The sequence below is a fragment of the Aegilops tauschii genome, chromosome 5, assembly GCF_002575655.3.
Source record: "Aegilops tauschii subsp. strangulata cultivar AL8/78 chromosome 5, Aet v6.0, whole genome shotgun sequence".
In the NCBI taxonomy this organism is placed as follows: domain Eukaryota; kingdom Viridiplantae; phylum Streptophyta; class Magnoliopsida; order Poales; family Poaceae; genus Aegilops; species Aegilops tauschii.
Window position 1 is genome coordinate 523034936 of NC_053039.3, and position 72089 is coordinate 523107024.

Here is a 72089-nt window from a genome sequence, read left to right on the forward strand (position 1 = left end):
GGGATCTGCCATGCCTTTGAAATGCTTGCCTTTCTTTCGACATTGATGGTTGGTCCAGGTACACATTCTTCCTGCATTTGTCCAGGTATATACTTTCAGTGTCATCTAAACAGTGCGTGCATGCGTGGTATCCCTTGTTTGTCTGTCCTGAAAGGTTATTGAGAGCGGGCCAATCGTTGATGCTTACAAACAGCAACGCGTGCAGGTTAAAGTCCTCCTGTTTGTGCTCATCCCACGTACGTACACCGTTTTCATTCCACAACTGTAAAAGTTCTTCAACTAATGGTCTTAGGTACACATCAATGTCGTTGCCGGGTTGCTTAGGGCCTTGGATGAGAACTGGCATCATAATGAACTTCCGCTTCATGCACATCCAAGGAGGAAGGTTATACATACATAGAGTCACGGGCCAGGTGCTGTGATTGCTGCTCTGCTCCCCGAAAGGATTAATGCCATCCGCGCTTAAACCAAACCATACGTTCCTTGGGTCACCTGCAAACTCAGCCTAGTACTTTCTCTCAATTTTTCTCCACCGCGACCTGTCAGTGGGTGCTCTCAGCTTCCCGTCTTTCTTACGGTCCTCACTATGCCATTGCATCAACTTGGCATGCTCTTCGTTTCTGAACAGACGTTTCAACCATGGGATTATAGGAGCATACCACATCACCTTCGCAGGAACCCTCTTCCTGGGGGGCTCGTCGTCAACATCACCAGGGTCATCTCGTCTGATCTTATACCGCAATGCACCGCATACCGGGCATGCGTTCAGATCCTTGTACGCACCGCGGTAGAGGATGCAGTCATTAGGGCATGCATGTATCTTCTGCACCTCCAATCCTAGAGGGCATACGACCTTCTTTGCTGTGTATGTACTGTCGGCAATTCGTTATCCTTTCCTAGTGCAGAACAGGCCTTTATCACCAGTTCGTAAGGGCCTTTAGTGCCGGTTCTGCAACCGGCACTATGGAGTGGAGACTAAAGCCCCCCCCCTTTAGTACCGGTTCGGCACGAACCGGCGCTAAAGTGCCACCACGTGGCATGAGCCAGGCCCGGGTGCTGGTAGACCATTAGTACCGGTTGGTAGCACCAACCGGTACTAAATGTTTGGGGGGGGGGTTTGGTTTTAATTTTTATTTTTCCATTAATTTTGTGTTTTCCATTTAATTCTCTTTTGTTTGCTGGTATTTTACGATACTACATATTGTACACGTTATGCATATATATAAATAGATTTTCTCGTAGAACTGATCATATATATATATATATAATCGAATGTCTGACAACCACCATTAATTATTCACACATACACATGTATATATATACAATTTCTCCTACATGTTGCCTTGGTGCCTTCGAAGCACGATGACAAGTGGTTCATGGGGGCGGTAGCGGGTAATAGTATTCTCCTTTGGGATCTATGACCTGGTCGAGCAAAAATCCCGCTATTTCCTCTTGAAGTGCTCGTATGCGCTCCTCTGGTAGGAGCTTGTCCCGCACCTCTTTGAACTGTTAAGGAGATCAATATGCATGTGTATTAGTTGTGTGACTAGATATCGACAATCATGTAAGATTTGTGAATAGTGTTCTGGCAAACGTACCCAGTCCTGTCTATCAGATCTGCTCCTTTCGGACGCCATCATGCGAATGTTCTCGCAAATGTAGTATGCACACACTTCAGTCCCCGGCGCCTGCTTCAGGGCCTTTACGACAATAGAATTTAATCAGATAATAATTAATCAAGCATGTTAATTAATTAATGGTATTGAAACAAGAATTAAAGAGATGGTAGCTAGCTAGCTAGTACTACTTAATTACTTACCTTGGGTCGATACCAACATAGCTTTTGTCCCCATTTTCCTGGAGTCACCTTGATGTACTTTGCCCAAGCCCTGCCCACCGGCAAAGAAAATTAATAAAGGGGTTATTAAAAATAGTTCATATCAGGAAATGACGAACTAAATAGGCCGAGATATAGTTAATACTGATTGAAATAACCTGTCGACTATCCCCTTCACGATGCTGTAGTCACTATTTTTTTAAGTAGTGAGTCCAGTACTTCAACTTTTCCTTCATCAACTTTAATGTCTAACAAGATCCAGTGGAAGCTACATGCGCATACGTTTGCATGTATAAATTAAGCGGGCATGTGCATAATACTAATCAATTATAACCCTAAACCCTATACACTTATTAACATCTAGCTAGTAAGCAAAAACAGAATTTGTAGTACAAGACAGTGTGACTCACTCGAAGTTGTAAGGAAGTAGTATATCTTCATTGCTATTGAGGCGCTTCAAGAACTCTAGCATGAATTTCTCTACATCTTGTCTACACCATTCCAATTTCCATGTGTATTCATTAACGGTATTTGGGTCAATGAACCCAATGCCATAGCGTCCAGCTTTTTTCATTTCATACATCTTCATCCTGCATAATACCACAGAAAAGAATATATAGTGAGGATATATAATTACAGGTAATTAATGATCAATCAATGAACACTAGAGCTAGCTTGAGACTTAAATTACAGAAAGAAATCACTTACAGACAATAGCAACTGATGATAGATTTGTCGAGTGCATCTTGATTGAATAACTGAAATAGTTCTGAATACTCAATGGCCAGAGCTTTCTTATGGAAGTAATGATCTTCCTCGACTTGCACCATGAGGGACTCTCGATTGGAAATCTTGGTAATTTTCATGTACCAATCATGCAATTCATACATTCTGGTTGGGAGGTTCTTGACCTCCTCGGGCTCGACCAAAGGTTGGCCCCGGACATATTTCCGTTTTATTTCCTCCTCTCTAAGCAGAGGCATGGGCTCGATCTCGAGGAGTTGTCCAACAGTGATCTTGAGCATTTCTTAAGAGCAGCGTCCTTGACTTTCTGCACATCTGCATCAGTGAAATAATCTGGTAGGGTGAAATGTTCCATCAGAGATTCCCAAAGCTTTTGTTTTGCTCTGTTGTCGACCCAAGTAACATCTGGGCGTTTAGTTTTTGGCTCTTTTCATTCTTGAATGGAGATCGGGAGTTGGTCCTTCACAAGAACTCCGCACTGATGAACGAACTTGCTTGCAATGTTCTTAGGCGTGAGGGGTTCGCCACTAGCTTTGATGGAATCGATGTTGTACTTTACACCCTCCTTCAACTTTTTGCTCGGGCCACGCTTTGTCCTGCTGTCTGTAGAAGTAGATTTGCTTGATCCGGAGGGCTGAAAGAAGAAAGATCGATTCGTTAATATATCTTCAAATAAAAAAACATGTGATGATCACTAGATGCCTGCTTATATAAATATACCTCGCCGGTAGTCTTTGTTATTTCAAAATCAACATTGTATTCGTCATCATAATCATTGTCTGCGTCATCATAATCATAATCATAGTTCATGACTTCATCAGCTCGGTCGTCGAGATCGAATATCTTATCATCACCCTCCCCGGTATTGTTCAGATATTGGGAGCCATCATTTGCTTCATTCAGATCATCTGGCCTGCTAGGGCTGCGTATGATCTCGAACAGGGCCTCTTCTCCCTCTCTGCCGGTATTGTCCGCCATAGCTTTTATTTAACTAATACAGAAGAAATATAAAACAATTTAGTATTCAAATTACAATGCATGGATGCAATCAATAAGGAAAAACTGAATCATATAGTACATAATATGCATCGTCTCGAATAATATATAATCTCAAATACATCGTCTCGAATAATATATAATCTCAAATACATCGTCTCAAATAATATATAATCTCGAATACATCGTCTCAAATAATATATAATCTCGAATACATCACTGGCTAGGTAGCTAATAAAGATCGAATACTATAGAAGAATCTAGGCCACTCGCGGTTCCTGGGGCGCGGACGGTGGACACCCAAAGACAAGGAACCATCACAGGATCATATCTCCGGTCATCTGCCCAAAGAACCTGCCAGGTATTGGAGAACCTGACGTCCATAGCAGCCATGTAGCGATGGACGTGCTCGTCCTCCTCCCTGAAACGACGACGCACTACCTCCGGCGGGGCCGGCTCCCTCTGCACCGAATGTGGCCCACGCGAACGCCACCAAAGGAGATCAGGGTCGACGACGGGACCTGAGGCCGGGTTCCTCACCAAGCGTCGCGCCCCTCCAGGTAGCACCTCCCAGTGCCAGCCCAGCGGAGCCCAATCCCGGACATGGGTCCCCTGAAGCAGGACGTCGTCGCGAACGGGTCGACGGCGAGGATGCGGGCCGGGCATCGTCGACAACAAATACTTTATGCCGCAAAAGTAAAGTAACATTTTTTAAATGATTGGATTGTGATTTCTTATATGCAAATTCTAAATTTTATAACTAAAAATATACTAAACTAAAAAAACATCGACCATATCTAAAACTAACATTTCTAACATTTCTATAACTAAAATTGTATAACTAATTTTTCTTTAACATTTCTACAACATTAATACACAAGAAACTAACATTTCTATATATAACTAACATTTCAATATAACTAACATTTCTATAACATTAATACAGAAAAAACTGAAAAAACTAATAACTAATAACTAATAACAGAAAAACTAAAAACTATGCCCGGCCGTCTCCGAGGCAGAGGTAGCTGAATAATAATGTGATAAACGTACATGCGTGCTGTATAGGGGTAATCTGCTTATTTTTGTAAGCGTTAATCAGTGCAAGTTTATAAGTGTGTTGGTCAGTTTATCATGATCTCAGCTCGCTGTTCCTTATGAGCCGTGCATACCTAGTAGTAACATAGTTCAACATCCTTGTGTAACAAGCGTGTTATATTGTTGCCTCACAAAAAAAGTGTATTTTGGGGTCAGTTTATGAGTGTATTCGGGGTCAGTTTTATTACGATCTCAGCTCGCTGTCCCCTATGATCAGTGCATACCTTGTACTGTGTTGGTTGATTCTTCAACTCAAGTTTGACTTCAGTTCACTTCCTTAGAGTACCATTTTGAACTTTACGCACCGACCAACTTAACCAAAAGCGAGAGAGAATGAAAGAAGAGTCCTCGTATTATATTATTATAAACAAGAGCCAAACGAGTCATCACGTGCTTTCACGTGGCTAAATTTTCAAATACAAAAAACCATATTTATTTTCAGTTCTTTTATTCCTCGTATCTAATTTTGTACCACATGTGCGTCTACAGCGTGTACAGGAATGACTCAAGTCCAATTCAAAGTACCTACTACTAGCTTAGTTCAAGATAAGCCCGAGATCTGCAGCCGCCGACAGAGTGCCACAGCCCGCGAAGCCACCGCAAGATACACCGCCAGTGCCAGCAACAGCACCGACTTGGAAGTTGCTCCCATGCGTCTTCCAACTACACCGACCAGGACAGTGACTATGATGAAGACATCGACATTGTTGCACAAGCCCCAGCCGTTGCAGTTGATCCCAAAGCATTTTCCGGTACTGCCCATCCAAGCCATGATGACAGTGAAGATATCGTCATTCTTGTTGCTGAAGCCCCCATGCATCGTAGCTACTGCCGACAGCCTGGTGGCCCGGACAGTTCCCCGTGCCTACCATGCCCACGAAGAGGTTCTTCTTGTCCGGCACACCACCAAGTGCAGTAGGCATGACCCTGGCGGCCGGCACAGAGCAGAGTAGGAGGAGGGAGGCGAAGAGCACTTCCTGGCCCTGTCTCTAGATTCTATTCTACTCGCTCTCGAGTGTTTCATACTCGTGAGATATGCATCACAAAGAGCCAGGTTTCATACTGTGCACTTGTGGTATTGTGGAGCTTGAGTTTTAAATAGGTGGCCCAGAAGTACGTACATCACAAAGAGCCAGGGACAAACGGAGAGTGTAAATGAGGCCTGGGCGAGTGCTGCAGTGGACGTCTATTTACGAAGTTAGGAAGAGGAGATTTCGTAATTCAAAGTTAAGAGTGAAGGTAGACATAATTCGGTCGCTTGTGTTCCAAGGCTCAAAGCTCATCTTTAATTTGAAAAGGGCAAAATGCCCAACATTTTTGTTCCGGTTTGTATGATCATAACCAAGCCCGAACATATGCGAAAATGCTACACTTACGGAAACTTCTTACAGTGTTGCTTTTTATGGAACCCCTCTCCCACTAATTCATCCCCCGCCCTGTGATTTCTACTAACCACAATTTGACACAAACCCTGTAACGGTAATGTCGTAAAAAAACTGGTGGTATATGTAGTAGCATCACCTGAGCATATGTTGTTTTGCCGAGAGAGTTTCTTGTATGGCTGTCTAAATGCACCAGCCTTCCTTTATACCACATCTACACAGGCTGGTCACTGGATAGTACCATGAGCCTATTAAGCAGTATAGTACCAAGTCGTGCAAGGATTTCCCCCTTGAACAAATATACTCCAACATGAGCTTGTATGTATAGTGCCATGGAATTGTGTCAGCGTCGTTAATATTTGTCCGGCCGTCTCCGACCCAGTAGTAGCTCAGTAATAATGTGATAAGCATACATGCGTGCTGTATGTGGATAATCAGCTTATTTGTAAGCGTTAATCAACGCAAATTTATAACTGTGCTGGTCAATTTATGATGATCTCAGCTCGTTGTCCCCAATGAACTCAGATTGTAATATACTATTTCAACATCCTTCCATAAAAAACGTTGTTGGTTGAGTACTCAACTTGAGTTCTTTTTGTTCGAATTCGTTCGAAGGCCTTATTGAACACTATGCACCAACCAACTTACCAAAAAGTTCGAACAACCGAAGAAGGGTGGACAACATATTTTGACATTTAGGTCCAAGTAACACTAGCAAAGAGCTGTCTTACCCGAGTCACCGTGAATGAAGTGAGATTTCAATTATATTATGAAACACGAGTCAGCTGAGCCATCATGTGCTTTCATACAGTTAGATTATCAAATACAATAAACCATATGTATTTTTAGTTTTTATTCTCATATCTAAACTTGTACCGCATGTATTTGTACACCTCGGAGGGAAATGACCCAAGTCGACGAAATAAGTCCCAGACTCAAAGTACTTAATTAGTCACCTAGTTCAAGACATGCACTAGAAGCGATGAAAAAAATGTGCACACAATATACACAAAAGTTGCACCTTTTTAAACTATGAAAGAAGATGCACATAGTAGTGGAATGTTCGCAAAAATAGCTTCTAAGATAACTAACAAATCAAAAATAGCTTCTAACACAATTCCATTGGTATTACCCTTAAATAAGTCTGAAAATGAAATGATAACTAACAAATCAAAATAATAAAGTTTTTTGAGGAACAATGAATTAGTGCCATTGGTATTGCCATTTAAGAAGAAATCTAGTAAAAAAAAGAAACTTGCACAACTTTGCACTAAAATTGCATCTTTTCTAGTATGCAAACAATTATTATATAATAGCGTAATTTTCCCACATACTGCATAGTATTAATGTGTATACATTTGTACTCACGCAATGTCCTAAAAATACCCAAAAAATCAACTAATAAAGGAACACAAAAAAGAAAAAAAGCATAAAAACAGAAAAACAAAACGAAGGGACAGAGGGGAGGGCTGGGTTGCACAGGAAATGGGCTTCAGCCCAGTAGCAAAATCACCTGAACCAAATATGTGGTCAGTAAAAAAAAAAAAACAGCCCAAAACAACTCAAAGAACAAACCAGGGAAAAACAGAGCACGGATCTCAAAGCAAAAATCTATGGCCAAAAAAATCGACTGACCCAAAATCAATTTTCATGCTACTTACGTTTACCTAAAGTGTTTGAAAAAGGCGCAATGCCCAACATGTTGGTGCCGGTTTGAATGACCATGCACAAGCCCAAGCCTATGCGAAAATATTGCACTTACAAAGAATTCTTACATGGTTGCTTTTCACGGAACCCCTCTCCCACTAATTTATCCCTCGCCCCATGACTTCTACGCACTCCACTCTAACGAACAAGGTGCGTACACTTCCCAAAATCTAACTTCTACTTGATGTTAGTCTCTCTCTCTATCTATCTATCAATCACCCTCTATGCCTACATATTTCTCATGCATGCGCAACATGATGCCATGTCATTACATTAGGTCAAATCAAGTCAATGTTGCGTTTGTACAAATGTGCGAGGCACCGCCTATTTCTTCGCCTAAATACATCTCAAACTTCAAGTACCAGCCTAGCATGAGGACAGAGAGAAGACCTGATGCCGCGGGCACCTCTGTGGTTTAATGAACTGACAGAACTACCGTAGCCGCTGAAAGGAACACTGTCTGTGCCACCCACACCGCCGTGCTCGGTCTCACTCCCAACGCCTCTCCAAATGCCACCAAGTTTTCTCGTGTGCCCGGTGAAGGTGTCGGCGTCGTTGTTGGTAAAACCACGTTCGTAGTTGGCTGGGAGGCCCGGATGGTTCCCCATGCCTCCCATGACCACGTAAAGGTTCTTCTTGTCCTCCACACCTGTTGCGGCGGCACTATTTGAAACAGCGGTGTGGGTCGGCCGTGCGAGGCAGGGCAGGAGGAGGGAGGCAATAGTGCCAAAACACTTCTTGGCCATGGCTCTAACCTGTAAATTTTGTTGTGCGCATGAGATGCTGCTGCTGCTACACTTGTGGTGTGGTGGAGTTTGTGATTTAAATAGACAAAGAGAAGTACCTACAACGGAAAGGTAGGGGCAGATGGATGCTGCAAATGAGGCCAGTACGAGTGTTGTAGTGAATGTAGAGTAAATTTCGTGAGAGAGGAGGTAGTCAAAATATGTTGCTCGTGTTTGCTGAAGATCGTGCCTCTTCTCTGCTCCTTGCAAATGAAGACCGGGCTTCTTAATTCTGGACCTGATAGATATGCTGCTACTGCTGCACTTGTGTTTTTGTGTATTGTGGAGCTTAAGGTTTAAATAGATGGCCGGGGAGTACGTAGGACACGGGGAGCAGGGACAGATGGAGGGTGTAAATGTGGCTTGTGCGAGTGCTGCAGTAAATGTCTATTTATGAAGTTCGGAGTAGTAGATTTCGAATGTAGATGTAATTTGGTCGCTCGTGTTCCCAGGCTCAAAGTTCATTTTTTTAATTGGAAAAAGGCGCAATGCCCAACATTTTGGCGCCAGTTTGAACGATCATGTGCAAGCCCGAGCCTATGCGAAAATGTTACACTTACGAAAAAATTCTCACGTGGTAGCTTCTTATGGAACCCCTCTCCCAGTAATTTATCCCTCGCCCCATGACTTCTACTCACTCCACTCTAACGAACAAGGTGCGTACACTTCCCAAAATCTAACTTTGACTATAAATTAAATCAACAATATGTATTTGTGTGACTTAAAACTTGTACCATTGAAAACTTTTTTTTCAGTACCAATTTAAGGATATAAATTTTATCACATATAACCCACATTTGGTGGGACTAATTTATGGCTAAAGTTGGATGTTCAAATGCACACCTTATTCAATGAAATGAAGCGAGTAACCACAATTTGACACATAAACCTGTAACGACAATCTCATAAATTACTTTTGGTATATGTAGCGGCGTCACCCGAGTATTTGTTGTTGGGAAACGCTTATTATCTATAGTGTGACAGGGGACAATCTTCAGACCACTAGGGAGCCGCCGACTCAGTTGTAATCTGACGCTCACAAAATGTGCTTCATATGTAAAAGAAAATGCCGCCAGGCCCGAATTAACCTCCCGCAAAATCCGCATGTAACCTCTCCCTAATCTCATGCTTCATATCCCTCCCTATTGTAGTCACCATCAAGCACAAGCACCGCCCGAGTTCTTCCATCGCACATTCGAGCGCCCCTTGCCCAGATCCCCTTCTACCCCACCTCGCACGGACCAACCTCCATCTCCCTTCATCGTCGAGCAGCACAACAACCCTCACCAGCCAGTTCCCTTACCCTACTCCTCCCCACCCCATCCTGTTTGATGCCACACCCGAGTGGCATCGCAGGAGCGGTACGCCATCATTAGGGGTTGAGCCCCCCATCTTTGTGCTTTGCCAGGTTACCCATCGACTTAACTGGCATACGGAGTACATAGGCCAGGTGGAGAACTTGCAGTGAATTCTAGCATTTCCCCTTATTCGAAGCGCCCCATCCCCAAACCAAAGGTATCATATTGCATTAACCACCCCTGATTCTTTATGCTATGTAATTAGGAATCTCTAGGCATCATAGTGTTACTACATTGTAATTTTGCTTGCAATTTCATTGTCTGCCGAGTACTCATTACTTTTTGTGTGATCAGTGGCTATGTATTTTTCAGTGCTTTGAGCGTAGATGAGAATTATTGAGATAAAATTATTCCATTGCTTCATGTATATGGATTTTTCACAACTATACACCAACAATTTGCGGCAAATATTTTCTGTATCATTTTTGCAAATCCATGCTTCCAGTGGCATTAATAATCGCATCATTTTCCAGCTTCATAGATGGGTGCTTCCACACTGTAATCATTCCGTTATAGTTGTCGATTAATATGTTTCCATTTATCATCAGTAATATTGAGTGTAGTTTGAAAGGTGGCGACACTAAAAATGGATTTCATCTTGCTATCAAGCACAGTTTGTCATCCATTACCAATTGTCCCTTCTTCATACAACGATTTGTCATTCCAAGTAACGTTGCCCAATAAGCTAGTATAGTTTTCCATGCTTCTACCGAGGGCTTTTCTACTTAGTACACATTAAGTTCCGTTACGCCAGAAAATTGCTTCCAATCATCTTATAGGAGTACTTGGTTCAGTTTGTATGTTGGTGACGCAAAAGATCATCCTCATAATGGTACCAAGCTTACTTTCTAATCTAATATCATGGACATGTGCTTCATATAAAGTTCCGTAATATTGAGTTGCCAGATTGTCATGCTTCCTACATCCTGAATGTCCTGAGTCAAAAAAGAGATTTCTCAATTCTAATGAAAGGATAATGAGTCCATAGCCACTATTGGGAAAAGCCTTATAGGCGAACTCAAATGAGTGTGAGCGGCAATAGGCACCCGCCATTGTTATTTGGGGAAAATTGTAGTGGCGGGTGATATTCTACGACCGTCAGAGCTATAGACAGAGCAGTGGCGGGCGAGTTACACAACCCGTCACAAATAAGCACTTCTGAGGATGGCCACGTGATGAATGCGAGCAGTGGCAGGCGGCAAGTTGGACCCGCCATTGTTCGTGAATGCAGCAGTGGCGGGCATGTCATAGGCCCCGCCAGAGATAAATGCATGCGTCGTTATGGTGGTTTGTCACATCCCATACAAAAGAAAGTAGGAAGCTGCTACGAGCAATTACTAGTTATTTCGAGCATGTATTCAATTCAAACTGTTTGACTATGGAACTATGGAACTTAATCTTTTGTCATAGAAGTAAACGATGCCATGAGCTATGTGCAGACGTGAGTTTACCTAACCAGAAAGAGCAACACATGTGCTACAATTTAAGAACTACATATAGATGCAACCACCGAACCCAATAAATGTATCCATCAGTCGAGCAGAGCACCTTCATATCAACAATGCCCGACATGAACGCATAGGTCATGGATTCCCAAGCTTCCTTTTTATCCTTGGTATTGAATAGCTAATGTCTATCATCTATGTATATCCAAATAGAGCGTATCAACACATGTGGATGGGTTGGATAGGCTTGGACGACATGAGGAAATATTCTAGGGTCTAATCTTTGTTTTCGTTAACACTATATCAGAGATGACAGTGTTTGAGAGGATTGGGGGGAAGGATATCACTGAATTATTGCGAGTCAGCTACAGCCGCCGAGCCTTTGCATCTACGCTGCCATCTCTCGTGATTGTTGTCCCTTTTTTCGTCTCACGGGGATGAGAGTGACACAATTGATTGGAGTTTGCGGTTCAAATAGGCGCACAGAAGTAGTACGAGTGTTGAAGTGAATGATTTTTTGGTATGAGGATGAGTAAATTTTGTAGGAGAGGAGAGGTAGACGAAATATGTTGCGCATGTTTGTGCCTCTTCTTTTCTCCTAGCAACTGAAGACCGGGCTTCCTAATTCTGGACTTGAGCAACAAAAAGCTCACCTTTGAGAAAGGGCCAGTGTCCTCGACCGTTTTGGTGTCAGTTTGTATTGTTAGGTGAAAAATCAAAACGTATTTAGTCTTCTTAGAAGATTTTTTTTCTACAAAACGCAGGCTGAAGAGGCATCATCAACTTTCCCTTTTTTGTGCCAATTATATTTCAAATGCGTTGATATGACAATTCTACATGTATCATGTTGGTTGCTGTTGCCACCCAGGAAGTGGCGGTACAAAATCGGAAGGAGAATAAATTGATCCTTGTAGTAAAGTGTGTTCTAGTACCTTTTTCTGAACTCGATTTCAAATTCAAAGTAACAAAAAGAGACGACAATTTGCTTTCCATTAGCGTATGTGTAACTTAGGTCATCTCGAAGCCTGACCCGCAAAACGGACACCGTATCAACGGACCAGGGGATCAGTCCACGGACACTGATGCCGGCCAACCAAAGCTATCCGCGTACATTTTAAACCGGCTTTGAACAAACCAGACGTTTTACATGCAAACCAGATGATTTTATATAAACCCGATGAAACCAATTACATTATGGACATATTTTAACTAAATTATTGTTGACTAGGCTAGTCTTTTCTAACCTAGTCTATCGCCAACCACGGCCGAGCCCCATTCCCACGGCATGTTTGGTCGTGCCGCTCATCGGAGTGCCATGTATCCCGCACGACTATGCTTCAATTGGGGGGGGGGGGGGGGGGGGGGGAACCTTCATTTCCATGAAGCACGGATCATAGTTGGTTTTGGGGGTGGTGGAAAACAGTAACCGTGGCCACCGCTCCCCATGAAGCAGACGACACGGTGGAGGTGGCCTTCACGGGACCCAAGCGGCGGCGGCCTCTCATGGTGTACTATTCCTCGTTGTCACCAGCAGTGGCTGGCGTCCGGCTAGCTCATGGATGGACGTGGGACGGGAGTAGGTTTCTCGTCACACGTTCGGGTTTAATGGAGGTACCACTACTAGGAAAAGGCTATAGATAATATGGACACTAATGGCGCACCAGACATGCAGTGTGCCACTACTATGTAGCAGTGGTGCACCGTGTGCTGGTGCGCCATTAGTGTCTATCACACTAATGGCGCACCACAACCATGGTGCGCCACTACTAACATTTTTTTTCTTTTTTCCAAAAATACTAATGGCGCACTGTGTGCTGGTGTGCCATTAGTGTGATAGACACTAATGGCGCACCACAACCATGGTGCGCCACTACTAACAATTTTTTTCCTTTTTCCAAAAATACTAATGGCACACCGGGGCACAGTGCGCCATTACTAGTTTTAACTAGTAATGGCGCAACAGTCACCCCGTGCGCCACTACTATCATTTTTTGTTTTTTTGCAAAACTACTAATGGCGCACCGCCAGCTGGTGCGCCATTAGTAATCAGGGTTACTAATGGCGCATTTGTTGGTGGTGCGCCATTAGTAACCTGGGACCAGCTAGATATTTTGGACAGCCACCTACACACTCACTTTCCCCCACTTCATTCTCTCCACCTCCTCCTCCAAGCTTGTCTCGGCTGCCTCCTCCTCCTCACCTCATTTGCACCATAGATTCATCCAAATTAAGTGGTTAAATTACCTTTTTCTTGATAGGTAAGTAAGGGGAAAGCTTTCTTTATGTTGTAGATCTACTTTTTTCTCCCTCCAACAACGTGCACATGCACTTTTTATAGCCTAGCTAGATCTATGTATGTTTGTGGTGTTGCATATGTTTGTGGTGTTGCATATATGTTTGTGTTTGCAGGTACCGGTATTTGAAATGCGATAGTTGCCAATATTTTGCCGGAATGTTGATTCATTTCCGTTTCGGCGAGAATTTTGGCACTATGCATTCTTTTTGGTCCTATTTTTAGGCAATGTCATGCCAAATTTTTTCTTGATTCTAAAATATCGTTTTGCTCTACCCCGCAGGCGACCATGGTCCGCACGATGACCGAAGGCATCGTGAATAGGTTTTTGAGCTCCGCGAAGGCCGAGATGCTTCAAAAGAACGAGACGGAGATAAGATGTCCGTGTCGAAGATGCAAGCTAAGGAGCCTTATGGACCCGGATTCCGTACAGGTGCGGGACCACCTGCTCTTGCGTGGTTTCATGGATGGCTATCGGTGGCAAGGTGATGAAGATGATTATGAAGTCGTCCATGGGGGCCGGCCGGCAAGAAATGAGGAAGGGCAGCAAGACAACCGCGGCGAGGGCGGGCGAGAAGACGAAGAATCTCCAGGACATGATCACGAAGTAGATGCAGTACACAGTCATCATGTAGAAGATGCCGGACATGATGATGAGGAAGATGCCGGAGCAGACAAAGGGCATGATCATGAAGATGAAGATGCCGGAGCAGACGACGATGGACCATCGATGGGCTGGGTGCAGGACCCTCATATTCAAGAGCCGCTTCTCAAGTAGATGGATAACGCAAGAGCTGCCGCCCGAGAGAAAGCCAAGCTGGATCAACTGGAGATAGACGCGGTTACTCCATTGTATGAAGGATGCAGGCCCGAGGATACCCGCCTGAAAGTAACGCTCATGGCTCTGGAGATGAAGGTAAAACACAAAATGACCGACGCATGCTTCGATGAGAACATGTCATTCTGGCACGAACGTCTTCCCAAGGGGAACAAGTGCCCGACCAGTTTCGAGGAGGCGAAGAAAATCGTGTGTCCTCTGGATTTACCGCACGTGAAATGCCATGTGTGCATGAACAATTGCATCATTTATCGGGACGAGCACGCGGAGTCTACCATATGTCCGGTGTGCGGCGTCACTCGATACAAGAAGAGGAAGAAAGCTCCTCGAAAAGTGGTGTGGTACTTTCCGATCACTCCTCGTCTGCAGCGGTATTTCGCGGACCCTAAGGTAGCAAAGCTCTTGCGTTGGCACGCGGATAGGGAGGAGAAGAAGCGAGAAGATGACGCAAATGATCCGGAGATAAATAAAAAAGATAAGATGCTGAGCCACCCTAAGGATGGGAGCCAGTGACAAGCGTTGAACTTCGAACACCCAGAATTTGGGAACGATCCAAGGAACATCGTGCTGGGCGCGAGCACCGATGGAGTCAATCCGTTTGGCATCCAGAGAAGCACACATAGCACCTGGCCTGTGTTTGTGTGGATGTACAACCTTCCCCCCTGGTTGTGCATGAAGAGGAAGTACATTCACATGAGTATGCTAATTGAAGGGCCGAAACAACCAGGGAACGACATCAATCTGTATCTGGGGCTGCTGAAAGAGGAGCTAGACACGCTGTGGAAAACGCCAGCCAATACGTGGGACGCCGCAGAGAAAGAATATTTCCCTACGAGAGCCGCACTGCTCACGACGGTGCACGACTATCTCAGTTACGGATATGTCGCGGGGCAGGTGGTCCACGGATTTTCTGGATGCGTCAGGTGCATGGATGACACAACGTATCGCCAGCTAGATAGAGATCCTGGGTCTTCGAAAACTGTGTTCATGGGACATCGAAGCGAAAGGCGCAAGAGCCGCTGCTGAAGGTACGGAAAACGAGGTCTGTTTTCTGGGAATTGCCGTACTGGAAGATCCACCGTGTGCCTCGCAGCCTTGATGTCATGCATATCACGAAGAACGTGTGCGAGAGTCTGCTTGGTACCCTGCTCAACATGCCAGAGAGGACCAAAGATGGGCCGAAAGCAAGGGCAGACTTGAAATCAATGGGCATCAGGGAGGAGCTTCACACTAATGATGATGATGATGAGGCGAAGCAGGACACGGAAAGTCGTCGCAAAGGCAAAAAGGCCAATGACTTCCCTCCCGCGTGCTTCACTCTAAGTCAGGAGGAGATCGATCAGTTTTTCACCTGGCTCATAGGAGTAAAACTTCCTTACGGTTACGCGGGGAAGATAAGCAGATACCTAGACTCAGCGAAGCAGAAGTTCAGCGGGATGAAGTCTCACGACTGTCACGTGCTGATGACGCAGATACTTCCAGTTGCAATCCGTGGGATCATGGACGCGCACGTCCGTGAAACGCTATTTGGCCTATGCAACTTTTTCGACGTCATCTCTCGGAAGTCGGTTGGCGTGAGGCAACTAAGAAGGCTAAGGCTACAGGAAGAGATCGTGGTGATACTATACGAGCTTAAGATGTACTTCCCGCCCGCATTCTTCGACGTTATGGTGCATCTGCTGGTCCATATCGTGGAGGATATCATCCAACTCGGGGCCGATGTTCCTGCATAGCATGATGCCGTTTGAAAGGATGAATGGTGTCATCAAAGGATACGTTCGCAACATGTCACGTCCAGAGGGAAGCATAGCCAGGGGCTTTCTGACCGAAGAGTGCATCTCCTACTGCACGAATTATCTAGGCATCGAGAACCCCATTGGTCTGCCCGTCAACAGGCACCTCGGCAGGCTCGCTGGATGGGGTCACTGTGAGGGTCGCCGCGAAATGCATGTCGACTTCGAGGGTCGATTCGCCGACTTTGAAAGAGCAAACCTAGTCGCGCTACAACACATAGACGTGGTCGATCCTTGGGTGGTAGAGCACAAAACCTTTATTGAGAAGACGTACAATGACCGAGGCCAACAGCGGACGGACGGAGATATAATCAAAGAGCACAACTCATGTTTCACGCGTTGGTTCAAGCAGAAGCTTTTGCCGTACCCTTTACATGAGGATTCTTCCGCGGAAGAACAACTCATATTCGCCTTGTCACAGGGCCCCGAGCACAACCGGATGAGGCGTACGATATCAACGGGTACACATTCTACACCGAGGGAATGGACATGAAGAGCGATGGTTATCAGAACTCTGGGGTAACGATGGAATCCTACACCGGTAACGACAAGGACAGATACTACGGAAGGATCGAGGAGATCTGGGAGCTGAGCTACGCTGGAGAGAAGGTCCCGATGTTCCGTGTCAGATGGGCCAAGAGCGTCCTAAAAGAAGACCGGTATTTCACCACCATGGTTATACCCGAAGCCAAATCCAAGACCGCGGGCGCAAACGTCACCGCGAAAAATGAGCCATGGGTACTGGCTTCCCAAGTGGACCAATGCTTCTTCATTACGGACCCGTCAAAGCCCAGTCGTGTTGCCGTGAGGAGAGGCAAAAGGAAGATCATCGGAATGGATGGAGTCGCCAATGAGCAAGACTTCGACAAGTACGGCGACCCGAAGATGGAACATGACGACGACGATGAAGTACCAGCATACACCACAAGAAGAAGCAGGACCACCCTACCTAAAGGACGTCCGTTCAAGAGAAGAACTCCATTTACGAAAAATAAGGGCAAGAAGATTGTGAATAGATAGCTAGCTAAGATCGATTGTATTTAAATTGTAGCCTTCATTTCTCGATTGTATTTCGACATATTGAAATGATATTTTTTCTGTTCTAGTGTCCTCATGAATATTTATTTATGTTTATTATGGTATTGAATTTCTAACTCACAAAAAGTATTGAATTTGTTAATATTTTTTGAACTCATGAATATTTTTAAATTTCATGGGCACTTTTTGAATTCATGAATATTTTTTCAAATTTGATGATATTTTTTCATATTCAATATGAAAAAATATTGAATATTCATGAGGACACTCGATCTCGATCCCCCTCCATCTCGATCCCTATCCCCCCTCGTCAGATCCCCCTCGCCGCCGAGCACCCCCACCCTCCCCCGCTCCACCGCCGCCGCCGACCCCCCACACCCTTCCCCGCTCCACCGCCGCCGAGCACCCACCGCACCCTCCCCCGCTCCACCGCCGCCGCCGACCCCCCGGACCCTCCCCGCTCCACCGCCGCCGCCAACCCCCCGCACCCTCCCCTATCTCCTCGCTCAGTTCCCCCTCCCTCCCCCCCCCCCCCCCGAGCGCCATTGCTACACAAAAAAAGATTACTAATGGCGCACCTCTCTGGGGTGCGCCATTGCTATTCAAAAAAAAAGATTACTAATGGCACACCTCTCTGGGATGTGCCATTGCTATATAAAAAAAGATTTCTAATGGCGCACTGCGTGTGGATGCGCCATTGCTATCAAAAAAAATTCTAATGGCGCACCGCTCGGGGGTGCGCCATTGCTAACCCTTCTCCCCACTAAAATCCCCAGTCCTTTCTATCTTCCCCATCTCTCTCACCCGCCCACAGCTGCCCCAACCCGCCCACTGCCCCGACCCGTACTGCGCCTCCGCCACCCCCGCGCCCCCGCCGCCTCCCCTGCTCCGACCCTCGCGCTCCGTAGTCTTCAGTCTTCATAGGTGGCGACGAGCCCTTCCGCCCCCACCATCTCCGTCCCGTTCGAGGTGAGGCCCTCGCTTACTCCTTGGAGCCCCAGTCTTCTCCCAGCGACCCTTGCCGGTGCGGCCCCCAGCTATCTGATCTCAACTTTCTGAACCTGACAGAGCTGATCCGTGCCGGTGCCGGCTCACCCTGCCTGGCCGCCCGGTCCTCCCCGCGCAAGGCCCCTGCTGCGGCGAGCCGCCTCCACCAGGTAACGCATTATGCAGCTCGTTCGTTCTAGCAAGAGGTCGATTCGAGCCCTCTAGCCAACTGTTCAGTTTCGGCCTTAAAACCAGTGACGGAGTCGATTCCATCGCCTACCAGAGTCAAAATAACCTAGTGTCCACTGAACGATTGGCGTGTCTAGGCGATTAATTTACTTCTATACACATAAAGATATCTTCATCTGTTAAAAAAATTATGTTGTGTTGTACTAACCACAGAGTGAATAGAGTTAAAAGTTGTCTGTTTCGGCATCAGTAAAGTTACCTCAGAGGCATGGTACAATACTTCACACAAGGAGAAGAGAAGGAGATGAATGTGTTCGTTTTATATGCTATCAAAGTAGGGGACAACAAAGTTAGCTAATTAGTTAGTGACACTAGTAGGTTCTCATACCTAGTCATATCCTATGTTTGATATGATAGCCTTAGCTGTGGTGTCTTGTGAAGCGTCAGCTGTAAGTTGGTTACCCAGCATTTGTGTGGGCTTATCACACTGAACCTTCAGTAATCAAGGCAAGATATGGTCATGAAATTGTCAAGCTCTTGTACTCTTGTTGCTTGAGTTATCTTGTTTAAGCTGAGACTGCTTCCTGCAACTACTGGGAACAAGTAGGGGGATTGATTTGAATTTCCAACATCTTAACATGAAACTAAGTAGATAAACACAATTGAATTTTGTTTCCTTTATTTGGTTTGGAATCTCTGATTTCTTTTGTTTTTTGGTGGCAACGTAACTGTAGGTTACTGTCTTACATCATACTTATATTGGTGCCAATGGCTGTTCAGAGCATATTATTTAGTCTTCCGGCTTTGGTGTTGGTGTGCTCTAGCCTGGAGGATTGTTGTTCTCAGCTAGGGGAGGCTGCTTCTGATCAGCTTGTGTCTGGTATGCCGCTTCTCTCATATTCTCCTGAACTTACTTTGCATGTACAGTATTTAATTGTGATGGTTCTATGTTGCTTTGGCGAGACTCCAATTATGCGTGGTGTGATCTCTCATTTTTACTAGCCTCTGATGCATACCTACCTTTTACCCTATGTTTATTATGCGTGATCTTTTCTAATTCTTTGAGATAAATATATGATGTATTGACCTGTGCATGTAGAATTGTGTCCGTTCTGCACTTGTCTTTTGCAAGTGACAACAGTTTATCCTTACCTTCCTCTTCACCTCAAGACTATATATTTTTATTATATACCTGATTGCCTCAAAATACCCCATCTCCTTATCCTCGCATGAACAACCTTTATCAGATTCTATATATATTTTCAGTCATGTTTCCGGTGATGTCTTGTTGTAGGTTTGATCTTCCTGCAACTACTGCAAATAGCTACTGGGAACAAGTAGTGTGTGTGTACTGATCCAAGCTCGATTTTGTTGGAACTTAAGCTATTTCACATGCACATTTTATTTTTACTTCTGAAACCAAAATGCAGTTACAGTTAAACTACTACTGTAACCAGGTATCCCCCTGAAAGTCTGACTATCTTGTAGTACTGAACCTTCAGCTTTGAATAAATCTAGGCAAATGGCTTTTATCTAAAAAAAGGATTCAAACAAACTACTACTATTAATATCATAGCGAAGAAGTTTCAGTAGCCAAGACATGAAGCGGAGAGTATTCATATAAATTTTTTTAGAGTAGATGGAGCTTCTTTCTTTTAATTCAAACAAACTACTACTATTGATTGTTGTGGTTGCTCAACAATTTATCTCTCATTTAGAGTAGATGGAGCTTCTTTCTTTTTCATCTCGTTTAATAAGTGGCTAATCATTTGCTATCACTTGGCAAAAATGAAAAGAAAGGAAAGAACCGTTGTTTGTAGGCAATGTGATGTGATTTCAATGTGATGTTGACAGTAGTTATTAAACCTGCTGCTGCTGTTATGCCTGTATTCACTGCTGCTGCTGTACTTGTGATGATGCTACTTGTTATCTTCTGAAATGACCCATTGGCGACTTCATTACGCGGGGATAATGATTTTGCAGGTACCCCGGGAGGCCCTTGAGTTTGCCGGAATGTCGATTAACTTCCGTTCCGGCAAATTCGGGTACTCCATATGTCCTATTTTCAGCAAAGGTCATGCTAAAATTTTCCGTGAATTTTAGCATGACTTTGCTAAAAATAGGACATATGGGGTACTTGCGACTAATGCATGGGCCGGGGTATCTTAGTACTTAACTAAGTAGGATCCTCTTTGTTTATTTGCCTGCGTAATCTCATGATTGGAGCTGGGGGCGGCCACGTGTGAGCCATCCACGAGCCGTTGACCTCGCTCCTGTCCTCCCTGCCCACCTCCCCTACCTGGCCCTGACCGCCATTAAAGTAACCAATCAAGCTCCTCATCCACTGTGATCAGAAAGAAACTATGAAAATGACACAACAGAAGACAATACCCCCGATCTAGTCTAAACACACTGGCTGGCTAGTAGTTAGTGTAGGTGTATATATACAGATGAATCCACCTACATCATGGAAATCCATCTAATCAGAGGAAGACGACGAAGAAGAAGAGGAGGAGGAGGTGAGGTTGGTTAGCCAAGAGTCAAACCCTAAATGATAAAACCTTGGCTTTTAGGGTGCCTCGGTGTCGATAAAAACCTAAATGATCAATTTTCAGCCCTTGGATTAGTTTAGTATTTTTTCACACACTCAGACACCCTTGCTTGCCATGTGTGTGAGAGAGATAGTGAGAGGAGACAAGAAGAAGGGGGTTAGGAAGGGACTTGGACCTTAGCAACAACACACTAACAGCAAATTCCTCGAGAATTAGGTTATTTGGTCAACTTAGAGATCTTGTTCCTTGACAATAACCAACTTTTTGACCAAACTTTTTTTCTATTTAGAGCGAAACATGGCCCACAACAATGAGGCCGGCGGTTCGGGCGGCAAGGCATTCTGGGAGCTGTCCCAGGAGATGGAGGAAGAACCTCACCGCTATGAGGACGCCGCGGAAGACACCGATCCTGACTACACAACCCCTAGTGGTGTCGGGGATGACACCACTAATGGTGCCGCCGAGGATGCCACCACTGATGATGGCAGCGCACGCACAGATGGCAGCCAACCGAAGAGGCAACGGAAGGACCGGCGCCCGAACGTGCTCGACACTGTCAAGGAGGAATTTACTGAAGTGAACTGCGACGGGGATCCGACGGCGCCCAAAGAATTAGTCAAGGGGTACTCGGTTCAGCTTGGGTGCATTCTCCGGAGCACCGTCTCGATCAACACCGAGAACCTAAGGCATAAGGACCGAGGGAATTTGCGCAACCTCCTCTTCACGAAGCTGCACGAACGATACAATTTCCCCGCTGACTTTGCAAACACACGCCTCTCAGGGAATAAAGTGAACAGTGCCGCCCTCACGAAGATGAGCATGGCCCTGTCTACTTGGAGAAGCACGGTGAAGAGAATGATTAACAAAGGTGATAGTTATGAGAAGATCAAGGCGAAAAATCCTTCGATCAGCGAAGATGACTACAAGGAGTTCAAGATCAAGTGCGAGAGCGGCGCATCCGAGGAATCAAGTCAGTGGGGGAAAGAGATGCGGGACTTGAACTTAGGGGTCCACAAACTCGGTCCCGGCGGTTACATAGTGGCGGAACCTATATGGGACAAGGAGGACGCGGAGCGTGCCGAGCAAGGCCTACCGCCCCGCTTCGAGAAATACCTTGAGAAGCAGACCAGGAACTATGTCAGGGCCCGGTACAAGGAGGACCCGGTAACAAAGGAGCTTACCACGGATCCGAAGACCAAGGCGCTTGAGCATGTTCTGGTAAGGAATACACCCCCGCGTAATTGGCTCCATATGGTTGCATTCTAATTAATGAAGCCAAATTTCTAAATGGTTCACATTCCTTCCGCAGGAGACTGAAAGCAGTAGCGCGGGGTCGTCTCAGAGCTCCCCAGCTTGGGACAGCACTCTAAATAGGGCGTTGAACATGATGAAAAACAAGGATAAGCTCAGTAAGCTGTCGTCAGCTGGTCGTGTGGCCGGCAAAGGCTTGTCCATAAAATGGTCGTCATACTATAACGCTGGTGGGCGAAAGGAGAAAAAGACCAACTCGGAAAGCCAGTCGCGCGAGGTTCAAGAACTCAAGGCACAAGTGGCGCGGATTCCGGAGATTGTCCAAGAGCAAGTGCAACAACAACTGGGAACGACGCTCACCGCCATTGTGCCTAGCTTGATTCAGGGGCTGCAGGCGTGGATTGCGGGCGGCCAACGGGGGCCGCCCCCGGTTCCCAGCTTCACGGCCAGCAACTCGCACAACGCGCAGGCGGCGCCATTAGTGTCTCCGGCGGAGGCGGTATTGGTGTCTCCAGCGCCGGCACGGGCATTGGAGCTTAATGCACCCGGGTGTACGCCGGCCGGCACCTCGGCAGCAAGCGGCCCCTCCGTCAGTTGCACGCCCGCCGTTGGCGGTGCATCGACATTAGCCGAGCTCGACGCCATCACGGTAACTAAGCCTCTCAGCCGATGACTTCATCTCCTTGCCTTTGACTGGGCATCCCTGACGCCCTACATGTTTTCGCAGGGCGCCACCGACGTTCCATGCACTCTCCTGCACTTCGTGGGCGGCGAGTTGATCGATGTCGCCAAGGGCAGAATCGTTCAACCGGGCAACCCCGTGTTCCACGGTAATCCGATGCCACCCACCGTGTATAGGGTTGAACTGGTTCGGATGCTGCCAGGCTGCGACGAGTTGTTACCTCCGATTCGACCCGCTGGGGCCGACGAAGATGATGTGATGACCCTCAGCGCCTGCGTAAGCTGGCCCCTGCTTTGGCCGAAGAGCCAGATTCGTTTGGGGGCGGGGGACACCACCCCACAGACAACACCGCCAGTCGTGCCGGTGCCAAGGCATGGCAAGACCGCCGCAACGCTACCGGACATGCCGGACATCCCTATGGCACATGATCTGGACATGCATATGGCACATGATCCGGACGACGACGACAACGACGACGGTACATTTACCAACGTCGATAAGTACTTTGCCGAACATGGGTACGGTGACGAATTCTTTGGGCCTCCTTCTCAAGAACCCAACCCTGAAAAAGACGATCGCGATCTAGCTGGTACCGCGGAGAAACCCAATTGCAACAGGCGTCGTCTGGCGTTCAGTTCTCAGGAGACGCCTCCAGCTGCCGCCTTCACCGAGCCTCAGATAGCCGAGGTGCGGAATATTATCAGCCACAACACACTCAAGAAGGCGGTCTCTGAGCAGAACTCGATCCCATTACAGGAGATGAGGAAGAAGGGACGGAAACGAAAGAATAACAAGGGCGGTGCGAGCCAGCCGGCACCGAGTACGATCCGTGCTCAGGACGGGCCACCTTCACCTAAGGATATCTCGAGGAGGGTGCATGTGGCGGGTAGGCCGATGCTACCGACTAATCTGCTCAATGCTGCAACCGGTGCTATGCGGAGTCTGCATGACAGTGTTCTTTCTTTGGAGAAGCAGCGTCTCTCCGAGAATGATGTGGCATACTCGGTTTTCGTGGCCAAGGTGCCAGAGGGCAAGGGCTTTGTGGATAGCGCCATCGGGGGTACGATCGTCCTACGGTTTGATGACACTTCACTATGTTTAACCTTCATCCGCTGCACTACACCTTCGTTCGGCTATTTTCGCTGAGTATGGAGATGCGGATCATTAGAGACAAGACCCTGGACATCGTGATAGTCGACCCCTTCTACATGTGTGCCAAGATCTTGGGCAACGCTGGGGACCGGCAAGTCGCGAGTTCATACCTCGAAGGCGTCATTCTGGCAAACCCAGATAAGGATAACTTCCTCGTGCCTTACTTTCCCGAGTAAGTCATCCCCTCACCGCCCCGTAACATATGATTTCTTAGATTTCGATCGTTCTTTTTTTTTTCTAACATTCCGTGTTTTGTGCAGTGACACACATTGCACACTCATCCTGTTAAGCCCGAAATATTCCATGGCCACGTATTTCGACCCAGACCGTCAGTCGAAGAAAGACTACACAAATATCAAGAAAGTTCTTGATGATGTTCTCCCCGGCTACGCCAGATCTGGAGGCACCTTCAGCAGGCCAGTTCGTAGGAACGGCAAGCACATCTTCAGCCACAATACGATGTTCCCCTGCGTCAAGCAGCCGCCTGGCAGTCAGAAGGATGCCTACTACGCCCTCCATCACATGCGGGCAATCGTACGGGACCATAATCACCTTCTGCTACCAAATAATATCAAAGATTGGGCCACACGCTTGTCGGCAATCCAGGACGCGGACATCAGACAAGAATTCTTTCGCATCCAGTCGGAGTTTGCGGAAATCATCCATCAAAGATGTCCTTCGTACCTCGGGGCAGTTCTATCTCAGACATCAACCGTCCAACAGTGAGATAGAAACAACGCTACAAATGCAGGCTGACAACGCCCGCGATTTCATGACCATCACGAAAGACGGCGGCTTCATCCACGCTCCGGTCCCTGAGTCGAGTCGAAAGTAGTGATGCTATGTAGTTCTGAAATGTCGATTGGCTCATGTTGTAATATTAAACTTTAATGAACTTGTATCTCTCTTTGGTTTGGACAGTCGTTCAACTTATATGTAATCGATGCTATTTATTAGTAGGACCATGAATCGTGCTATTAATGTGTTGGTTTTCTCTTCTGATCCTTTTGTTGCATACTTATATATTGCTTATGTATTGTCTGTGAATTGCTACTAACGTTTTGTTTGGCTAGTGCGTAGAGATGCCATTGTATGTCGTGTACAAGGGTAAGGTTCCCGGAGTCTACGACGATTGGGAGGAGTGTCGGAGACAGGTTCACCGTTTCAGCGGTAATAGTTACAAAGGGTACACAACTAGGGCGGAGGCAGAAGCTAGATACGTGCGCTATCTAGTGGGAGAGAGCAGGGAGCGGAGGAGGAACCGGATGAAGACCAGTTTCATCGCGATGATGCTAATCGTGATGACCGCAGCTCTCTTCTATGTGATGGTAGTTTAGTTGATCGATATCGACTTGTAATGTGAAGACAAAACTCGCTACTCGCGGTTTCGAGACTTGTAATGTTCTAACTTTGTTTGGTCTTTTGAATTCGGAGACTAATATGATGAATTGTATTCGGAGACTAATCTTCTATTGTTTTCGATAAATCTGCTGTTTATATGTTGTGCTATCTATATTCTGTGCAGTAATATGTTTTGTAACCTGTGCAAATATCAGAAAAGAAAAAAGAACCCCTAATATTCATACTAGTGGCGCACCACCCAACACTTTAGTGGCGCACTGCAAAATGCACACTAGTGGCGCATCATCAACAAGTGCGCCATTAGTAAGTCAGAGCACATGGTTAAATATGGCCCCCTGGGAGGCATTCTAATGGTGCACCGTATGGTATACTAATGGCGCACTACATGGTGCGCCATTAGTATCTGGTATACTAATGGCGCACCTGTGGTGCGCCATTAGTAATAAAATCTAATGGCGTGGTGCTAGTGGCGCACCTGTAGTGTGTCATTAGTAGGCAAAACAGGTGCGCCACTAGCAGGCCTTTTCCTAGTAGGCAAAACAGGTGGGCGGGCAAATAGAAGCAATTTCAATGCGGAGAGAAGTCGTGTGCAGCGGGCAGCGCTCTCAGCCGGCGCGCCACTTCAATGTCAGCTCTAGTCAAAAGTCACGCCCACTCTGGGCTATGAATGCGGCGCTGACGCTCTGGAGCCAGACAACTGGCTTCCAGCGGAAAGCACGCGGGCAAGGGACATGGTTTTTAGTGGTCCAGGTTTATTGGACGCTTGCATCGCAGCGGTCAATACACCCGCAAAGTCCCCCACTTTGTTTCTGGTTTGCGAAAAATTTAGGTCCGGACCTGTCGGCGGACCAATAATGACCGCATTGGATGGTAAAAACACGTCCGGACCGCACAGTTTAGACGGTTGCGGGCGGTTTGAGAGTAGGGCGTTGGAGATGCCCTTATCCAGTATTAGAATATTTTCTTCACTTTGCGAGAGTTTTTTTTTGAAAGTATGCCAGTAGCGTACCGTATAGAAGACAGAAAGTAAATTACAAGAAACTAGTGTGGATGCAAACATGTACGTAGGCACACCCACACCGAACAAAAGACAAAGGGTCACTCTATCACAAAGGGATCTAACCCACCAACACGAAAACCTGCCTCTGTCTCCACTCTTTGATCTCATCTAAGACTAGGCATACTAGTTCTTGGGCCCTTTTTTGTTGTTGCGTTCTGTTAAAGACCCTCGCATTCCTTTGCTTGCACAACTACCATGCAGTACCGATCACAAAGGAGTCAAAGCCCCGTTGAAACCTCGTGGAGAAATTTGTCCTTTGAGCCACCACTCCGTGAAGCTGTCTGAGACTGAGGGAAGCGTGATGTTGATCTGCAACTTGTCACAACACTCATTCCCTTGCGAGTGTTTTAGTAGCCGATGCATTCTATAGTGTTCCCACCGTACAACCTAAAATAGTAATTTGATCATGCATATTTTTATCCCACTCTTCCAATTGTTGATTAGTGGGCATTTTATTTCAGTAACATATGATCTCTACATAAGATGTTTGAAAGTTATCTCAGTTTCATTAACTTTAATTTGTGGAGATCCCACTAAATTTTCCATAGCATTAAAAGCATCCAAAGTATGACTAAAGAAATTTCACCACTGAAAGTATCATAATAAACCTATACCAAGCAGTAAGACCAACATAAACTTTTTTTAAAAAATAGTGGTAGATTTCTTATGGGTAGATCTATTTGGAGCATCGCACATTCTATACCAAGCATCATTCAAACTTTCCCCACTGCTTTGTTTAAAATTAAGCAGTTCTAACTCAGGCTTAGGGACGACAAGTGAGAAATAGGCCATGATAGCAACACAAGCAAGAAGAGCAACACAAGATATTTTGGGTGTTTTGAAATATTTTGTTAAGAAAAGACGCAAGCAAAGAAAAAAGAAAAAGCAACTAGGAAAGAAATAAAATAAGGAAATGAAGAGTTTGTGCGAAAGCACCTGATTTGGTAGAGGAGGATTCCCCCGTAACGATGCCAGAATTTGGAGCATTGGATGTAGTACAAGTGGATTCGTGGCCTTGTTTGTGATTGGTTGGTTGCCTATGCCTTTTGTCATCTCTCCTCAAACGAGAACGAGACACACAGGAAAAAGATGAAAACTCTCTCTCTCTCTCTCTCTCTCTCTCTCTCTCTCTCTCCGCGGGGAGATATATTTAGAGAGATTGTCAAATGGGCACTTCGATTAAGGTGGAAATAATGATTCATTGTCACATTTGATTTGTTAGCTTCCAGAATTTCCATTCAAATCATAGGAAATGCATATATCATTTCATCTTCGATAATATATATTTGAGTCACACATCTTGTCGAAAACATGACTATTGCTTGGTGTTGAAATTTGTATCGTCTCACTTGTGAAACATGCAAGGCTTCCATGAAAAAATAATTCTTGGATATACAAGTGTTGAGAATTACTCTAGCTAGCTGTGACAAGCCTCGCAACACTACGATCTGATTTAATATAAAATAATAGAGCGTGAGAAGGCGTGACGGGTTGTGATCCTGCGCATGGCATCGACCTGCCTAGGAGTAAATTGCACAGAAGTACCACAATTGGGGCATTGGAAGCAGATTGGTACCAAGATTGGTAATTTTTACGTGTCAGTACCAAGATTGGGGCTAGCCCTTGCAAAAAAGTCTAAAAACTCGTTTTGTACGTATTGACACTAAAGCTGACCGATTGGGCCCGCCCGTCAGGCGCCACGCTGGCCAGTGCGCGCGTCGCCTGCGCTGGCTGCGCGCTGACTCGGACGAGGCCCGCTCGGACCGTTTATGTGCGACCGAGCCAGACCCCGACCCCGCTCGCCTTCTTCTTTCTTTCTTCCTGCTCTCTGCCTCGCCGTCGCCTGCGCCCGTCACCGCCGGCCGCCACAGCACGCCGCCGCAGCCATGGTTCTGGAGGACGAGAGCAGCGACGACAACTCAAGCCTCCCGTACATGCACTCAGAAACCTCCACCGATGGGCTGAATCAGGTAAGTTACTCCATTGGAGCTAGGGTTAGGGTTAGGTTTAGGAAATTTGGGGATTTTTGTGTGTAGGTGGTTTTTGTTGTTAGGATTTCGTTTGATTTGATTTGTCCTCGTCCTTTGCACATGATGGTAACTTGGATTTTGCTTGGGCAGGTGCCTTTCTCTCTTGAGGACCCGGATTACAAGGGTCTTGAGCTAGATCTGATAGTGTTGTGCGAGAAGCATGGGAAGCCATCAGAGAGGCTTGTTGCGTTTGAAGGAACAATGACTGGGAGAAGGTTCTTAGCATGTGCAGAGCCGGTAATTTTCTTGCCTTGGTGATTAAGCACTGGATGTGTTCATTGAAAGTGGCAGAGTCTTGTTTGCCACCTGTGATTCAGTTATGTGCATGCTAAATTTGTTAGGAATGATCATTATTAAGTTCAGTGGAATGCATTTCTGCTAAAATATATGCTCCTATTGTGTGCACATGCTATTTATTTACACTTCTTTCCAAATGCAGTGTTGCTCAATATTAAGTTCAGTGGAGCCAGTTAGTAACAATTGCTTACTGCTGACAGTAGGTAGTCTCATTAGCTAGTTTGTTGCTGCAGGCTAGTGTAGTGTATTTAGGTGGGCAAAGTAGTTCACATTGTGTTGCTTATTACTATTAGGATTTCATTATATTAATGGTCAATTCTTAGCAACTGCTGTTGCTTAGCACATGGCTGCTTAGCAACTTCTAAGTTGAATGGAGTGTTACTCTGGTGCCTGGTAAATATATGAGTTGATCATCCATTGTAGGATTACATTAATTTATTTTACAATGTGGTCCTGTTGCTTAGCAAATGGCTGTGCAAATCCAGTTAATGTCAGTGCCAACATTAGGTACTGCCATGAACTAACTGTTGCTTAGTACTCTTAGTAGTTGTATTGTACTAAATTTTGCCCTTCTAATTTTTCCAGGAAGGTCAGAATTGTGGGTTTGTTCAGTGGGTTGATGAGCAGTGGCCCCCAACAATGGAGAATGCATTGCTGAAGCTTTGGTCAATGGTTGAAGAGAGCAAGTCTGCTAGGGTGAATGATAATCTTCAAAGTGCTCTAACTATTCATCAGTTGACAGAAGAAAAGAACAAGCTGGATGCAGACTATGACAAGTTAGTGAAAGATGTGCATCAACTTGTGGACTTTCAGCAGGATAGGGTTGTGGATTTCAGTTATCTGCAGTCTGCTGTCACATATCAGCACCAATGCAGAGCTGAATTGGTGGCTGGTATGAATGCAGAAATGGCAAAGAAAGATGCAGCTGCACAGAAGCTTCAACAAAAGTATGAACTCCTGTGCAACCTGACAAGTGCTCAAGCAACTGTCATCCAAAACTTGAAGTTGAAGAATATGAAAGAGAAGGAATTGTTGAGTGAGGCTAGGATGAATTTGGAGTTGAAGAATGCAGAGTTCACAAAGTTTGAGGAGAAGCTCACCCAAGAGAAGCTAGAGTTGAAGCTCCAGGTTGCTGATCTGCTGAAGCTCAAGGAAAACCATAATGAAGAGAAGCAGATGCAAGATTTTAAGATTACTGATCTCATCAAGGCAGAGGAGAAGCTGAAGGAGAAGATCAAGGGGATCCAGGCCATCTTGCAGAACTGAACAAGATGACTTGAGATTAGTGGGCATTGCAGACCTTTTGGGAATGATGGTTGTGCAATGACCTAGTAACTTAGAATTATGGTTGTGTAATGTATGGTTCTAGTACTAATTGTGAACTCTGGTTGTTTATGTACCTAGTAGTTATGCTATTCATCCTTTTGTGAGAAAAGGATGGATTGTGCATTTGAACTCCACTATGTAATGTGAACAATGGATGTGTATTGTATAATGTGTTGAACTCCAGTGTTACTTATGTTATAGTGATGCTTAAATGCTTAAATGCATTTGCAAAAGTAATGCTTATGTTAGAGTGATGCTTATGTTAGAGTGATGCTTATGTTATATTGATGGTTTAAATGCATTTGCAAAAGGAATAGTTACATATGTTATGTTACAGTGATGCTTTAGGTGGTTCCGTCGACCCCGAGCCACCAAAACCCTAATTGATAGGTTTAGGTGTTTTCGTCGACCCCGAGCCACCAAAACCCTAATTGATAGGTTTAGGTGTTTTCGTTGACCCCGAGCCACCCTAGAGCCTAGATGATAGGTTTAGGTGGTTCCGTCGACCCCGAGCCACCCTAGACCCTAGTTGATGCCTTTAGGTGGTTTCGTCGACCCCGAGCCACCCTAGAGCCTAGATGATAGGTTTAGGTGGTTCCGTCGACCCCGAGCCACCCTAGAGCCTAATTGATAGGTTTAGGTGGTTCCGTCGACCCCGAGCCACCAAAACCCTAATTGATAGGTTTAGGTGTTTTCGTTGACCCCGAGCCACCCTAGAGCCTAGATGATAGGTTTAGGTGGTTCCGTCGACCCCGAGCCACCCTAGACCCTAGTTGATGCCTTTAGGTGGTTCCGTCGACCCCGAGCCACCCTAGAGCCTAATTGATAGGTTCAGGTGGTTCCATCGACCCCGAGCCACCCTAGAGCCTAATTGATAGGTTTAGGTGGTTCCGTCGACCCCGAGCCACCCTAGAGCCTAATTGATAGGTTTAGGTGGTTCCGTCGACCCCGAGCCACCCTAGAGCCTAATTGATAGGTTTAGGTGGTTCCGTCGACCCCGAGCCACCCTAGATCCTAATTGATAGGTTTAGGTGGTTCTGTTGACCCCGAGCCAACCCTAAATGATGCCTTTAGGTGGTTCCGTCGACCCCGAGCCACCAAAACCCTAGTTGATGCCTTTAGGTGGTTCCGTCGACCCCGAGCCACCCTAGAGCCTAATTGATAGGTTTAGGTGGTTCCGTCGACCCCTGAGCCACCAAAACCCTAGTTGATGCCTTTAGGTGGTTCCGTCGACCCCGAGCCACCGAAAACCCAAAGTGCTTCTTTTTTAGCCTAGACCTTAACAACATATCCAACAATGTATACAACAATATATCCAGCAACAGAGTTACTCTATCCAATAGTATGCACCATTGTCATGAACATATCAATCATAAAAAGATATAAAAAGAACCATCCACATGAACATAGTCCATTCCAGGCATTGATTAACTAATAAATAGCAAGATCACATCCATCCACATAAACAAAAGCCAGCTCCAGAAATGGCATTAACTAATAAATAAATCCATCCATCCACATGAACAAAAGCCATATATGGCATTGATTCTTAAAGTACACCAGCAAAGTACAATAAGAGCACCAGCAAAGTACACTGAGAGCACCAGCAAGATCACATTGTACCATAGGATGCAAGAACACACATGAAGTATCTAGTTTTGAACATTACATGGCACATGTGCCATTTAGTGGTTACCACTTGCATAGAAGTAGGCTCTCCATCCTCTGTTTCTACCACCAAAAGGTGGAGTAGCAGTAGATGTAGAGGGAGCAGTAGATGTGGAGGGACCAGATTGCCTTGGGGCAGAGAATGTACCTCTCCCTCTCCCAGCACCTCTCCCAGCACCTGGTGCAGCACCTCTACCAGCACCTCTACCAGCACCTCTAGCAGCACCACTCCCAGCAGCTGCAGCTGCAGCCCCTCTCCCAGCTCCTCTCCCAGCTCCTGTTCCAGCTGTTGGTGTTGTTGTAGGAGTTGGATGAGAAGTTCTTGATGCTTGTGTAGTAGCAGCAGCACCAGCATTGGAATTCCTTGCAAGAGGCTTGCATAAACAAAGAAGGAAAATGAGTTAGTACTTAAAAAAAATAGAATGTACAAGAAGGAAAACATGTTACTACTTATTAGAGGATTACCACATGTTTGTTCTTCCTCAAAGCCAGCTCAGGCTTCAACTGCTTGTTGCAGCTTGTGTACCTATGTCCTTGCAGTCCACAATTGCCACATGTTATAGTCCCCATTCTTGATGTCTCCTTAGGCTTTGGAACTTCAAATTTCCCCTTGATCCTCTTCTCTTTCTTTCTTCCTCTCTTCACTTTAAATGCAGGTGGGTCAATGTCTGGACCAGGGGTCCTTGTCCAGTCATGCTCACCAGGAACTGGATAGATCATTGGTTCATAAGTTGCCAGATAAATTTCTTTCTTGAAGAACTTGCTGACATAATCCTCTGGTTTTCTTTTGGCCTTGTTTATTGCTGAGATGGCATGGTTACATGGGATGCCACTTAGGTCCCATTTTCTGCACCCACATGTGTGCATTTGCAAGTTAACAGCATGGGTTTGCTGCCCACTTGTAACTTGCCACAAGTCCACACCAGCTTGAATTGGTTTGCAATATTTGGCCCTCTCCTTCTCAACCTCTAGCTTCTCAATATAATGGGGTGTTATGTCCCATCTAGCTTTCTTTCCACTCTCCCTATTCCTATGCCACCTCACCATCTGCTTATCCTTTATTCCATCACACATTGTCCTAATTGGTTTCTTCCTAACATCTAGGACATACTTGTTGAACACCTCAGATAAATTGTTAACTACAAGGTCAGTCTTGCAGTTTGTGTCAAATGCATGCCTTGCCCATGTTTTCTTGGGTATTTGACAAAGCCACTCCCAAGCTTGCTCACACTCAGCTCTAAGGTCATTCATTGCAATGTTAAATTTGTGTTCACTATATGCATAGGCAACATTATCCATACACTTTTTCAGATCTTCCCCCCTAAACCCAGCATTTTGGAAGTTTGCATAGATATGCCTAAGGCAGAACCTTTGGTTGCACTTAGGAAAGACAACATTCACTGCATTTAGTAGGCCCTGGGACACACAATTAAACTAGCTAAGCTACTATCTAGCACAAAACAACCATATAGGAACAATGACATAAGATGCAAGCACATACCTTTTGTCTATCTGACATTATTGTATATGGACCAAACCTTCCCACTTCTCCTCCTAGGCAGATTTTAAGTTGGTGTAGAAACCAACACCAGTTAGGTGTGTCCTCTTGCCCAACAATACCAAATGCTAGTGGGTATATATTGTTGTTGCCATCTCTACCAGTGGCAGCAAGTAGTTGAGCACCAGTAGTTAACTTAATGAAGCACCCATCAACACCTGAGCAAGAAAATTCAGTATTAAAAACATTCAAATGCATTTCAAGATGAAACAATATGTAACTAATGCACAAGGTGAACAAACTAACCAATGAATGGTCTGCACCCCTTGATAAACCCCTCCCTTGCTCCATTGATGCAATAGAACATAGCATGGAATCTTGGACCTGGATGGGGGATTTTTTCAGTGGGTGTTGGAGTTACAATAGTGACTACTAATCTACTCCCGAGGTTTGTATCCATCACTGTCTGAGCATAGTCTTTCAACCTAGGGTATTGCTTCTTGTGGTCTCCTAGCACAGCATCAATAGCTAGGTTCTTTGCCCTATATGCCATTGACTTGGGCACATCCACACCATACTTCTCCATGCAGGCATCAATCAAAGTCTGAATGCCAGTTGTTAGATCAGATCTGAACAGTGACTCATACTTATGTGCAAGCCACTTGGCACTTACCCTTGTTGTCTCTGTACTAATAGGGAAAGTGTGCTTAACTCTCATCTTCTTAATTACAAAAGTAGTTTCACCTTTTATAACTGCTGCCACCATAAAGAAGTTGCAATGTTTTTGGTTGCATTCTACAATTATTCTTGGATCTGAGTTCCTATGATATTTGAAGTTTCTGCCTTGAGTGATGTGTAAGTTCAACAAAGCCTCTCTGAATTGATGTTGATCCTTGAAACACATCTGTAGACATAATTGCTCATGTGGTGCCTCCATTTTCTCATTGTACCATTTTCTAGGAGGCCTCTGCTTTGCCCTGCTCTTCCTTTTCTTTGGCAGCACAAATGCCAATGGCTCATAACCATCATCATCAGCCTCCTTCAACAATCCTTTCTCTTCTTCATCAGATGAAGGTTGGAAATCAGGTTCCTCCTCTTGAACTACACTTGAATGTGTCCTTGTTGTAGGCCCTTTCCTAACTGGAAGCTTCTGTTTCTTCTTCTTCTTCTCTTCATGTACAATTACAGTTTCTTCATCCTGTGAAACAACCTTGTCATCTTCATCCATTTCAAAAGGTTCCTCAACCTCTGTGTCACCAGAGTTGCACCATTTCTTCCTCCTCAGATTCTTCATCATCTGTTTCTTCCTCTTCTACTTCATCATACTCTCTCTGTTTCTTTCCCTCATCCATCTCTATGTCATCAGCATCACCCATATAAAAAGGGTTTACATCACTGTCATCTTCACCTTCACAATCAGAACCACCACTGCCATCATATCCCTCTTCTTCTTCTATTTCCAAAATAGCTTTCAATTTTCCTTTTACATTCTTGCTCTCTTGTGTGCAAACACCAGTACCATGAGCTACTAAACTGCAGCTGCTACTCTGACTTTCAAAGGCAACTCCTTCTTCATCAACAACATAGATGGGTGGCTCACTGAGATCATATAACACAGGCTCTTCATACACAACAGTGGATAATTCTTGCCTCTGAAACTTGCTGCAAGGAGGTGGACATGCCCTCACTAGCAAATTTAAAACCTTACACTCCTCAACCTGCCTCTTTACTAGTTGCAACTCAGCATTACTCTCTACCATCTCCAATCCTTTCTCCCCTAAATCTGGATTCTCAATGTGAAACAGCAGATCATATTCACTAAATCCTTGGGTTTCCATCAGGTATGTTACATCTGAACTGCAGAGCTTCAGCTCTAACGTTTCTGAAGCATCAAAAAAGAACCTAACATCCAAAATGTCATCATACAAACTGCAAAATGAAATAACAGACAAATTGGTTAATAAACAATTTTACTTAACATTTTGTTTAACATATAAACAAAGATTTGTTTCAGTTAACATATAAACAAGTTAACATATAAACAGAGTTTTGTTTAAGTTAACATATACACAAGTTAACATATAAACAGAGCTTTGTTTAAGTTAACATATAAGCAAAGCTTTTATTTACCCTAGCTAGGTAACACCTAATGCTGCTCTGACAATTTGGACTAAGAAATAACAATGTAATCCACTGATGCTGCTCTGCTCTGCTCCAGTTAGGTAACACATAATGCTACTCTGCTCTAGTTAGGACTCATGTAATCCACTATACTACTCTGCTCTAGTTAGGCCTAGCAATTAGAGTGCTAAACATGCAGGCAGTAAACTCTAACCCTAATCCCCAATTTCAGTGAGCAAAAATGAAGCAAGAATGGAACAGTGGAGCACTTACAGAACACCACCGAAGCCATGAGTCCAGTGATGGGCGGTGCTAGGGTTGTCCACCCAAATTCGCGCCATCCGCAGCCTCTGCTCCATCGACAACGCCGGCTCCGCAAAATCTTCCTCCGCGCTACTGTACTCCGAGCTGGAGTAGCCGCCACTGCCATCGAAGCGGGGGAGGTCGTCGCCGCTCGCATCGCCCAGGCCATCGCCGCCTGCCGGAGTCGCCGAGGCCATCGTCGCCTAGGGCACAGCAGCCGCGGGGGAGAGGAGGGCACAGCGGCCGCGGGGGAAAGGAGGGCACAGCGGCCACGGGGGAGAGAAGGGCACAGCGGCCGCGGGGGAGAGGAGGGCACAGCAGCCGCGGGGGAGAGGAGGGAGGTGACAGCGCCTAAGTAGTTCGATCCATGGCTACGGCGGCGTGGTGCGGCGGCGGCGGGGCGGGCGGGGAGGCAGCCGCCGGCGAGGTGCGAGGAAAAGGACAGGGCAAAGCGGGGTCGGGGTCTGGCTCGGTCGCACCAACGGGCCGAGCCGGCCTCGTCCGAGTCAGCGCGCAGCCAGCGCAGGCAACGCGCGCACTGGCCAGCGTGGCGCCTGACGGGCGGGCCCAATCGGTCAGCTTTAGTGTCAATACGTACAAAACGAGCTTTTAGTCTTTTTTGCAACGGCTAGCCCCAATCTTGGTACTGACACGTAAAAATTACCAATCTTGGTACCAATCTGCTTCCAATGCCCCAATTGTGGTACTTCTGTGCAATTTACTCCCTGCCTAGCAACCATGTGGCCTCCGTTTAGAATCACAATCCCCGACTCCTCCTACTAGCTAGATGGACGGCGTCGTCTTCGCCGGAAACGACGACGAGCGACTAGTGAGTGTTTGGTGCTCCGGGTGGTTGCATATGTCTTGTATCTCATCACTGACTGTAGCAATTGGACGAGTTGTTTGCAAATTTTCAGTGGCTGAATTTCTTTATTGACTATTTATTTAGTAGATTTGTTGGATGTAGTTGATTTTTTGATGTGCTGCTAATGTCTTTGTTACAGTTACAGAGATCTCCAGGGTCATAGAGAACTACTGCTACTGTTGCATTGTATTTGACTTACAGTATAGTTTTCTTTCAATTTTCTTTTGCCTAACGCTGAATGTTTTAGTATTGTGATTTGGCTGGCTTTCGACTGAATTCTACAGTTATAGAGATCATCTTCATGTTATAGAGAGCTAGATTTACATTTCGTATACATTTGGTCGTTCACGTTCTCGTTTGAGAAGATCGAGGACGAGAGAGCGATGGGGATCGAGTTTTCATCTTTTTTTTCCGTGGGCGTGGTGTATGAGAGAGACTTGGTTTTGTTTTTGTGTTTGATGGTCTGGTCTGGTCTGGTGAGGGAAGAATCCGCGGGCGTACGTAGATGGATTTCATCGGAACCGCCCGTGGCAATGCAAGGACGTACGGCGAAGCGGCCGGTTTGGGCGAGCGTGCGTACGTGCTGAACGGAGCTCCCGTCGCCGGACCGGAGTGGTCGACGCCGCGCGCACATGGTCTCTCTTCTCTTGTTGTGTGCCAAAAGCTCATCTTTATTTTTGACGCCCACGGGAGGCGAGGAAGACGGCAACCACGCCGGCCGGGCGACGGACGGTTCCTTGGCTCGTCTTTGACGGCGCCGAGGTCTAGGAGGAGGAGGAGGAGAGCGGGAAGGGAAACGCCAGGAGAGGAGAGCCTGCTCGCACTCCTGTCCCCGGCCACGAGCGTGCAAGTTGGGATTTTCCTGGAGACTAGCGGCATGCATGGCCGTTGCCAGAATAAGAATTTGGGAAGAAGAAGAAGAAGAAGAAGAAGAAGAAGAAGAAGAAGAAGAAGAAGGGAAAAAGGCAGCTTTTTTTAGGGATGTCGTCGGCGGCGGCGAACGTGGTTGGGACGGGAGGTCGTCGGCGAGGCAACCAAGCAGGACCGTCGACCTCGGCAATACAAACCCATGCGGACGCAGGAGTACCGTTTCGGTCGGGCACTTTAGGGAAGAGAAGCGTTGCTTTGTGTGTGCTTATTAGACGAGCCACACGCACGAGGACGACGGAGGGCGGCATGCACATGTGTAAGTACGTCCTTCGACTTTGTCTGCATCGCTGTAGCACGAGCCTATATAAACTCCTTCAACCAGCAGCATTAAGAAACACAAATAGCTCATAAGCGCCGCAAGTAGGAAGTCAATATTTACGATGGCAAACACTACCAAGTTCGCAGTGATTTTCGGCATCGTTCTGGTTTTCTGCAGGTGCCGTGCGCCGTCTCCGCGCGCCACGCCGCAGGGACCACAAGTTTGAGCTTCGACAGAACGTCCGTGCGGTGATGACGGTGAATGGCTTCCAGCAAGGAGAGGGGGGGCGGGGCCAGCGACGACCACAGCGATGAGGAGAACGTGGTGTCGCTGTCTTCAGAGTGGTATGCCGGCGGGGCCTGTGCGCCAAGACCATCCGCATTGCCAACTCTGGCAATCTTTACATAAACGCCATGATCGTCGACGAGTGCGCCGGCTGCGACAACGAGGTGGGCACATCCATCCATATCTGGCCTAACTTCCGTCTAGACCCCAGTCTCGGCCAGGCGGACATCAAGTGGTCGGACCTTGACACGTCTACCTGAAATATATGTGCATCCAAGGCTGGCTAGTGACGAGATTGTTGTTCACGGTGAATCGAGTTATCTGATTTCAAGTTTCAACTTAATTTGAAGTATGTAAAACTGGGCTTTTTATCCTCTTGATGCTTCATTTCGAGATAATAAAATCCACCATTTATTAAAAAGTGTAAAACTGGGGTATATATGCATGAATCCCTTAATGTATCAGCGTCATTACTATTTTCCCGGCCTTCTCCGAGGAAGAAGTAGCTCAACGATAACGTGACAAGCCAACACGCGTGCGGTATATGGGTAATCTGCTTATTTTTGTAAGCGTTAATCAGTGCAGTTTATAAGTATGATGTGATGGGTGTACCTAGTCCTAATATACTTCAACGTCCATCCATAACAAACATTGTTGCTTCATAAAAATAATACTGTGTTGGCGGAGTCTTCAACTTGAGTTCTCTACGTTCTCGTATCATATTGTACGCGCAAGCCAACTTAACCGAAAGTTACCCCTCAAACAAAACATAACCAAAAGTTCGAACAACCGGAGAAGGGTCGACAACATATTTCAATATTTAGGTCCAATATACAGTAGGAAGGAATCATCTTACCCGTGTCGTTGTGAATGAAGTGGGAATCTATTATATTATTAAACAAGACTCAAACGAGCCACCATATGCTTTCAGATTGACTAAATTATATACAGAGAAGTCCACTTTACAATCATGAAATATTCAATTTTTCTAAAATCTAGCCCCGAACTCCAAAACCGTCTAATTAAGAATCAACCTAACTCTGGAAACCGGCCCAGGATTCCACTATCCCTTCCCCTAATACTGGTTTTGGTTAGCACAGGTTGGGTTTGACCCTTTTGAGCATCCAGTCAGCACATCGACTAAAATAGGGCAGAAAATGAAATTTCAGTGTATGTTTCAATATATTTGGCCAAAACACCTAAAACTTTCCATAATTATCAGTATATTTTTCTTGTTTTAACATAATTGTTTCAATATTTTCTTGTTACTTTCATTTTATTGGACAAAATTTGACCAAACAGGGTCTGAAATTGTAATTTTATGGTATTTAAACTTATACATAATTATTATTACATTTTACATAAATTTGCAGAATGTTTTTAAAATTTTCTGCATACTTCCATTTTTGACAGAATTTGGCCAAAAAAGGGAATGATGCTGTAATTTTAGGGTATTTTAAATATGTTCATCACAAATATTTGAAACTTACCCAGAATGATCAGTATATTGGTCTTGATTTCAAAGAAAATTTTAAAATATTTCCGGATACTTTTAATTTTTTTAACAAAATTTTACCAATAAAGGGTTGAGAATGTAATTTCAGAGTATTTTTAATTCCATTTGGGAAAAATAACTAAAAATATCCTAGAATGATCAGTATATTATTATTATTTAAATAAAAAATGGCGATATTCATTTCTGGGTAAGAATTTGGCCAAAGAAGGAGTGAAATTGTAATTTGAAGTCTTCTAAATCTGTTCGGTAAAAACATCTGCAAATTTTCCAGAACAATCGGTGTACTAGTCATCATTTTATATATCTTTTTGAAAATATGTATGGAAACATTCATATTTTGGACAAAATATGTCCAGAAAAACAAAAGGCTGGCGTGGCCTGTTAGCAGACTTTATGGTCAACGGGTCAAACCCAGCCTACTTAGCAAAAACCATGTACATGGTAGGGAAGCGTTCAATCCTAGCCTGTTTTGATAGTTCACAATTGAACCTCTGATGGTTTTAGTGTTCGGGGATGAATTTTAGGAAGACCGAATAGTTCAGGTAATGTGGACTTCTCTCAATAGTTAAATAGAGCAAAACATATGTACTCTCAGTTTTTATTCTCATATATATCCAAACTTGTACCACATGTATTTGTACAGAGCGTATGGGAATGACCAAAATCGACTAAATACAACGAGGACTTCAAGTACGTAACTACTCCCGCTGTTCAAGACACACACAACCGGCGCCTGTGCCACCTGCAGAACTCCGGCAGCTCGTAAAGCTATTGAAATGAACATCGCACCTGACACCGGTGCAATCGCCTTGGAAGTCGCTAACCACACCTCTTCCAACTCCGTCGAGAAGTTTCACCTAACCTAACTGAGGACCCGCTCCCCCGCTCCCGCGACTAGGGTTACCCCCGCTCCCCCCGTCGCCGCCGCCGCCACCGGCCGCCCCCTCCTGCCGCCGCCGGCCGCCAGCCGCGCACTCCCCGCCTCCCTCTCCCCCTCCCCTCCCCCTCCACCGCGCTCCAGTCCGCCCGCTCCCCCCTCCCCCCCCCCCCCCCCGGGCGACGGGCGGCCCCCTTCCCCTTCTCCTTCGGCCTCCTCCCCGTCCTTCTCCCTCCCCGCCGCCGCCGGCCGGAGTCGCCAGGCCCTGCCCGCGCGGCGCTGGCGGCGGCGGGCCGTCCCTTCCCCGCTCGCTCTTGGGGGGCGCGGGGGCCTCCCGATGGCGGCGGTGCTGCTCGGCCGCTGCGGTGGGGTTCGGCGGCGGGAGTCCGGCGAGCTCCGTGGTTCTCGGTGCGGCGGCGCGGCCGTTGGCCGCGGGGCGGCGTGGCGGTGCTGGTGGCCGGCGGCCCAGATCTGGGCCCTTCCGGGCTCCATCTGGGCTAGGGCGGGCCGGCGACTCGATGCGTGGCGGCGCTGCTCCCTGGTTGGTGGTGAAGTGGCAGTGGTATGTGGGCGGTGGCCGCTTCGTCGGCCGGCGAGCTGCAGCGTGATGGCAGGGGCTGTCCGGACCCTTTTGGGTTCGGCCGGACCTCGGTGCCTGGCAGGCCCCTTGTCCGCGCGTCCGGTCGGCTCCGCGGTGGCGGTGATGGTTGTCCCCTCACGTCGGTGATGTTGCGGATGCCCCCAAGGCCACTCTCCCTTCTCCCATCCTCCAGGTCTCGTGTCGGTGACCTCAGGGAGACGGCGAAGTTGATTCGGTGACCGTGGTGGCACATGTTGGTGGGCGGCGCGATGGGCGGTGCACTATGATTCGTCTGGAGTGGTGGTGGGGGTTTGGGTTGGGAGAAATCTCTGGCGGCTCGTCCGGCCCCGACGCGGCGACGCCTGTGGGTGCCGCCGGACCTTCCTGAAGGGCATCGGGTACACCCCTCCCCTCACTGCCCCCCCCCCCCCCCCCCGCGCACGTACCGGGGAAACCCTAGGACTAGTCTGGGCAGCAGCGGCGTCGTCGTCGCCTCCTTCTTGAAGGTATTGCTTGATACGCGGCGCTTCGGGTGCTGGGAACGTGGTGGTACTTCTCCGGAGGGTGCAGCCGTCGCCGGTCATCTTCGTTTCGTCGATCCGCTGTTATTGGCATTTGTTTCTCTTCCTTTCTTCTTTGTTTTTCTTTGGGCTTGTTTGTGCTGCGGCCCCAACACCTATCGTTGGATGTATCGGTGGTTGCTTTGTAATACAAAGCGGGAGGAAACCCTTTTTCGTAACTCCGTCGAGAAGGACCGTGATGCCAATGAAGATGCCATCGCCATTGTTGCAAAAGCCCCCGCTGATGCAGCGGTCCTGGGTGTGGTTCCCAAAGCATTTTTCGGTCATGCCTGACCGACAGGTGCTACGCTTTGTCATGCCTGGTCGGCAGGTGCTACGCACGACAGATTCTCCAAAAACTTCAAGCTGTGTCGGCTGGTGGTACTTGGCAGCATGGTGCTGAGGTGTATCAGTGGCGACCGCGACGTGCTCAGCTGTTTGCGCGCAGGGAGTAGGTGCCGTTGGGCGCCGTGGTGGCGTCAACGTTAGCTAGACCGAGCAAGGTTGATGCATCAGTATAGTTCTGAAGATGGAGCGGTGGCAGTTGGCGGCGGCGGCCTCTGAGAGCACGCCGGACCGGCGAGACCCATGCCCGGCAGGCGTCCTGAATGGGTCCTCAGGTCTTAGATGTTAGGTTTGGCTGCGATGTCTGTTTGGTATTAGGCCCAGGCTATCTATGCCCCTTCATCAACTGGATAGGTGTAGCGACAGTTTGTTGCTTAGACGGCGGCTTTAGTCTTATTGTGGTATTACTTTGTTAGGTCTTGTGAGAATAATTAATAAAGTGACCGTATGCATGGCCCAGATGCAGAGGCCGGAGGTCATCCTCCTTTTCTAAAAAAAATGCCCAAGCGGCTAGTGACAACGCTGTAGATGTCTTTCCTGTTGTTGCTGACGCCTCCGTCATAGCCACCGCCGACAGCCTGGTTGCCTGGATAGTTCTCCATGCCTACCATGACCACGAAGATTTTCTTCATGTCAAGCACGTCACCAAGCCGTGGCCCTAGATTCTACTCCCTTGTGAATTTGTCATGCTCGTGGGATATGCTGCTATTGATGAACTTGTGTCGATGTGGAGCTTGTGGTTTAAATAGGCGGAGGAGTATGTATGACACGGATGGAGGGTGTAAATATGGCATGTGCAGTGCTGCAGTGAATGTCTAATACGAAGTTAGGCTGAGTAGATTTTGTATGAGTGAAGGTAGACATAGGTAGGCACCGTGTTGGTGGTGGTGGCTTTCTCTCTTAGTCGTGTGGACGGCAGGAGAGTACCGATGGGTGGCTCGGGCGTTCTCCCTGTCTGGCAGTGGTGTTGTCTCGATCCTGGTCTGGGACGCTGAACTCGTTGTGCCTGTCCTGAAGACCTCGTGTGGTACGGGCCGGGGAGCTGCCGAGCGAAAGCTCTGCGCTCTGTCGCCGACGACGACGCCGCTTGCGGGCGCCGCCATCTTCCTGAAGACGTCTTCATGGTGCTCTTCTTCGTGCAGGGTTCTGGGTGAAGACCCTAGTCCCTTCTGGACTCGACAGCGGCGACGCTCTGCGCCGTTTTCCCTTCTACGGGCGTTGCCGTGGAGCTTAGGTGTATAGGGTGTGTGTGTGGCGTTGTACTCGGTGCACCCAATGCTTTCATTCGGTAGCGTAGTGTTCGTGTGATCCGGATATCTTAGGATTGACACTGTATGAGGGCTACCTCACTATCTTGTATCGTTCGGCCGTGTACTCTGTTCGGTGTGCTTTATATATAAAGCGGGGCGAAAGCATGTTTCGAGAAGGTAGCCATAGGCTCTTCAAAAAGAAAATTATGTTTTTTATGTTCTTAAAAAAATATAATTCTTTCTCAATAAACAAATTTTTTTTTGCAAATATTGTGTATTTGATTCCATCAATTAATCAAAAAAAATTCTCCTATGCTCTAATTTTTAGTATTGATAAGAGCATTAGATTTGGAAATATTAATTAATCAATCATACCCTGCAAACTTGGAAATACTTTAATATTTTGGCTTCCTGATTACTTATGTTCTCAAATTGCCGATTATACCAAGGAAGATGTAATTGGGTCGCCCGTATTTCAAGGCTCAAAGCTCATCTTTAATAATTTGAAATAGGCGCAATGCCCAACATTTTGGTGCCGGTTTGTATGGACACATACAAGCCTGAGCATATGGAAATATGCTACACTTGTGGGAAATTCTTTGGGTATTGCATTTTACAGAAATACTCTCACACCAATTTATCTCTACACCCCCATGATTACTACCGACAATTTGACAGGTAACCCTGTAACGGCAATCTTGCTTTTCAATATTTTGACTGTTATTGGAGCCCCTCTCTCTATGTCACCGTGTAATGAAAGGGAGATATTTTCCTGATGGAGACTTTTGGAACTCAAAATGTCCAAGAGCAGCATCTTACACATGGAGAAGCATTATGTATGGGAAGGAGCTCCTGCGGAGAGGATTGTTATGGAGAGTTGGAGACGGAAAACAAATTTCTATCATCCGGGATAATTGGATACCAGACACCATACATGGGACAATGCAAACATTAATTCCAGTGGAAGATAACCAAACAGTGAGCTCTCTAATCTCTAGTAATGGCTCCACTTGGAAAGAAGATACTGTTAGAGAACTCTTTGATCGTGACATTGCAGAAAGAATTCTTAAAATTCCCCTAAGCTCTGAAGGGTGCAGCGACTTCGCCTCCTGGCCATATACCAAAAATGGAATTTATACAGTAAGGTCGGGCTACAATCTAGCAAGAACAAATCAGTTCTGGATCAATCGAAGTTCTGTTGGTAGTGGATCTTCCTCCAATCAAGATGTTATGCAGAAGTTGTGGAAGAATCTGTGGAGAATTCAGTGTCCGGATAAAATGAAGATAGTACTATGGAGAATAGCTCACAATTGCCTTCCTACGGGTGATCAACTCCACAAATGGTCAATTGCAACAAGGTATGATTGCATATATTGTAACAAGTTTGAGACTCTGGAACACTGCCTCCTTTTGTGCCACTATGTTAAAGAAATCTGGGCTGAGCTTAAAAAGTGTTTTAACTTGTCTTTAAAACTGAAAAGCTTGGATTTCTAGTGCCTTAGATTTACACGCACTGATCCTTGCTGTGGCGATTTGGCATATATGGGAGAACCGGAACAACATAAGAAATGGTGAAAAATGTCTCATCCTTCACGTGTGGCAGGCAAGACCAAAGCTTATGTTGATTTCATCTTATTGCACAATTTTAGGTCGACTGGCTCCAATAGGCGTGAGCACCAAGTGTCAATCCCGAAGTGGTCTCTGCCGCCGGCTGAGTCGGTCAAGGTCAATGTTGATGTTGCGATTTTTGCCCAGACTAAACGCATGGGCATTGGTGTTGTGATCCGAAATCATCTAGGTCTGGTGCTGGCAGCAAGCAGAGGGTTTATTCATCATGTTGATAATCCGGAGCTGGGTGAAGCTATTGCAATGCGCCATGCGTTGATTTTTGCTGAAGATTCCGGTTTCCAGAAAATCCTTGTGGAGACAGATTGTGCCAGTTTGATCAACAAAATTAAGAGTAAAGTGGATGACAGGTCTCACACAGGTGCTGTAGTTTTTGACATTAAGAGTAGGGCTCCAAGGTTCTTATCATGTTGTTTTACTCATGTTAGTCGACGTTGTAATGAGGCAGCTCATGTTCTAGCAAAGTCTGCTGAACATGATGAAGGGTCATGCTGGTTTAATGTATCTCCTGAAGTTATCAGGAATATAGTTTGTACTGAACAGTTCTGACATGTATGAATGAGGCTGCCCATTATCTCTCAGAAAAAAAATATTTTGATCTTGCATGTAGGTCCTGGTGTCAAAGGTTTAGACCGACTCTTCGACCCATTTTTCGTATGGGTAATTAGATGTTCATGAATACCATTTAAGTCAAGAAACTAAAAAAATAATTATTAGGATAAAGAAACTAGCAAATAAAAATAATAAACTCTTTGTTGCCCAATGAAGAAGACATGAGGCAGCTATAGGATGGAACTAACTTCATTACCTTGTTTTTTCTTACACATAATAATTGAATATTTAGACAACATATTTATGACCATACTTTATGGTTGATCAAATCACATACTACTATTTTTTTAAAGGACATACAACTATATATGACCTGGAAAAGCTTCATGGTTGATCAAATCATAGCGTTTGAAACGACGAACTATAGAGTTGTTCTGAGGTGTGAGGGGCATGTGGGGAGGGTGTAAGTGGGGTGAGTGCTGTAGTGAATGTTTCTGTTGACGAATCAAGAGGAGTTAATTTTGTAGGAGTGGAGGTACAGGTAGACGAAATTTGTTGCTCGAGTTTACTCTACTTCTTGTTTACCTAGCAAATGAAGAATGTGCTTCTAAATTCTGGCACTATTCATCATCAAATTTTACAGAAATGCGGTATACATCCATATATACATGTGTATTTTTAGTTAATTTCTGGAACTCCACAATATGATTTTCGAATTGTCTCAAAAAACACCGGGAGCATGAAATCTACACTCAGTGCATGTATATAGTTTACGGAATTTCACTACCAGAAATGGTCAGCTTTTTTGTTGATTTTTTTTTGTAGGTAGCTTTTTAAGGTTAATTTACCAGTTATGAGGCTACCAACTGCTATAATCGGATATGTGCATGTTTCCCATACCCAAGAGGAGTCATCAACTTATCTTTATCTTGTGCCAAGTGGATTTTAAACCTGATGACGTGGCAGTTCTACGTGTCTCAGTACTGTTCGGTATGAACGATGAGCTATATAAAAAACAATGAAAAACAAATATGTGTCTGATATTGGGTGTTGTTGCCATCCAGGAAGAAGTGGCAGTATGAAATCGGAAAGAGACACCACCGGCTCCTGTGGCGCTGCCAATCAGGCCGATTGTCCCTACACTGCCCCCAACCCCGTCGAGCTAGCCCATGACGCCGGTGAAGACGCCTGCATCATTGTTGACGAAGCTCCCACTGCAACAGCTGCCGACTGGCCACGTGACGCCCCATAGCCCCCATGCCTCCCATGCCCACGTGACGCCCCATAGCCCCCATGCCTCCCATGCCCACGAAGAGGTTCTCTGCGTGCACTGTGCTCGCTCGTCGTGTGCACCGGTTCCGTTCTCTGCGGCGGCAGTGGCAGGAGGCGAGGCCTCCACCGCAACCCCAACAGGTTACATAGCTCATAGCCGCCGCCATGGCATGCGCCACCATTGTGAATCAAAGCAGGGGGGCAGAAGGTGACATTGCCAGTGCAAGAGTGCTTTTTGGCCATGTGGGGCTCTAGGTTCTACATACTCTCTCATGTTATTGTGCACGTGAGAAGACGCTGCTGCGGATGCACTTCTGGTTTTTAAATAGGTGGTGGAGGGGCATGTGGGTCGGGTGTAAATGAGGGAAGCGTGAGTATTGTAGTGAATCTTTTTGCTTGTGAACCTGGAGGAGTAAATTTCATAGAAGTGGAGGTCGCAGAGGTAGGAGAAATATTGTCCTTGTGTTTACCGTGCTTCTTTCGCCCTATCAAATGGGGCCTCTAAATTCTAGACCCAAACATATCAAACTCAGCTTTCGAAAAGGCACAGGTACACATGTTGGTCACTCGTGAGCTGATATGCACGAAAGAGAGAAAAATGGGGGAAAATTGAGCAAGGTTTTTTCCCCTCAAGTATATACTTGAAACATGATCCTATTAGGCCCCCGGAAAAAGGTACCATGGAATTGTGGGTAATTTAAATTTTTGGATCAAGCGGTAGAGTTTGGAGTGAACATGAGAGAAACCTAAGTACAAATTAGGCAAATAAGTTGGAAGTAGTTGAGGAAAACCCTCCTTTTGAAGAAAAAAATGACAACTACTTTGAATATTACTATAGCACATCTCCGCGGATACCAATAGTGTTGTGACTTCAATGTTTCGTAAAAAATAACCCTTGAAGTTTCATCTTGGCCCCATTAACCGGTTAGAAAGAAAAACCTTGACCACTAGCTCCGCACCTCGATAGTTGGACTAGAGCCTGAACAATTCACAACTTCATTACTCAATTAAAGAAAATGTTTTTTGTCTTTGCGAATAATAAATGAAAGGAAACGTTGTGAAGCACTTTCACATCAATAATGGCCAACATATATGAATGGGTTCATTAAACCTCATCAGTCTCCCAATTCCTACAAGGTTCCTTTTTAAGGGGGAACTCTTAGACTTTTTTCTTTCGACAATGGGTGGATGTTATTGACTCAAAATGATGCATCAACTAGATACAAACACAATGAGTACACACACCCGGTCTCTGTATATTTAGGATGCACACAACCAACATCAACACACAGAAATGAACACGCCGACAAATAGCAAAAACATACAAGACCAAAGCTATACCTAGGCGAGTAAAAGAAAAGAAAACTCAAGTGATCAAAGAGCGCTCCGGATCTAAATAAACTGCTTTGGCTTGGAAAGCAAGCGGAATTACTCTTTAGTAATGTACATTTATCTTTTGGTGAGAAAACAATTTAAAAAAAACACATGTATTATTTTGAAAACAACTTTAGTTCCACGAATCATACTCGAATGGTAGTGCATTTTTCATGGTTCCATGCTTCAAGCGTTTGAAACAAAAAATATTGGGGATCAAGATTAGCCACCAAAAATGTCTCACTGGACGAGAGTTTACATGCGTCCATATGTAGACATCCATGGGCTAACCGAGTTGGTACTTTTTTAGTAGGTTTTCCTTGTCAAACCATCCGTACTCATGGGAAGTTTGTTTCTTGGCAGAATGCTTAAATCATCTAAGGTTGGGAGGCAACGAGAATCATTCTTTTCCAGAAGCCATAATGTCAATGTCATATAAGCATCACACCACCTCTACCAATATCCTCTAGTGAACCAGGGGTTTTCTCACCAAAACTGAGGGCAACTAGCTAGCCATGCAGTAAAGTGGACAGTGGGCTAGCATACTAAACTTACTGCTCGGGTATTTGACTAAGTGATCTTACAATTATCGAACCCACCTGTTTGCTCAGATGCATGATTTATGGACATCTACACACTTCTATCTTCTCATTGTAAAAAAGATGCAGATTTAGAATAGAGATTGTGAATTCTAATATGGTGCAGCATCAGCATGGCAAATAGGCATGCAAGAACTATTGTTACACTTGGTGGTATGAAAGTTTGCTATAAATTAAGATATATGTGATCATTCACTAAGTGAAGGCATCTTTATTAAACATCCGGCTGATGTGCTCTATAAAATGATCATCTTCCTGCAGCTATGGAAGCGACTAAGAAAGTCCAGGGAGGCTGCGTTCATGGAAATAATCTTCCATAGCTTCCGAATTCATGCCAAGAAGCTCAGAGAGGTATCCCACAACGTAAGTGGATGATCGTCGAGGATCTTCAGCGTGTCAAGTCGAGTCGTGTCTTGTGTTGACCTGCGTGCCTTTGACCCCGCGTGGTTTGTATCAAACAGTGTTTTCATTTTCCTTGCCTTGTCGAACCTTATCTTTCATACCTTTGTTTGTAAAACTCTTAAGGGCTTCAGTTCGCTAAGCCGGGCAAGCACCTCTTATCTAAAAAAAAATTGTTTATGTTGTGTTGAAATTTGATGAATTTGTTACAATTGTTTGAGCAGACGTTTTGAAGATTTGCCAAAATAAACTTTTTAGGATAGGGGATTTGTTAGATGAGCAACAGTGATTTTCAAAAAATATGTAGAGAGAAATGAGATATGAAGAAATTTTTAGACTTTTAAGGTAAGGGGCCTGCTAGAGATGCTCCTAGATGATGCACAACTAAATTCACCTATGGATAATTATAATAGTGATATACCGTGTGTGTGGGCAATACTAGTGATGTGAATTTGTAGTAGTACTCTCTGCCATCGGTACACATAAATATGTCAAGGTTGACAGGATGTTGCTGTGGAACTAGTACATAGCCTCTAGCCAGTACTAGCTGCACCGGTCGAAATCTCGTCGGCCCTCAGGGCTCAGGCAAACACCGATCAACACCAGAACTCACAGCGCATGAATACAACAAGTCGAGGTTAGCGAGAGGCGCATATATATCGTGCCTTGTAGTTTTGTTTGTTGCTTTCGTAAATTTCTGGCGCTTTAGAACTCACAACTACCGCTGTTTACAAGTGCACCCACGACCCAACGTGAGACCCACTCAGATTAGTACCTGAAGGTTGAAACTAGCTAGCTAGGAATAGGATACTGAACACTTCTACGGAGACTAGTAGGACACCGTTTAGTCCTCATGGCATGCAAGCCGACTCAATGCTAAACTTTCATATCGACTATTACGTCTGGGTTACCTTGACGAAAAACTGACTAGCTCTCTAACTCCACTCATCAAAATAATAATAAAAATAATACTACATCTCTATGTACAAACGCCATGAGATCCAAAAACAAGCGTGGTCTCAACGATGCAGGAGAACCATTTTGGTCGGGCACATGGGAAGAGAGGCGTTGCTTTGTGTGTGCTTGAACGAGCCACACGAGGGCGAGTGCATGCACATGTGTAAGTACGTCCCTCTACTTGCCTGCAGGCTGCACCACGAGCCTATATAGAATTTTTGTTGAAAAATACCACATGCGCGAATGAATTGCCAAAAAAAGATCATCTGCGAAATAATTTGACAAAAAAGACCCCCTTGACCGGCGGCAGGCCCGGCAGGCGACACGTGGCACCTGCCGCCACGGTGCGAGGCGGCAGCACCTGCCGCCACCGGGCCAGGCGGCAGGCTGCCTGCAACGGGATTCTGGACGAGCGACGTAACGGGCTGGCGTGGCGGGGCCGGGCCGCCTCCTGGCATGGCGGCAGTACTGTAGCCGCTGGGACCGGCCGCCTCGCCCCATGGCGGCTGTACTGTTCCCGCGTTGTGGATGTGCAATCGGACGACACGACACCGGTATAGACTAAGGAAATGACCCGCGAGCGATATTACCGAGCCTAATCCCAGCCACGCACACCCACATGCACGCATTAATTTACTCCTTCCGTTCCTAAATATAAGTCTTTGTAGACATTTCACTATGGACCACATACAGATGTATGTAGATGCATTTTAGAGTATAGGTTCACTCATTTTACTCCGTATGTGGTCCATAATGAAATCTCTCCAAAGATTTATATTTAGGAACGGAGGGAGTACTTTGGATGTACTAGTCATGTACGAGGACGACCCAGGTAAAAAGACTACCACTATTCGGATCACCAGATAGCTCTTTCTTTCGCGTCGACGTAGGCAGGAACAGTACTGCCGCCATGGGGTGAGGGGGCCGGTCCCAGCGGCTACAGTGCTGCCGCTATACCAGGAGGCGGCCGGGCCCCGCCACGCCAGCCCGTTCCGTCGCTCGGCCAAAATCCCGTTGCAGGCAGCCTGCCGCCTGGCATGGTGGCGGCAGGTGCTGCCGCCTCGCAGCGTGGCGGCATGTGCCACGTGTCGCCTGCCGGGCCTGCCGCCACGGCTGAAGGGGTCTTTTTTGTTAAATTCATCTGTATGTGGTCTTTTTTGGCAATTCGTTCGCGCAGGTGGTCCTTTTTGTCAAAAAATCGCCTATATAAACTTCTCCAACCAACAGCGTTGAGAAACACAAGTGTGAGCGAGCTAGTGGTACCTGATAACGCAATTATAGGAGCTAAATAATTACCATGGCAAACAGTACCAAGCTTGCAGTAATGTTCGGCATGGTGCTACTTTTCCTTCTGCTGTCGTGCAGCGTTTCCGGGCGCCACGCCGCAGGGACGACCAAGTTCGAGCTTCGACTGAACGTCCCGGCGGTGATGATGGTGAACGGGATAAAGTGTGCACTCCTAGAGATGCAGGTGGTTTGGGTGTTAAAAACCTTCGCACACAAAATTTTTGTTTACTGCTGAAATTTGCTTACAAATTTTTACACTCTACCTCCCTCCCTTGGAAGGACTGGGTTTTGCATCACTCACCTCTTCACATTGGCTTTGGCAAGAACAGCTCCTTTCTTGCTAAGACTATTTTCAAACACCTACAGAACTTGAGAGAGATTTCCCAGTGCATTGTTGGAGACGGTTGCTCCACCTTCTTCTGGTTAGATCGATGGCCAAAGCCAGAACCTCTGGCTATAGTCTACCCAGCCCTTTTTTCCCACCATACAAATCAAAATGCATTGGTAGTACAATTATGCAGGAAGGCAGTAGTAGAAAACAGGGCTTTGGTTCGGCCAGAAAAGAGCATTAATCCCGGTTGCATTACGAACCGGGACTAATGTGAGCATTAATCCCGGTTTGAGCGGCTAGGGCACCGTACAGGCATTAGTCCCGGTTCAAATGTGACCTTTAGTCCCAGTTGGTGCCACGAACCGGGACTAAAGCCCATTAGTATCGGTTCGTGGCACCAACCGGTACTAAAGGTCCCATTTTCAAACTCTACCCCCCCCCCTTGTGGATCGCCTTTTCAGTTTTGTAAAAAGCAAAAGAAAATGATAAAAACTTCAAAAATTAAAATCCTTCCAGATGTAGTTATGTTACTACATGTACTAGTTAGGAAAATTTAAAAGCTTAAATTTGGACATGTTTTGCAAAAAGTGTAGGGAAAATGTAAAACGGCTATAAGTTTTGCATACGATGTCAGAAAAAAAGTATAATATATCAAAATGTTCAGCACGAAAATCCGCATCCAATTTTGACAGCCTATGGCATGGTTGCAAATTTTTATAATCCTCAAATTCTAAAAGGAAAAAAAGTTATGCTCAAATTTCTGTTTTTTTTTGAATTTTTTTAAATCTGGTCAAACTACTTATTCAAGAAGTATTAGTGTTACTAAATAATTATTCAAGAATATTAGTGTTACTAAATAATTATTTCAGTTTTTTTGAATTTTGGTCAAATCTGGTCAAACTGTGGTCAAACAATGGTCAAACTAATTATTCAAGAAATATTAGTGTTACTAAATAATTATTTCAGTTTTTTTGAATTTTGGTCAAATCTGGTCAAACTGTGGTCAAACTACTTATTCAAGAAATATTAGTGTTACTAAATAATTATTGTTTTTTAGAACAATAGTTTCAAACTCAAACAGTGAAATGTGTGACTTCATGCTCAAGCTAAATTCCTGAGGGTTAATAGGATTGACATCTTACTATTGTCAGGAAAACAACAAGTGCAGACTTGGAAATGAGGATGGGTGACCGTCCGGGAGTTAGATGATTTGGAATGATGAGGGGTAATTAGAGATTAGAGGTTAAATTGAGCAGTGATGAGGGGTGATTAGAGATTAGAGGTTAAAATAATTCAGAAATTTGAAAATCAAAAAAAAATTCAAAAAAAATCATAAAATTTCCTTTAGTACCGGTTGGTGTTACCAACCGGGACTAAAGGTGGACCTCCAGGCAGCGGCCACGTGGAGGGCCTTTAGTCCCGGTTCGTGTAAGAACCGGGACTAAAGGGGGAGGCTTTAGTAACGACCCTTTAGTCCCGGTTCCAGAACCGGGACTAAAGGCCCTTATGAACCGGGACTAAAGGCCCTTTTTCTACTAGTGAGGGATCGAACTTGCTCTTCGTAATTGGCTAACCACTACTGCGATTGCAGAACTTGCTTCTCTAAACTCTTTGTTGCAGGATTGTGCTCTCTCGCAGGTTCCGGACACTCGTCGCTTGCTCAACGGGTCCGCCTTCTCGACCCGGGGTGCGTATGCGGCTCTCTCGGATCATCTCTCTGATCCCATGCTCACCGCCATCTGGGACTCAAAAGTGCCCAATAAGGTTATGATCTTCGGATGGCTCTTCTACCTCGACCGCCTCAACACATGGAAGAACTTGCATAAAAAAAGCATCCTGGATACAGAAACTTGTCCAAGATGTTCTCACCAGGTTGAATATCGCGAGCACCTGTTCTTTTCATGCCCGGCTGCTCGGGGCATTTGGCAGGCTACCTCCATTCGCCCGTGCTTTACGCCTATTAGTGACCTCTTCTCTACGAGGTTACCAACTGCATTGCCAACTTCAGTCCGCTCCTTCATGTTCCTAATCGTCCTCTGGAAGATCTGGGACGCACGGAACAAATAAGTCTTCCAAGGAATAGACCAGGGGCGGAGCCAGGATTTGGACTTGAGGGGGGCGAAAGACCGATGTTCACATAAGTCATTGAACATCATGATATTTTAAGTCTGACGATAGCGTGATGAAAAATCATAAAAATATTTATTTCGAACTACAAAAGAATATTACATTTCTATTCACTTAAATTGAGCGCTACGACCTACAACTTTGAACAAGTGGATAATGTGAAATTTCTATGCCCCTTACCATTATTGTCAATCCTATAATGTCAAAGAAAATCATGTTCATTTTGTTTCTAAAACGTGTCTTGTCTAGTTCCATAGACGAAAAAGTTTGTTCAGTTGTCGCTGCTGACACTGAAAGATTTATGACCAACCGGAGTAATCTATCAACCATTGAGTATGTGGTAGTTTTTAATTGTTTTAGTATCCAACAGTCAGATCGTGAAAACGAGATTTTCAGCTCTAGATAGTTGCAAACATCCAGCTAGAAATGGACAAGTTCATACTCTAGTTGAGTCCGTTCTTGACGAGAAAAGACTTCATGATAAGAAAAAATTCCACCATTGTGCATATATTGGACACATCAAATAAGTCATGTTGCGACCACATGGTATATGGGTGGTAAGCAACTTCATATTTGAAATTGAGTTGTGATGCGTTAGGTTAATAGATTAAAAAAACTCATGTCGTGGATCCAGAAGATAAATGATGCTAATTAAAAAGACTAAGATCACAATTCACAAAAACTAAACAATAATTATTAATAGCTACGGTGCGTAGTGGTACCTGCTGCCAACATATTCAATCCTGGTCACCTGGCTAGCGACCTCTGGCTGTAGTCTGATGATCTGATCCACCGGCATGTAGTCAATCGTATGCGGATAGCGGGCTGTAGAGGGTAGATTAGTGGATGGCTGGATGGAGTCGTCATCGTGGCGACCAGGATGGCTGCTGCGGCAACCGTAAATGCCCTAGCACGACACGCACGGCGGCGACCGGCGACAGCAGCCCTAAGCGGTCCAGGAGAACGCAAACGTAGATCAATCGATCGGATCGATTAGATTGCCCATAGGGCAAACAATAGCCGGCGCGTACATATCCCTATTGGGCTCTGGGCCTCTGGTCATCTATATTCGGCGTATAGTTCAATGGATAAATTGTATACGGGCTAATGATGCGATTAGCTGCGGCCATTAGCAATGTACAGTACACAGCCTGCTAAAATTTGTTGAGGGGGGCGAGCGACTGGCAGGGGTCTAGCCCCTGCTCGCCCCCCCTTGTCTCCGCCCCTGGAATAGACCTTCCCACTGCTGATTTCATTAGAGCTATTATTGATGACATAACTATATGGGCTCCTCGGCTCAAAACCGAGAGCATAAAGGAACACGCCGGGCTGTGGCATGACTTTCTCTCCTCACAAAACATGTGAGCTTTGTACTCTTCTGCTACGTTTGAAATATATTCAGGTGGGGAAATATGATGGTGAACGGCTTCCAGCAAGACCATCCGCATCTTCAACACCACAGCGACGAGGAGTACGTGGTGTCGCTCTCGTCGGAGTGGTACGCCGGCGGGGCCCGGTGCGGCAAGACCATCCGCATCGCCAACTCTGGCCATCTTTACATAAACGCCATGGTCGTCGACGAGTGCGCCGGCTGTGACAACGAGGTGGGCGCGTCCATCCATATCTGGCGTAACTTCCGTCTTGACCCCAGCCTCGGCCAGGCCGACATCAAGTGGTCCGACCTTGACACGTCTACCTGAAAGGAAACACGGATGCACGCCGTCGAGTGGTTCCGCTACGGCCGGTGACCAGATCGTTGTTGTTCAGTGTGAATCGAGTTATTAATTTGCTTTCAACTTTCCGCTTTGAAGTCGATCGGTATATGGGGGTATCAGGTATGCATGCTGTGTCAGCGTCGTTACTATGCCCGGCCGTCTCCGAGGCAGAGGTAGCTGTAATGTGATAAACGTACATGCGTTCTGTATAAGGGTAGTCTGCTTATTTTATAAGCGTTAATCGGCGCAAGTGTACAAGTGTGTTTGGTCAGTTTATCATGATCACAGCTCGCTATCCCCTATGAGCAGTGCATACCTTTTTCCTGTGTTGTGAGGGGTAGCATACCTTGTACTCCTAAGAGGGTTTAGATCACTAAACGCTCTTATATCTCTTCACACACGGAGTAATATACTTCAACATCCTTCCATAACAAGCATCGTAGCTTCATAAAAAAAATACTGTGTTGGCTGAGTCTTCTGACTTAAGTCCCTGTGACAGCATAATGAAGGATGGTCAACATATTTTAACATTTAGGAAATAATCATCTTAGCCGAGTGCCCGTGACAAATCTGTTATATTATTAACAGGAATCAAACCATCCATCACGTGCTTTCACATCGCTAAATTATCAACGGAGCTGCTAAAAATCAGTCGACTGAGACTTCGCGAAGTCTCAGTCGACTGGGCAGCCGTTGGATCTCTGTGTTGCTTGTAGATTCGTTTCAGGGCATTTTGTCTTTGTTTCGGCCTGTCTAAGACACGGACCGGCCCGTTTCCTTCTTATTTTTTTGTTGAACCGCGATCCCACGCGAGCGTTTTGCTTTTGTGGGCTGAGCTGGTGTTCGGGGTGGGATTTTTTGTTCTTTTTTTTTGTGTTTTGTTTTGGGGCCGCATTAAAGAGATTTAGGGGAAGCGGCTACCCGTGTGGTAATTAAGAAGAGGGGAACGGGCAGTTAGAGCTCAATCCACATCGTCTCTCTCCATTCCCCATTCTCAAATCGGAAGAAGTCCGCAAGGGAAGAAGAGACGCCGAGCTCCAAGGTTTTCTTCAACGAACAGATTGACGTGCTATTGCATGCCCAACGAGAGAGGATGGCCGGCGCTGCTGGTGGAGTGAGTTTCCTCTACTTCTCTCCATCTGTTTTTTTGTCTTGTTTCTTGTTGCTACACCTTAGATCTTAAGGGGATTGGTCGATTTTTGTTTGGATCAAGTGTAGATTAATAGCTTCAAGCACAGAATCGGCTCCAGGATTTTTAACCATTTTTTTGTGTCCTTATTCTTCAAGCAGTTAAAGAATGGAGGTGGTTATTTGTGATTCATGTGGATGTAAAGGTGGAGTTGCACGTACGAGTTCAAGATGTTTTGTAGTGCCTCAAGGCCGGCCAGAGTGAGCGGCTGGTAGGCCTTGTTAGGTGCTGCAGACCTCACGCCAAGTTAACTGTACTTTAGTCTTTAATTTCAGCTAGTTCTGTTCTTGCTTATTAGTCTGAAACTATGAATAATTTCATGTAGGGCTTGATGTGAGTCAGCGACATGAGGTCCCGTCCTGGGATGGCACGATGCTAAGTACATGTCTGCTGCACTATTGGAGTTTGTCATTCTGCCCATGTATCCAGTAGAGTAGATACGGGTTTTGTCTGACCATACTTTCATGCCCGCCTGTTTATTTTGTTTGTGTCAAGTATTTGATTAGTAGTTTCAAGCATAAAATTGCCCCCAGAGTTTAGACCTTTTTTATTTTTAGTTTTGATTTTTGTGCATTCATGCATAATAGTGTCTCTTGTTCACGCATGTCGATCGGCAATGTCGGCGTGGTGGATTTGAGGATGAAACTGGTTTCTTTGCTTGTAGCTGGATTCACTTACCTCGATAAATAAAGCTCTGTTTTTATGTGGCACCTCTTTTGTCATTCAGATTTTGCTTTTTGCTCTGTTTCTGAGGCTTTATCCAATAAAGATTTTTTACAACTAGTAGTACTAAAATTTAGTATCCCTAAGAGACTGAGATGAAGTGTTTTCTCCTTTGGATTGTACTGGAAGTTGTATTATCAACACCACTTCTTCTTTTATGCTTGTAGGTACTATAGAGCACTTTTCCTTAGGGTTCTTAGCGTGAAGAATCTGCTATAGTATTTGAGCCAGGTGTAAATAGAGATAGTAGAGTGCATTTTTACACCCTCTGTACATCAGTAGGTGACAAGAGAGATGTGTTTTAGGCTTGCTAAGTTGACATTTCTTTTTTGTTAGGATATAACCTGTGCTAGTCATTCTTTTTTTTTGGACAACTTTTTTTGATCCGGTGAGTGCTAACACTGATACTGTTCTTCTGGGATATTTGATGTCTCTAGAAGTGGTTCTCTCATATCCCCTCATATCTATTACTGGCCCATCACTAGGAGTGGTTCAGTCCCTTGTTTGTTTATTTATTCTAGATTAGTACCTTGAAGAATATGATTTTGCCGAAACAATTTTTTGCGCAGTCAGTTGCATGTTTTGAGGATTATTACTGAACTCAAATCCCCTCGTATGTATTACTGAGCCATCACTAGGAGTGGTTCAGTCCCTTGTTTGTTTATTTAGATTTTACTGAAACCATATTTAATCAATAGCATGTTTTTGAAATCTTTCTCTCGAAACAAGAGAGATTATCACTGAATGTATTAGTAGGAGTGGTATGTTTATTTGTTTTTCAGAACCCCTATCTAATCAGTAGCATGTTTTTTAAAATCTTTCTCTGTAAACAGTAGAGATTACTACTGAAATCTATCACTAGGAGTGGGCATGTTTATTTGTTTTGTCAGTAGACCCTATTTAATCAGTAGCATGCTCAAACACTCTTTTTGTGGAATCAAAAGAGAATGATTAATGAAACTAAGTTTCCAGCAGCAGCATGTTTTTTCAGTTTTTTTCCTGAAACCATGTGAATCAGTACGATGTTCATTTTTTTTTGTATTTTGAATCAAGATAATATGGTCTTTTCATAGATTCATCTGTTTTTTTATCTCCACATCACAATGTAAATATATCCTTTTGGTCATCAGCGGTGACACCAATGATAACTCATCATTATCTCGAAATCCTTTTTCTTCGGAAGATACAAGTATTGCACTAAAATCATTAGCTAAATATGTATGCGTCTCACTAGCAAATTTATGTTTGGCACTTATTTTATGTGCACAAGAGATGGTTTACAGAGTTTGTCCGAGCCCTTGCAACTGCAGGAGCAGGGCAAGTGGCATCAGCATGTATGTCGGGAAGGAGTTCAAAAACGCAGGGGTAACTCCACAGCCTCTGTTTTTTTTCATTTGCTGGTCCTTATTTTTTAGTTTCTACCCATCATCACAAAATATATGTGTTGAAGGTTGATCTTTTTCCCTTTTTTCTCCCTGATTTTTCGAAGCAGAGGGAGCCCTAGTTAACTAGTTGTTTACATTGAATCATTGAAATTTTTTCATCTAGCATGTCAAGCTCTTCCTGTGTGGTTAGAGAGTAGAAAGACACTTACTGGCATAATAGGGATTTTATAACTCTAGAATAATAGGGATCATTTATTAATTTGTAGCTTGGCTTTTACTTCGAGAAACCATGGCCATGATTTAACTAGCAGCAGTAACTTTTATTTTATTTTATTGGTGTTTTACTAGCAACAGTCTTCTCTTTGTAACTGTGTGTTTTTTGCACTGATATGGTTGGTTCATGTTTTTAAGAGTTCAGTGTATCTATTTTTTTCTAGCCCTTTTCTGACCCATGTAGGGTGTAGAATGTAGAGTGTAGCTTTTAGTATAATTCACGGTTTCATGTTTATGTTCAAACCATGTAGGCTGCTTCCTGTAGATTTTTGTTGCTTGTTCATATCGTTTGTCATTTTTTTTGATTTGTACATTGTTTCCTGTATGATTTTTTCATCTTTTGTTGTTCTTTTGTTCAGTCATGCCTAGTAATATATGCTAGTTTTAGACTGTAAAGTGTCACAAGGGGCACAGACATAGTGCAATGTATGAGAGTGGTTGGAGGAAGTTTGTTGCAGACAATAAGTTGGGGAAGAGTCAACTACTTTTCTTCTAGGACCAGCCTTCCCCAAGGGTAGTTGTTTGCGTGATTCAATTTGGGAATGCCACTGAAGATGAAGAATGTGAGGATGAGGATGACTACATGGATGTTTTAGATGAAGAAGATGAGGATGGAGAACCCGACAACAACAATGATGAGGACATCATTCACACTAGGGGGCTTGAGCTGACTCAGGAAGATGACTCAAATCTAGAAGGCCTATTGTCACTCAGTAATGTCCCACACTAGGCATGCAACTGCATGTCTTCAAACTTGGATGCAACTGGGGCCTTTGTTTTGTCGGATGGGGCGACGGCAAGAGAGAGAGGGGGGGGGGGGGGGGTAGTTGCATGTCCAACTATATAGTGACGCAACTGCATGTCTTCTAACTTGGTTGCAACTGCGCTTTTGCTTTGTCGAAGGGACCGACGAAGAGAGGGCGAGTTGCATGTCCCACACTAGCCACGCAACTGCATGTCTTCTAACTTGGTTGCAACTGCAAGTGGCTTTGTTTTGTCGGATGGGGCGGCGGCGAGAGAGAGGGGGTTGCATGCTCAACTGCAGTCATGCAACTGCATGTCTGCCAAACATGGTCGCAACTGCATGTCTTCTAACTTGGTTGCAACTAGGCTTTCGTTTTGTCATACAAGGAGAGGGACCAGTTGCATGTCCCAAACTAGGCACACAATTGCATGTCTTCTAACTGGGTTGCAACTGGGGCCTTTGTTTTGTCGTTGGGGGCGGCAACAATAGAGAGGGGGCCAGTTGCATGCTCAACTGTAGTCATGCAACTGCATGTCTTCTAACTTGGTTGCAACTCAACTTTTGTTTTTGTCAGAGGGACCGATGACTAGAGGGGCCAATTGCATGTCCCACACTAGGCACGCAACTACATACTTCTAACTTGGTTGCAACTAGGGCCTTTTTTGTCGGCGGGGGCGGCAGCAAGAGAGAGGGGGCCAGTTGCATGCTCAACTATAGTCATGCAACTGCATGTCTTCCGACATGGTCGCAACTGCATGTCTTTTAACTTGGTTGCAACTCGGATTTTGTTTTGTCGGACAAGGATAGGGCTAGTTGCATGTCCCAGGCTAGCCACGCAACTGCATGTCTTCTAACTTGGTTGCAACTTGGGTCTTTGTTTTGTCGAAGGAGGGTGGCGTCAAGAGAGAGGGGGCCAGTTGCATGCTCAACTGTAGTCATGCAATTTCAGGCCTTCCAACATGGTCGCAACTGCATGTCTTCTAACCTTCCTGCAACTCCGCCTTTTGTTTTGTCAGAGGGACCGACAAGGAGAGGGGCCATTTGCATGTCCCACACTGGTTAAGCAACTGCACGTCTTCCAGCATAGTTTCCAACTAGGTGGCGAGAAGAAAGAGTGTCAAATTGCATGTTCAATTATAGTCACGCGACTACATGTTTTTCAAAATGGTTGAAAGTGGAGTTTTGTTTTGTCGGGGTGGGGGGGGGGGGGTGGGTGGGGGCATGTAGATGGGGTTAGTTGCATGCCCTTCTGTAGTCATTCAATTACATGTCTTCTCCAACATGGGTTGCAACTAGGCCTCTGTTTTGTTGGAGAGGGTGGCAGGAAGAGAGGGGGGCTCGTTGCATGTCCCACACTAGTCATGCAACTACATGTCTTTCTAACTTGGTTGTAACTGGGGCCTTGTTTTGTCGGAGGGGGCGGCAGGAAGAGAGAGGGTGCCAGTTGCATGCTCAACTATAGTCATGCAATTACATGTGTTCCAACATGGGTGGAAACTGCATGTATTCTAACTTGGTTGCAACTGGAAGTGGCTTTGTTTTGTCGGAGTGGGTGGCCGGGAGAGAGGGGGCCAATTGCATACCCAACAGTAGTTATGCAACTGCATGTCTTCCAACATGGTTCGCAACTGCATGTCTTCAAATTTCGTTGCAGCTAGGCTTCTGTTTTGCCGGAGGGACCGATGAGGAGAGGGGCCAGTTGCATGTCCCACACCAGGCACAAAACTGCATGTCTTCAAACTTGGTTGCAACTGGAGCCTTTGTTTTGTCGGATGGGGCGGCGGCAAGAGAGGGGGGACGACAGTTGCATGTCCAACTAGAGTGACGCAATTGCATGTCTTCTAACTTGGTTGCAACTGCGCTTTTACTTTGTCGAAGGGATTGATGGGCCAGTTGCATGTCCCACACTAGGCACGCAACTACATGTCTTCAAATTTGGTCACAACTAGGGCCTTTGTTTTGTTGGAGGGGGAGACGGCAAGAGGGGGGGAGTTGCATGTCCAACTATAGTCACGCAACTGCATGTCTTCTAAGTTGGTTGCAACTGCGTTTTTGCTTTGTCGAAGGGACCGACAAGAAGGGGGGCTAGTTGCATGTCCAACTATAGTCACGCAACTACATGTCTTCTAACTTGGTTGTAATTGTGGCCCTTTGTTTTGTTAGAGGGGCGGCGGGAAGATAGAGAGGGTCGGTCGCATGTCCAACTCCAGTCATGCAACTGGATGTGTTTCCAACATGGTTGCAATTGGGAGCTTTGTTTTGTCAAGAGGAGGCGGCGGGAAGAGAGAGGGCAGCGGGGAGAGGGGGCAAATTAGTCATGCAACTGTAAGCGTTGTCCCCGGACTACAACTGCATGTCTTTTTTTACCAACATGGTTGTAACTAGATTTTTTTGCTTTGTCGGAACGGCCAGCGGGTGAGGGGGCTAGTTTTCGCAGAGCAGGTAAGATACTGGCCCCCTCCCCCGTCAAGTAGGCAAAAATAATTCCCATTTTTTTGCCGTGTTTGCAAACACAAACCAAGCAACTGATCTCACAACTAGCTTTATATTTTTGGTCAGAGCGCGGCAGGGGGCAGTTTTCAAGATATATTTTTTCTTTTTGTTACTTTTTTAAATCATATACAAAGTAAAAACTTATTTATTTTTCTTTTTTCTTTTTGCATTAAACAGGTTTGTTTTCCCAAGGAATCAAAACTAAAAATCAATTGTTTTGTATCTTTTTTAGGGAAGTACCTTTATTTTTCTACGTCTCTGGAATGTGGACCCAGGCTCAACATCTCTCTAGAGGCTACCCAACGGTACTGTTTGAAATCAGAAACAGCAAGTTAATCATGTTCATGCTTGAGCTCGAGGTAATTTTGTTCCCCTTGAGGCATGTGCCATGTTGTAGCCCACATGCTATCTTCAAGGACCCATTCAGGAAGGGTAATAAAATCCATGTAAGTGACCACGTACTCCTCAGTACTACCGTGCAAGTGATTTATACATGTAGTATTTCTCACTATATTTGATCGATCTAGCTCTTCTGGTCAACTACGGCAGTCTAAAGAATACCATTAAGAGGGGAGTTCAACTTAAGTTATCTCTGATGCAGATTTTGAATGAATTTGGTGTAGTATTCTTAGATGCTACTACTTATTTTCTGACGCAAATTGTATCGCAATCAAGGACCACTCAGGGTTGTGAATTTTTCTATAGATATTTTTGGTTATTATTAGGTGTGCTTGTCTGATCTACCTAACTGGTATAGTACAGTTGAGAGGGAATCCAATGGTCATCATCTTGTCAACATCCTTAATATCAATCAAGACCACCTTTACTAAATTTGAACGACCTGCAGGTCATGTGTGATTTTTGTTACACCCAAGATCAAATCATGTATTATGTGTTTTTTGTCGGAGCCACATTGTTTTTTCTCACAGATGATTTTTGCTTGTGTGAAAATGGGTTTGTTGAAATGCATGGACTATGGTCTGAAATTAGTGAGATCCATCGATGTGTTGTTTATTGATATAACTGGGGCGGCAGGATTGATGAATCTTGAGTGTAGCCTACTTCATGCATGCCTCCACTCCACTCTGCAGCTTCAGCTTTAGTAGTGCTGGTGCATAGTGGTGCATTTGTATTCAGTTTTTTTCCTAAAACTATAGATATACTGCTTGATACCATCTTTTATACTATTTTTTTGGACGGAGGGAGTATCTCAGTAATATTTTTTTCTCTTTCAGTAGAGTTAGCACTAGCATCTCTTTTGCTTGTCCCCTGGACATGAGTGTCCAGCTCACTTGTCCTAGTAGTTCACTGAAACTCTAGCTCACTCGAAGTTACTGGACGTCTCAGGTCAGCTGTGATGTCGTCAGCTAGCAGTTCCATTTGAAAATGGGCCTGCTGAAATGCATGGAGCATGGCCATATTTCTTTTGTTTGCTGCGTCCATGGACAGGGAGGGAGGTCAGCTGTGACATCAACTGCATGTTTTCTGATATTTGTTGCGTCCATGGACAGGGAGGGAGGTAAAACCAGCAAAAAAACAACAAAAACAAAAAAGACAAACAAACAAAGCCCACACCCCAAGCCCATAATAGGGGAAATTAACACCCAACAGTGAGGGACATAAAACGGGCCTAATCTGTTTAGGGTGATGTCAGCTGACTGAGTGTGGCACCCCGGCTCAGAGAAAACCGGAACGCCCCGTATTCCAGCCCAGAGATCAAGGAGAAGTCTTCTGGAATATGGCACTGCTTAGCATAGAACAAACCAGCTTTCTATTATATCACGAATATGAATACAAGGTCTCCGATATTACAATGAATAACATCGGCACGGCGACCATACACCATCCTTAGTTGCTCTATGCAAGCAGCAGAACAACTCGAAGCAGTGGAATAACTCTAGCAGCGGAACAACGACGACGGTGGTGAACTCCACTCCACAGGGACTCTGGCTGGAACGCTTATCCTAGCTCGCGAACACAGTTACAACACCAAACATGCAAGCAATCCAGGCACGACCTGCAAGCTGGCATGACACGCTAGGTCAGTACATTGAATGTACTTGCAAGCTCACAATTAACCAGAAGCATTCAAGACAAACAACAGCATGGCAATTACAGGTTAATCAGGAATTAACATGAGATCCTCATAACAACATGACCTGAACAACATGACACCCAAAGTAATACTCCCAAAATAATACCAGGTACCATCATGAAAATAATCATAATAGCCACTAATAATCCAAAGGCAACATGAACACGATACAGCTAGAACAACATGAGCATAGCATGAGCATATGAGTCTGACGATACTAGCATGCAACATGAATGACACTATATGCATTATTTATTTTGCTCGGGTTACTACGTAACCATCACATGCCTCACTTACCAACCTCGGACATCACACGATTATCTCAGGATCAAATCAAGCTTGGTATAAACAATACCGTAGTAATCATTAAATGAGCACAAGGAGCTTGATCTTTACCCATGATTCTCGCACAACATCGTGAATATACAATAACTCGGTATCCTCGATACCACCGTGATCATTCCGGCGATCACAACCATGACCAACACTTGGTCTCAAACGGTGATCTTTCCGGCGAACACAACCAACTTATCTCATCATCGAATTGGGGTTGTCATTAATCAAGTTATTATTAATACTGTTGACTCACGGTGGGACCGACACAAACTGGGCCCTTATCCGCGGGCGCGGCTATCGATAGATTTAATATACACTCTGCAGAGGTTAGTACACTGTACCCACACCACGGAACCCATGGCCTCGCACTCCCATTCGGGTGGACCAACGGCGTTCCGACAAAACCGATCTACTGCCGTGACATTCTCCCGGCCACTTCGACCAAATCCCCAACGGGCTAGTCCTGGGTGGCCCCGTGTCTACCAAAGACACCCCGACCACCGTCGTGGTCAAAACACTCCCGCTCGGGGACCGGATCCATAAAACTAAAAACAACGAGCACACAAGGTTATGTCTGCCTACCTGATCAGGGTAAGCACGCCCATAACCTTTCCTCGTGGGAGGCACCGGCGAGATGCACGACAATAGACCCAGTTAGGACCTCCCCATAAGGTAAGCGTGGTTGCACTGGTCAGTTTCGATATGGTGGCACCATGACTCAGCCAACAGTTGTTCAAGTTCAATTTAATCCGGTTAAACTTGAATGCAATATGCTGAGCCATGATAAAATAACATGATGCATATACAAAGCATGAGAATGATATCAACATAAGCACGGGATACAACATAACTATCCACCATATCAACTATGAATAATTTCCAACTGAACATGGCATAATGACGAGCATAAATATTACAAGTGCAACACTACTCATAGCATAGCATGACCACTAGCATCAACCATAAACATCATGCATGAACCTAACAACAATGCAAGCATGCAAGCATTTAACCAACTGGATGCAATGGAACATGTATAACAACGGTACTCGGGACGGATGGTCGTCATGCACCGAAGACCATTACCAACATCAACATGTACTACTAGCAAGCATAAGCATATGAAAGCAATACTGGCAACTAGCAGGGCATGATAACCAGGTGCATAACAACATAGCAAACATGGAAATACTAACCCAGAAGCATTACCGAAACAACGATAACCATATTTTAAACAAGCAAACATTTAATAAATATTCAGGTTGAAAACCATGGCTACTACATGACTATCATGCAAGTGGGTATTGTGGCTTGCCTGGGGATGAAGAAGGAACCGGGGAGAAGTGCGGTGAAGCCGCGGAAAGACTTGCCGGAAACAGTTCTCTCTCGGAGGGGCTGTTTACGTGCAAGGGCAAAAAGGTCATTTTCATAGTGTCAAACCATAGTGAAAATGAAACCAACAGAACGGGCTCGACGAAACGAAGAAGTGGGCTTTGGATTCACCTCATTTGGAGTTGTGGTTAAAAAGATATGAGGGGTTGAAGTTCAGGGACTAATCTGTAAAGATTTCTCCACAAACAGGCCCCTGAGCTGAAAAACAGAAAACGTATTACAGACAATACGCTTTCAGAACTGGAAAACGCATTCAGGGCTTAAGAAGGATTGGAATACACTTTCAGTAAAAGAAAACGTATTCTGACCTGAAGAAGAGGAGAATACGCTTTCGCTGGATGAAAGCGTACACAGGCAAAGCCCGTGTCCACTTATCCACGTCAGCCGAGGCGGGACCCAATTATGCAATACATGATGACAAAGCCTCTACTCCGAGCAAAGCATGAGCAGCATCAGATAGCCATTGGTGTTAGGGAAGCCATGTAACTGGATTATGACTCTAGTGCAAGTGGGAGTCTGTAGGAGATATGCCCTAGAGGCAGTAATAACAGTTATTTTGTATCTCAAAAGTTTGTAATGAATGTTTAGCTTCCATGCTATAACTGCAATGATTCCCGAGTCTGCAATATCCACGAGGCTCGGAGGGAAACTCATGTGCACGTGTGGTATACTAAACGGTAAAATGTATTCCTAGTCTTGCCTCTAAGACTGGCTCATGTATTGCATGATGATCCTGTTTTCCTGATCATGGGCATGTCTATGCTGGCAATTCTGAGGGCGCGATGTTGGTAGAACACTTGTGTTGAATCGACCCAAATTGATGTTATGCTATGAGATTCTTTTCGTCACAAGTTTATGGTTAATAACACAGAGATAGTTAATGTTTGCATAATTCCTTAGACCATGAGAGTATCGAGTTCCTTCGTACTTGCTTTGTGAACTTTGGGGTTTGTTAAACGTCATCCGTAACTGGGTGGCTATTACGGCGGCTTACGGGTTCACGGAAAAGTATGGCAAGTAACGAGATAGCTCAAGATTGGGATTTGCTCCTCCGACGATGGAGAGATATTCTCGGGCCTTCTCGCTGTTACGGTATCCATAATCGTCTGGCCAGACACCTTGTGATTTGATCACTGGGATGCCGGAACACGGAAACGAGAAAAGAGAACAGAACCGGTAACGAGGTAACTTGCATGGTGGACAAATTGTTCGTCCACGGGGATGCAATAAATCTCACCTCGGGTGTTTGTGACATATCATGAAGCAATAGGAATAGCTCACTACAACTGGAGGTTCACTCGAATATTCATTCGTGTGGGTATAGGGGTCAATATGGGTGTCTACGGCTCCGATGTTGATCATTGATCGGAAGGGATTCCGGGTCATGTCTATACTTCACCGAACCTATAGGGTCATCTATCTGCTGAATACTAGACAGGGAGTATGAGAGAAAATCACCGAAAAAGTTTCGGACACCGGAAAGGTTTCGGACAGCGGAATCATACCGCAAAGAGAGGTCATCGGACAAGTTTCGATGGTATCGAAAAGTTTTTTCGGGATATACCATTAAGTCAGATTGGTTTCAGCAAATGCCTGATAATTCTTGGAGGGTGCCAGAATCATTCTGGAAGCTTTTTGGAATTTTCTGAGATAAAAACCGGAAATGTTCCGGAGCTGCCGGAGCCACTTCAGATGCGTTTCGCAGATGAAAATCACTAAAACCAAAATTGTTTCGGAACGCGTTGAAAATTATTATGGTGGGTACTGGAAATGTTCTAAGCCCACATAAATATTTTCAGTTCGAACGGACGCTGAAAAATGTCGTCGTGAATAGTGAAAGTGCTTTTTGGGATATTTTATGGTGAGTCACCTTTTGGGATATTTCCAAAAGGCTTCTAGAACGGCTTGGGGGCCAAGCATGCTCCTCATGGGGGCCCCCCAAGGGGGTTGGCCGGCCACATGTGTGGGGCTCCATGGAGCTCCACTTCCTCCCCATTATGCCCTTCATGTGTGACATTTGCATGGGCATTTTGGGTTTTTGTGAGCCATCCCTACCCCTTGGCTTTCCTATAAATAGAGGAGGAGTGGGCAGCCCAAAGCTCATCCCTTGCTCTCATACACATGCCATGCATTATCTGGCTTCTTCTCTCCCTCCCACGAAAAGAGTTTCGTAGAGCCGTAAGGTTGTCTGGGTTCCGGCAGGAACTAGTTCTGGACGGCGAAGCCCTGCCGGATAGCTGACACCGTATGTGTGCAACCCCGTAGAGAGATTGTAGTTTCGATCTTTTGCCCGAGCGGCTGTTCGACTGTCCTCCCGAAGGGCTGTCCGAGTCTCCGTCTGAGTTTCGAGGGTCCTCCCGAAGGGCTGTCCGCGACATTGTCCGGGGGACTGTCCGACCGCCCCCCGAAGGGCTGTCCGGAGAGGGAGTACATCCTTGCGGTTGGGAGGTTGTAAATCCTAGCTGCGGGGATCTGCACCAACGGTCTACACCGACTCTTCTTCCGCTGCGCTTCGAGTCGGTACGGATCAGATCAAACCTTGTATGCAGTCTCCATAGTGGTCCTGGGCGTGCTCGCTATACCGAAAATTTTCATTTTCTATCACGTTCCCCTACAGTGGCATCAAGAGCCGTGCTATGCGTAGATGCAGTTTACGATCTAGAATACATGGAGATGTGTGGGTATTGCATAATATAATTTTGGAGTAGATGAGATCTATTGCTGAAAATTATTTATGCGGGTGACAGATGAAATCTGTTACCCGACGTTCTTGTTGCTTCCCTAGAATTTGCGTTTGCTCAATCTCGAGACAACATGGTGGAATTTGACAAAGTTCTGGCAATCCGTGATCCTGATTGATCATGGAAGTGCTATCAGTTCTTTGGGTTCTGCCATAGTCAAAAGAAAGATGAAATTCGCAGATGAAAGGGCATTGCAGATATGATCTGCACGGGGGTCATGCGTATGACGAAGTTTAGTATGGGGCTCGAGATTTAATTATCACGTGTTTCATACACCCGAGATGTTAATCTAGCAACTTGAATAATCATACTTGATGATAAAAACGTTGGTACCTGCGGTTTAAGTCAAAACCTTAGAAGCCACGTAAAATAAAATTTTGCATAAACCGATTAGAGGCGTCTAACTTGGTTTTGCAGGATGTGCATGTGATGTGGTATAGCAATGCTCATATTCAATTTGATTATGTATGAGATGACTATATGATGTAAGTAACATGACCTGTGTGTCATGATTCTGCATGATGGCTGGAGCCATATGATTGCACTTTAATGACCTGCGTGTCAACCTTAAGTAATGCACTTATTTTATTAGCTATAGGGATAGCAATATTATCTGGTGCATCGACAAGGTGGTGGCAATCTTCGCGAAGGTGAACACCGACGCAAATGTCGAAGACGAAGAATTGAAAGACTTCTCCGTCAGAAAGGGCTATACCATATCATGCTAATTATGAATTGCCTGAGATGTTTATCCCCTATGATGCACCCTTCTTGATTGCGCGGTAGTCGCTTTTATTAGGGTGATCTCTCACACTTAAAATATCAAAGTAGTTAGTGTTCACCCAAGTGTAGCACCGTCTGAAATTCGTATCTTTTCGGGGTGCGCCATGTACACATGAGCACGAACGAATCGAGAGGAATGAGGCGGGTGAGGTCAGACCTCGCATCAAGATCACTTGGTTGTCTTTGACATTTAGGCAGGAGAGTCCTGAGCTCGGAACACGCCCATCGAAAGATGAACAAGAATCACATAGAGATGTGATCGGCAAGTTGGCCTACCGATTGAAATTCGTGTCATCAGTGATGAACCCGTCAATGACATCGAATAGAAATATGGATCTTGAATCACCCTAAATCAATTATGAGAGATATTGATTTGAGTGGGAGCGCACTTTAGAATAAAAATGTTTATTCACTAGTGCAAATTTCATTATAAACAAAGTCTAAGTGAAACTTGTGTTTTCGTTGTAGATCAAATGGCTCGCAACACCGCGTTCAACTTAGGCCCGATGTTAGAGAAAGAGAAGTTAGCTACGACTGGAAACAACTATGCGGACTGGGTCCGTAACCTGAGGATTGTCCTCAGGAGCGCTAAGAAAATTGTACGTGCTTGAAACTGCTCTTCCAGCTAAACCGGCGGCAGATGCACCGGTAGATGAACAAAATGTCTGGGCCACTAAGGATGATGATCACAACTTAGTGCAGTGCCTCATGCTAGCTTGCATGAGTCCAGGGCTTGAAAAACGTTTTGAATTCCATAAAGCCCGTGATATGATCCGGGAATTGGATGCTCTGTACAAGGAAACCGCAAAGTCTGAACGATATGATATCATGAAGGCTTTGATGGATTGCAAGATGGCTGAGGGTAGTTTAGTTGGCGAACACGTGGTCAAAATGATTGGCTATTCTGAAAGGCTTAAAGCCCCAGAATTTCCACTTCCACCTGGCCATATGATGGACATGTTGCTTTCTTAACTCCCCCCGTCTTACGACGGTTTTGTCATGAACTACAACATGACAGGGATGGAGAAGACGCCGGAAGAGGTGCTCGCCATGCTGAAAACTACAGAAGGAGGACTGCGGAAAAATCGCAAGCAAGTGTTGCTTGTGAATAAAACCGCCAGTTTCAAAAAGAAGAAAGGCAAGCCAAAGAAGGCCAAGGGCACCGGTAAGACCGGCTCCCAAAGCAACTCTAAGGGCGGAGCCAAGAATGAAACTGAGTGCTTCTACTGCAAGGGCACAGGACACTGGAAGAGAAACTGCAAGAAGTATCTGGAAGATAAGAAGACCGGGAAAACCGGAAAAGGTATAATTGTTATACAAGTTAATGTCATTGACGTTTTGCTTGCTAGCGAAAACTCTAAGTCTTGGGTATTTGATACCGGATCGGTTGCTCACATTTGCAACTCGATACAGGGACTTCAGAAGGTGCGCAAGCTAGCAAAGAATGACGTCGTGATGCGCGTCGGGAACGGCGCTGGGATCGCCGCTCAAGCCGTCGGCATTATGCCTCTACGTCTCCCTTCAGGATTTATCTTAGAACTAAGTAACTGTTATTTTGTTCCACTGTTGTGTAGAAACATTATCTCCGGATCATGTTTGGTACACGATGGGTATTCTTACAAGTCTAAGAACAATGGTTGTTCACTTTATTGTAAGGATATGTTTTATGGATTTGCACCCATTGTTGGGGGCCTTTTCATACTAAATCTTGAATGTGGAAATGATGTCTTTAACATGAATGCTAAACGCCTTAAGAAGGCTGATACCACCACCACTTTCATGTGGCACTGTCGCCTTGGCCACATCGGTAAGAAACGCATGCAAAGACTCCATAAAGATGGAGTTTTACCGTCCCGTTATTTTGAATCATTTGACACATGTGAAGCTTGCCTGATGGGGAAAATGACCAAGACGCCGTTCACGGGTCATCCTGAACGGGCGGGTGAATTATTGGAAATAATACATAGTGATGTATGTGGTCTAATGAACACAGGCGCACGGGGTGGATATTTTTACTTCGTGACTTTTACTGATGATTTGAGTAGGTATGGCTATATCTACTTAATGAAGCATAAATCGGAAACCTTTGAAAAGTTCAAAGAATTTCAGAATGAGGTAGAAAATCGTCGTAACAAAAAGATTAAGTTTCTGCGGTCTGATCGCGGAGGCGAATATCTTAGTCATGAGTTTGGCCAACATCTGAGTGATCGTGGAATCGTTTCACAGCTTACGCCTCCCGGAACTCCACAGAGAAATGGAGTATCAGAACGACGTAACCGAACCTTGTTGGACATGGTAAGGTCAATGATGTCTCTTACAAATCTTCCGATATCTTTTTGGGGTCACGCACTGGAAACTGCTGCTCACACACTTAACAGAGCACCGTCTAAATGAGTTGAGACGACACCATACGAGTTATGGAACGGGAAGAAACCC

At 45.4% G+C, this 72089-nt stretch overlaps 3 protein-coding genes across 3 annotated transcripts; 2 read left to right on the forward strand and 1 right to left on the reverse strand.

The window, feature by feature from the left end:
- Positions 1-28435: 28435 nt before the first annotated feature.
- On the forward strand, positions 28436-30450 carry LOC109741779 (uncharacterized). The gene is made up of 3 exons (XM_073499419.1): positions 28436-28519; positions 28586-28816; positions 29462-30450. Exons 1-3 carry the CDS (start codon positions 28436-28438, stop codon positions 30140-30142), a joined length of 996 nt encoding a protein of 331 aa, XP_073355520.1. The 3' UTR covers positions 30143-30450.
- A 1024-nt stretch (positions 30451-31474) lies between these two features.
- On the reverse strand, positions 31475-34596 carry LOC123494106 (uncharacterized). The gene is made up of 5 exons (XM_073499420.1): positions 33675-34596; positions 33372-33586; positions 32397-33286; positions 32019-32244; positions 31475-31534 (listed from the first exon to the last, which is right to left on the reverse strand). The coding sequence occupies exons 1-5, from the start codon at positions 34594-34596 to the stop codon at positions 31475-31477; spliced, it is 2313 nt and encodes a 770-aa protein (XP_073355521.1).
- A 3511-nt stretch (positions 34597-38107) lies between these two features.
- Positions 38108-55483, forward strand: LOC109741777 (uncharacterized). The gene is made up of 2 exons (XM_020300860.1): positions 38108-38190; positions 55186-55483. Exons 1-2 carry the CDS (start codon positions 38108-38110, stop codon positions 55481-55483), a joined length of 381 nt encoding a protein of 126 aa, XP_020156449.1.
- Positions 55484-72089: the final 16606 nt, after the last annotated feature.

Bases quoted from the DNA above. Each gene is read 5' to 3' on its own strand.
- LOC109741779 (XM_073499419.1), top strand. From the start codon at position 28,436: ATGGTTCTGGAGGACGAGAGCAGCGACGACAACTCAAGCCTCCCGTAC. The intron at 28,520-28,585 runs GTAAGTTACTCC...TTTTGTGTGTAG, and splicing joins CCACCGATGGGCTGAATCAG to GTGGTTTTTGTTGTTAGGAT. The intron at 28,817-29,461 runs GTAATTTTCTTG...TAATTTTTCCAG, and splicing joins TCTTAGCATGTGCAGAGCCG to GAAGGTCAGAATTGTGGGTT.
- LOC123494106 (XM_073499420.1), bottom strand. From the start codon at position 34,596: ATGGATGAAGATGACAAGGTTGTTTCACAGGATGAAGAAACTGTAATT. The intron at 33,287-33,371 runs GTATGTGCTTGC...TGTGTGTCCCAG, and splicing joins TAATGTCAGATAGACAAAAG to GGCCTACTAAATGCAGTGAA. The intron at 31,535-32,018 runs GTACATTCTCTG...ACTATTGGATAG, and splicing joins AGGTGCTGGGAGAGGGAGAG to AGTAACTCTGTTGCTGGATA.
- LOC109741777 (XM_020300860.1), top strand. From the start codon at position 38,108: ATGGCTTCCAGCAAGGAGAGGGGGGGCGGGGCCAGCGACGACCACAGC. The intron at 38,191-55,185 runs GTATGCCGGCGG...AAATATATTCAG, and splicing joins GTGTCGCTGTCTTCAGAGTG to GTGGGGAAATATGATGGTGA.